This window comes from Saimiri boliviensis, chromosome 3 (genome assembly GCF_048565385.1).
Source record: "Saimiri boliviensis isolate mSaiBol1 chromosome 3, mSaiBol1.pri, whole genome shotgun sequence".
Classification (NCBI taxonomy): domain Eukaryota; kingdom Metazoa; phylum Chordata; class Mammalia; order Primates; family Cebidae; genus Saimiri; species Saimiri boliviensis.
The window spans coordinates 145322292-145394380 of NC_133451.1; the positions used below are offsets into that span (position 1 = coordinate 145322292).

Genomic DNA, 72089 nt, shown 5'->3' on the forward strand with positions numbered 1-72089 from the left:
CCATTACTGGGTATATATCCAAAGGATTATAAATTGTTCTACTATAAGGACACATGCACACGAATGTTCATTGGAGCACAGTTGACAATAACAAAGACCTGGAGCCAATCCAAATGCCCATTGATGATAGACTGGACAGGGAAAATGTGGCACATATACACCATGGAATATTATGCAGCCATCAAAAACGATGAGTTCATATCCTTTGTAGGGACATGGATGAAACTGGAAACCATCATTCTCAGCAAACTGACACAAGAAGAGAAAATCAAACACTGCATGTTCTCACTCATAGGTGGGTGTTGAACAAAGAGAGCACATGGACACAGGGAGGGGAGCACTACACATTGGGGTCTATTTGGGGGAAATAAGGGTGGAACAGTTGGGGATGGGAGGTTGGGGAGAGATAGCATGGGGAGAAATGCCAGATATACATGAAGGGGAGGAAGGCAGCAAATCACACTGTCATGTGTGTACCTATGCAACAATCTTACATGTTCTTCACATGTACCCCAAAACCTAAAATGCAACAAAAATTTAAAATGTAAAAAAAAGAAAAAAGAAAAAACCTCAGGCCAGTATCATTGATGAACAATGATGCAAATATCCTCAACAAAATACTTACAAACCAAATACAGCAGCACATCGAAAAGCTAATCCATCACAATCAACTAGGCTTTATCTCTGGGATGCAAAGTTTGGTCAACATATGCAAATCAATAAATGTTATTCATCACACAAACAGAACTAAAGACAGAAATCACGATTATCTCAATAAGTCCAAAAAAGACTTTTAATACTAAATAAAATTCAACACCACTTCATGTTAAAAACTCTCAGTATACTAGGTATTGAAGAAACATACTTAAAAATAATAAGAACCATCTATGACAAACCCACAGCAACATCATAATGAATGAACGAAAGCTGGAAGCATTCCTCTTGAAAACCAGCACATGTAAGGGTGCCCAGTGTCACCACTCCTGTTTGATATAGTATTGGAAGCTTTGGCCAGAGCAACCAGGCAAGAGAAGGAAATAAAGCGCATCCAAATAGGAAGATAGGAAGTCAAATTATCCCTGTTTGCAGGTAACCATGGACATGAAAGATCTCTACAATGAGAATTACAAAACACTGCACAAGGGACTCATAAGTAACACAAACAAATGGGAAAAAAATTACATGCTTATGGATTTAAAGGATTGTTATTATTAAAATGGCCATTCTGTCTAAGGCAATTTACAGATTCAATGCTATTCCTATAAAACTGCCAGTGACATTCTTCAGAGAACTAAAATTAAAAAAAAAAAAAAAAAACTATTTTGAAATTTATATGGAAAAAAAAAAAGAAGCCCAACTAGCCAAGGTAATCCTAAACAAAATGAACAAAGCTGCAGGCATCACACTACCTGACTTAAACTATACCACAGGGCAACAATAACCAAAACAGCATGGCACTGGTACAAAAACAGATGTATAAACCAACAGAATAGAAAATAGAGCACAGAAATAAGGCTACACACCCACAAACATCATCTTTGACAAAGCTGACAAAAACAAGCGATGGGAAAAGGAAACCCTATTCAATAAGTGGTGTTGGGATAACTGGCTAGCTATATACTGAAGATGAAAACCAGACCCTTCCTTACACCATATATAAAAGTCAATTCAAGATACATTAAAGACTTAAATGGAAAGCCCAAAACTATGAAAACCCTGGAATAAAACCTAGGCAAATACCATTCTGAACATAGGAACAAGCAAAGATTTCATGCCAAGAGCAATAGGAACAAAGGTAAAAGTTGACAAATGGAATCTAATTACACTAAAGAGCTTCTTCACAGCAAAAGACACTATCAACATAGTAAACAGACAACCTGCAGAATGGAAGAAGATTCTGCAAACTATACATCTGACAAAGGTCTAATATCCCATATCTATAAGAAACTTAAACAAATTTACAAGAAAAATACAAGTAACCCCATTAAAAAGTGGTCAAAGGACATGACCAGACACTTTGCAAAAGAAGACATACATGTGACCAACAACCACATAAAAAGAAAGCTGAACATCATTGATTATTAGAGAAATATAAACAAAAACCGCAATAAGATGCCATCTCATGTCAGTCAGAATGGCTATTACTAAAAAGTCAAAAAATAACAGATGCTGGCGAGGTTGTAGAGAAAAGGGAACACTTATACACTGTGGTGGGAATGTAAATTAGTTCAACCATTATGGAAGGCAGTGTGGTGATTCCTCAAAGAACTAAAAAAAGAACTATCAATCAACTCAGCAATCCCATTACTAGGTATATACCCAGGGGAATATAAATCATTTTACCATAAACATGCATGCACATGTATGTTCATTGCTGCACTATTCACAATAGCAAAGACATGAACAACCTAAATACTCATGAATGGTGGATTGGATAAAGAAAATTCCATATATGCCATGGAATACTATGCAGCCATAAAAAAGAACAAGATCACATCCTTTGCAGGGACATGGATGTAGCTAGGGGGCATTAACCTTAACAAACTAATGCATGAACAGAAAACCAAATACCACATGTTCTGACTTAAAAGTGGAAGCTAAATGATGAGAACTCATGAACACAAAGAAAGGAACAACATCCACTGGGGTCTTCTTGTGGGCAGAAGGTGGGAGGATGAGAAGAGCAAAAAAGATAACTATTGGGTCACGGGCTTAGTACCTGTGTGACAAACAATCTGTAAAACAAACCCCTGTGACATGAGTTTAAACATGTAACAAACCAACACAGTTACCCCTGAACCTAAAATAAGTTTTTTTTTAAAAAAAAAAAAAAGAAAAGAAAAGAAATAGATAAGCTGAATTGTACTTTGATAAACAAATTGTATCTGTGAAATCCAGTTGAATCCATAATTTAAAGAAATTAAAACATTTCTTACAAAAAAACTTCAGAACTAGATGATTTTATTGTAAAGTTTTTCAACATTTAAGAAATAATTAATTTTAATCTTACACAAACTCAGATTATAGAAAAAGCGTTCTGTTTTATGAATACAATATAACCTTGCTAACAAAACCTGAAAAGAAAGTGTAAAAAAGAGAAATAACAGGACAATAGCTCTTATACATGTAAATTCAGAAATCTTTAAAATATCCACATATTAAATCTGACTATATATAAAAACTGACAATACATTATGTCTAAATTGGCTTTATTCTAGAATAAAATGTCATTTTAAAATTCAAAAATACCCCATCTCAATCTTTTCCAGAAAACAATAATAAAAATAAAAAATAAAATCAAAAATAAATTTATGTAAATTATTACCTTTGCTGAAAAAAAGAGGAAAATCATATGATAATTGCAATAGCTGCAGGAAAAGCACTTTATAAAATTTAACAACCTTTCATGATAACCTTTCTCATAACTAGAAATATAACTGTCTTCTTTGATAAATTGTGTCCACTACTATCACTTTATTAAACATTTTACTGGAGGTTCCAGCCAGGGCAAAGCAAGCAAATGTGTGTGGCAGGGGGCATGGGGTGTGGGTGTGTGTGCACGTGCATACATAAAATGTAAGACTGGCATTATTTACAGAATAACAGGATTATGTGCATTGAATATACAAAATAATCCATAAAAACTATTAGAATTAATGTGAATTTCAGCAAGATAACAGATATAAAATCAAAATGAAAACATTGTGTTTCTATATAAAACTAAACAACTGAAAATTTAAAGTTAACAAGCCACATACAATAGCATAAGTCTAACAAATAATGAGCAAGACTTCTACATAAACAATTACCAAACATTGATGACAGAATCTTGTAAACAAGACCAAACTAGAGGAAGATACTGTGTTCATGAATTGGAGAATGTAATGTTGTTATGGTTTCAATTCCGCCCCAAAAGATTTAAAGATTCAATGCAATTTTAGGAATTCTTTTGGTGGAAATTGGCAAGCTGATTCTAAAACTAATATGTGAAAGGGCATCTCTACCCCCACCCCCTGACCCAAAGATGTAAAATTATCAAAGGCTACCTTGAGGAAAGAAAGGTGAAAGAAGTCTTATTCTACAACAAAGATATGAAATCAGAACAATATGGTACTGGCACAAAAGAGGAATATAAAAGTGGACAGAATAGAGTTCAGAAAAGATTCAAATGTTACAAGGTCACCTGATTTGTGACAAAGCTTTTGTAACAATTCAGTGGGCAAAAGAGGGTCTTTTCAATAAAGTGTGCTGAGTCAGCCAAATAACCAAAGTAACATAAAAGAAAATTCTGCTTTCTATGTTAAAGCAACCTGAATGAAGGATTCAGACTTCGTGTTGCGTGCGGGGAGAAAACCAAATATGAAAGCGTTTGTAATTTATTATTTGGTTCATATGAAGTTCAGGAACAGACTAAACTAATTAATGATATTAGAAGTCAGAATAGTGATTATGTCTATGCAGAGATAGTTATTAACTGGGAAGGATCAAGAGAGAAATTACTGAGAGTATTGAAAATGTTCTATTTCCTTTATTTTATTTTTAAATTTTTTATTTCCCTAGGTTATCGGTGAACAGGTGGTATTTGGTTACATGAGTAAGTGCTTTAGTGGTGATATGCGAGATTTTGGTGCAACCATCACCCATGCAGTATACACTGCACATAATTTATAGTCTTTTATCCCTCTCCCCCTTCCCACCCTTTTCTCTTGAGTCTCCAAAGTCCATTTTGTCATTCTTATGCCTTTGCATCCCCATAGCTTAGCTCCCACTTATGAGTGAGAACATACAATGTTTGGTTGTCCATTCCCGAGTTACTTCATTTAGAATAATAGTCTCCCATCTCATCCAGGTTTCTAGGAATGCCATTAATTCATTCCTTTTTATGGCTGAGTAGTATTCCATCATATACATATACCAAAGTTTCTTTATCCACTCATTGATTGATGGGCATTTGGATTGGTCCAAGGTTTTTGCCATTGTGAATTGTGCTACTATATACATGCATGTGCAAGTATCTTTTTTACATAATAACTTCTTTCCTGCTGGCTAGACACCCAGTGGTGAGATTGCTGGATCAAATGGTAACTCTACGTTTAGTTCTTCAAGGAATCTCCACACTGTTTTCCATAGTGGTTGTACTAGTTTACATTCCTACCAGCAGTGTAGAAGTGTTCCCTGTATACTGCATCCATGCCAGCATCCATTGTTTTTTGATTTTTTTATTATGTCCATTCTTGCAGGAGTAATGTGGTATCACATTGTGGTTTTGATTTGCATTTCTCTGATCATTAGTGATGTTGAACATTTTTTACATGTTTGTTGGCCCTTTGTATATCTTCTTTTGAGAATTATCTGTTTATGTCCTTCGTCACTTTTTGATGGAATTGCTTGTTTTTTTTTCTTGCTAATTTGAGTTTGTTGTAGAGTCTGAGCATTAGCCTTTTGTCAGATGTATAGATTGTGAAGATGTTCTCCCACTCAGGGTTGTCTCCTTACTCTGCTGACTGTTCCTTTTTTTTCTGTGCAAAAAGCTCTTTAGTTTAATTAAGTCGCAGCTATTTTTTGTTTTTATTGCATTTGCTTTTGGGTTCTTGGTCATGAAATCCTTGCCTAAGCCAATGTCTAGAAGGGTTTTTCCAATGTTATCGTCTAGAGTTTTTGAGACATGAGGATCCAGTTTCATTCTCCTACATGTGGCTTGCCAATTAGCCCAGCATCATTGGTTAAATAGGGTGTCCTTTCCTCAAATTATGATTTTGTTTGTTTTGTCAAGGATCAGTTGACTTTATGTATTAGGGTTTATTTCTGGGTTCTCTATTCTGTTCCATTGGGCTATGTGCCTATTTTCAGACCAATATCATGCTGTTTTGGTGACTATGGCCTTAGTATAGCTTGAAATCAGGTAATGCGATGCCTCCAAATTTGTTCTTTTTGCTTAGTCTTGCTTTGGCTATGCAGGCTTTTTCTGATTCCATAAGAATTTTAGAATTGTTTTTCCTAGTTCTGTGAAGAAGGATGTATTTTGATAGGAATTGCCTTGAATTTGTAGATTGCATTTGGCAGTATGGTCATTTTCACAATATTGATTCTATCCATCCATGAACATGGAATGTGTTTCCATTTGTTTGTGTCATCTATGATTTATTTTAGCAGTGTTTTGTAGTTTCCTTGTAGAGGTCTTTCACCTCCTTGGTTAGGTATATTCATAAACATTTTATTTTTTTATTTTTGGTAGCTATTGTAAACAGGGTTGAGTTCTAGATTTGATTCTGAGCTTGATTGCTGTTGGTGTACAGAAGGGATACTGATTTGTGTACATTAGTTTTGTATCCAGAAACTTTGCTGACTTCCTTATTAATTCTAGGAACTTTCTGGAGGAGTCTGGTCATTCAGGAGCAGGTTATTTAATTTCCATGTATTCACGTGGTTTTGAAGTTTCCTTTTGGAGTTGATTTTCAATTTTATTCCACTGTAGTCTGAGAGAGTGCTTGATAGAATTTCAATTTTCTTGAGTTTCTTGAGGCTCATTCTTGTGGCCTATCATATGGTCTATCTCGAAAAAAGTTCCATGTGCTGATGAATAAAATGTATATTCTGTGGTTGTTGGGTAGAATGCTGTGTAACTATCTGTTAAGTTCATTTGTTTCAGGGTGTAGCTTAGATTCATTGTTTCTTTGTTGACTTTCTGTCTTGATGACCTGCCTAGCGCTGTCAATGGAGTATTGAAGTCCCCCACTATTATTGTGTTGCTGTCTATCTCATTTATCAGCTTTATTAACAATTGTTTTATAAATTTAGGAGCTCCAGTGTTAGGTGCATATGTGTTTAGGCTTGTGATATTTTCCTGTTGGACAAGGCCTTTTACCATTATATAATGTCCTTTTTGTCTTTTTAAACTGCTGTGGCTTTAAAGTTTGTTTTGTCTGATGTAAAAATAGCTATTCCTACTTGCTTCTGGTTCCATTTGCATGGAATGTGTTTTCCTACCCCTTTGCCTTGAGTTTATGTGAGTCCTTATATGTTAGATGACTCTTATGAAGGCAGCAGACAGTTCGTTTATGAATTCTTATCCATTCATCAATTCTGTATCTTTTAAGTGGAGCAGTTAGGCCATTTGCATTCAATGCTAGTATTGAGATGTGAGATATCATTCTATTCATTGTGCTATTTGTTATACCTTGTTGAGTTTTTAAATTATTTTTGTTTTATAGGACCTGTAGTATTTATGCTTTAGAGAGGCTCTGATTTATTGTGGTTCCAGAACTTGTTTCAAGATTTACAGCTTCCTTTAGCAGTTCTTGTAGTGCTGGCTTGGTAATGGCAAATTCTCTCAGCATTTATTTGTCTGAAAAAGACTGTATCTTTCCTTCATTTATGAAGCTTAGTTTTGGTGGATACAAAATTCTTGGCTGATAATTATTTTATTTAAAGAGGCTGAAGATGGGGCCAAAATTCCTTCTAGCTTATAATTTCTGATGAAAAATCTGCTGTTATTCTGATAGGTTTTCCTTTATAGGTTACCTGGTGCTTTTGCCTCACAACTCAAGATTCTTTCCCTCATCTTAACTTTAGATAATTGATGACAGTGTGCCTAGGTGATGATCTTTTTGCAATGAATTTCCCAGGTGTTCTTTGAGTTTTTTCTATTCGGATGTCTAGGACTCTAGCAAGGTCAAGAAGTTTTCCTTGATTATTGCCCCAAATATGTTTTCCAGACTTTTAGATTTCTCTTCTTCGTTAAGAACGCTGATTATTCTTGGGTTGGTTGTTTAACATAATCCCAGATTTCTTGGAAACTTTGATTGTGTTTTCTCATTGTTTTTTTTCTTTGTCTTTGTTGATTTAGGTTAATTGGAAATCCTTTTCTTTGAGCTCTGAAGTTCTTTCTTTTGCTTGTTCGAATCTACTGCTGAGACTTTCCAGAGCATTTTGCAATTCTGTAAGTATGTACAGTGTTTCCTGAAGTTTTGATTGTTTATTTATGCTATCTATTTCATTGAAAAATTTCTCCCCTGATTTCTTTTATCATTTTTTTTCACTTTCCTAAATTGGGCTTCACCTTTCTCTGCTGCCTCTCTGATTAGCTTAATAACTAACCTTCTGAATTCTTTTTCAAGTAAATCAGGGATTTCTTCTTGGTTTGGATCCATTGCTGGTGAACTAGTGTGATTTTTGGGGGGTTGTCAAAAACACTTATTTTGTCATATTACCAGAGTTGGCCTTTTGGTTCCTTCTTATTTGGGTAGGCTCTGTCAGAGGGAAGGTCTAGGGCTCAAGGCTATTGTTCAGATTCTTTTGTCCCATAGGATGTTCCCTTAATGTAGTACTCTCCCCTGTTTCCTAGGGATGTGGCTTGAGAGCAGAGGTGTACTGATTGTTATCTCTCTTCTGGATCTAGCCACCCAGCAAGTCTTCCAGGCTCTGGGGTGGTACTGAAGGTTGTCTGCACAGAGTCCTGTGATGTGAACCATCTGTGAGTCTCTCAGCCATGGAGATCAGCACCTGTTTCAGTGGAAGTGGCAGAAGGGTGAAATGGACTCTGTGAGGGTCCTTAGGTTTGGTTGTTTAATGCACTGTTTTTTGCTGGTTGGCCTCCTGCCAGGAGGTGGCACTTTCATGAGAGCATCAGCTGTTCTAGTATGGGGAGGAACAGGTGGTAGGCAGGGCCCTAGAATTCCCAAGAGTATATACCCTTTGTTTTCAGCTACCAGGGTGGGTAAAAAGGACCATTAGGTGGGGGCAGAGCTAGGCGTGTCTAAGCTCGGACTCTGCTTGGGCAGGTCTTGCTGCAGCTGCTGTGGAGGATGGGAATGTGGTTCCCTGATCAATGGAGTTATGTTCCTAGGAGAGTTGTGGCTGCCTCTACTGTGTCATGCAGGTTGTCAGGAAAGTTGGGGAAAGCTGGCAGTCACAGGCCTCATGCAGTTCCCATGTAACCCAAAGGGCTGTTCTTACTCCCACCATACCCCCTACAACAGCTCTGAGTCTGTTTCCAGGCAGCAGATGAGCAGGGCTGAGAATCTGCTTCGGACTACCTGCCTCCCCAATCCCAAAGCAAGTAGGGCTTTCATGCTTCCCCTGCACAACCCCACCCCCTCCACAGTGTGGAGTCTGCACATGGGATTCACATCCTCCCCCAAGTCCTGGCCAGGAGACTTCTCATCTATTCAAGTTGTTACAAAGCTCAGCTGGAGGTCTCCTCTCTGTGGCCCTTTCCCAGTGCCTCTGGCAGCCCTCCTCAGGGACCCCTGTAAGGCAAGGCAGAAATGGCTTGCTAGGGAACACAGTGAGCCCACAGGGCTTTTCCCACTGCTTCCTCTATCCCTGTATTTCAGTTGGCTGTTTAAATGGACTCAGCTCCAGGTAAGGTCAGAATCTTCTCCTGTGATCTAGACCTTTATGTTCCCCAGTGAGGGTGTGTGTTCAGGAGCTGACTGTCCCCTTTCCCCACTTCCACGGTTTGCAGTTTGGGCACTCACAGTATTTGGGGTGTCTTTTGGGCCCTGCAGGAGCAATCTGCTTCCTTCAGAGAGTCTGTGGGTTCTCTCAGCCTTCCTGATTTATTCCTGCAGTTCACGATGCAACCCTCCACATGCTGCTTTCTCCGTCCAAGTGGGAGCTGCAATCTAGTCCTGTCTCCCATCCACCATGATCTCTGGAATATGTCTGAGATGTTCTGTGTCTTGATTTGAGTGATAGTTTTACACGTATACTCGTGTGTGTATGTGTGTGTGTGTGTGTGTGTGTGTGTGTGTGTAATAAATCAGTTATATACTTACATTTGTGAATGTTGCCTTTCAATAAAAATAAATCTTAAAAATTACTATATATTTGTTCCTTATTTTTATCAATATACTTCCTCCAGTATTCATGTAGAGAACCAGGGTTAAATTCATGTTTACAAAGGTAAAGGGCAGAATGAATTGATATCCTAGACATTGAAAAGAACAAATGTGAGATTAAAATTTCAAACAGTTTTGAAAAATACTACATTATGTGGTCTTTCACTCTCTCTCTTTCCTGATATCACATCATTGCTCACGCCTTTTTCTCTGCTTAAGATGTTCTTACTTCTCTCGTGACTTCTCTACTCATCCTTTAGGTCTCATTGCTTGCTCTGGAAAGCATTTCCACAACCCCAAGTATGAGTTACGTATCCCTCTTATGTACTCTTATAACATCCTTTGCTTACTACTGTCATCTACTTGACACTCCATCATTTAATTGGCTTCTTAATTTATTTGTCTCCCAATTAAGCTGTCAGTTCCTCAAGGGGAACTTGAGTTACTGAAGGCTGTGTCTTCAACACTTGGCACAATGCCTAGTAGGTGCTCACAAATCACTTGTTGAATTATTAGATGGATATAGAACAAGTTGGACCTATCAATTCTCAGCAGAAAGATTATGCATGATACCTGATTCCAGCAGAATAGCCCAATGGACTTAGAGGCAACTTGGAACCATTTTTCACTGCCTACATCACCATTGTAATGATGAGAGTGTCTCGTTCCTGGGGTTTATTCAACACACATGACATCTCATTATTATTTTAAAGAAAGGAAACTGAAAACGGGATTAAAGAAATGTCATCACTAGGAGGTGTTGAAGAAGTCTCCCAAATAAACTTTGTTTCCAAACCCAAATGCCAAAAGCTTAGGAAGAGTATAAATGAATGCGATGAGTTGTGGTTTTGCTCCCAATTATTAGTGCCCTTCCTGTAAGTGTTTTATATATCCTCACCATTGCCATATGACTTGCAGGACTTCCATTTGGAAGAATTATATTTCCTTGTCACTTTGAGGTCAGTTTGGCCGAGGATTTACATTGGCCAATAGAATGTGCGGAAAACACACACACACACACACACACACACACACACACACACACATACTGTGTCCAAGAGGAAGCATTAAAAGCCATTTCTTATTTGATTTTTCCCCCCTTTGCAACAAGAACAGTGTATTCCCAATGGGGTGGCTTCTTCAGTCTAGATCCTGGAACTTGTCGCCATCATAGACCAAATGTAATGTGAGCAGAAAATGAAACAGTGTTGCTGCAAGCCACTGAGATTTTGAGGCCTTACCAGAGTAGAACCCCATCTAAGAAATGGAAGCAAGTATCAGGTGGAGCACTTACCAGACGCAAGAAAACCTCTTTGTCCCAAGAGACAGCCAGTCCTTAGCTCCCATGGATTGTAACAATGTAGAAATGCATGCTAACTCTTGCCAGATCTTCCTGTAAGAGGAGCCGAATTTTCAATTAAATCCCTTCCTGATTTTCAATTAAAGTATACCTTCTTTTTAAATGTTGGCAGCTAAATTCACATGTTTAAAAAACTCCTAGGGCAAATCAAATCAAGTAATACCTTAATGATCTCTTTTCCATTCTGTAGTTTGTTTATTCGTAAAATAAGAATGCTAATATCTGTTCTGTCTCTCTAACAGGGTTATATTGAGTGTCTTACCTTATAGTTTAAAAAAAAAAAAAACACTTAATTCTGAAATGATGCTAAACTAACAAAGGTCAGGTAAATTCTTAAACTACTCTGGCAAAGCAGACTGAACAATTCTAAGGTGATGAGGTACCAAAGAGGCCAGCAGTACAAACCACTGCGCCTCAACTTTCCCGTCCCTCCCCCGTTCTCCACTCCTCCATGCAAAACATGAAAAGCAGACTTCTCCACTGGCACATCAAACTAGCATGCAACCATCTTCAGGAATCATCTGAGCCTGAAATGATTGAGAGATAAGTCATGGACAAAAATGAACGGTTTTCTGTCATGAAACAAATAAATGGTTCTCTGTCACGAAACATCAAGGTTTATGGCAGAGAACTGTTGCAAGTAAACAATCAAGGTTTGTGTTGTTCGACCCAAGTTGACTTTCCTAGATTATAACATTGAACTTCGTCCTCCTTAACCACGTTATAGAAACGATTCAGGCAATTAAAAAGAAATAAGAAAAAAAATAGCCCAAAGAAATATAGTATCAAGAAAGTTGGATAAATTTTCTATGTTTGATCAAATGTCTCGTACTTGTTTTATTTTATGCAAAGAATCAAAATTCTAAAACGATGTGGATCTATCTAATAATTTGCATGATATAGCACATAGGTAGAATTTTATGATAATCCTGAATGTGTGTTTCAGTAAAAAAAAAAAAAAAATACTCTTTAAAAATGTAAAGACGATTAGGGAATGCCTGAAAGAGAAAAACGTAATCTGTTTATTTTTTTCCGTTGCATTTTCAGGGCTCACATTTTTCCTTTCATTGCGCAGACAAGCCACTAGAGGGCACTGTCTAGCTCTGCTTCCTCAAACCCCGTGTGAGCGCTGCATCTGACCTCTGATTTCCCCACTGAGGACCCTCCAGGTTTTGCCTCACTTTAATAGGGTCAGATAGTGACAACCCATCCGCCTGAAGAAAGCTGCAAACCTGTTCTTATCGCAAGGCCGGTTCCCATTCCCCAGGTGACTAAAAGCTGATTGGTCCTCAGGTGAGGGGGAGCAAAACATCCATTGCTTTCCCGTGGCTACCTATGTCATCTAGTCCGCAGCCCTGACGGCTGGAGTTTACTGCCCCCCAGCCTCTGCAGGGCATTGTGCCCGTTGCTGGAAACAGAACAACGGAGACAGGACCCACCAATACAAAGGTAAGGATCGTTCAGAACGACCTGGGACGTGTGTTCATGAACAGGCCTGTGTCAGTGCTGTCGGATTTTAGGGAATTGTTGACAATGCGATTCTGCAGACAAGGAAAGTGAGCAGTCATGGAAGAGAGAGCGCTCTCAGACTGACCAGTCCAGGCTGAAGAAGGTATGAAAGCTGGATTTTAGGCTGTTCCTTTTCCTTTCCCCTTCCTGCCTTGGCAAGGGACCTCCATACTGGAGGGAACGTGAAGCTAGGATATGACACAGGTGACCCGAAGTATATTTTTAAAACGATCAGCCCATACACCCCAGGACTGCCCTTGAGAAGTTGCTTTCCTCTGCACGGCAATATTCGTTTGTCATGTATTGATTTGAGAAATATTTATTGTCAAGTGTGCCCCAAGCGCTCATTGGTAAATAAGATAGCCATAGTCAGGGTGTGCCCACTTAGAAACTGTAATTCATTGGTAACACAACGATTGTAATGAAGTGTAACAAGTCCTATGATAAGGAGAGAAGATGGCACCATATGTGTATAGAGCAGGGGCACCTGACCAACACAGTAAGTCAGGGGAGGCTTCGTGGAGGAAGCCTCCACGTACTATTCAGTTGAGAACTAAGCAGAACTGGAGGCCACCTAAAGAAGGAGTAGGTGTATTCCAGGTGATGGTAGCACAGCCCAGAGGAAAAAAGAATCAAGTAGGATTGTATTTGTATATACACAGTTTTGAGATCTTGCTGTTTTCCACTTACCCATTTTACCCTGAGTCTCCATAACTTTAACTGTTTTTGAAAATATGACTTTAATTGTTGCTCTGATAGTCCATTGTAAGAGCAGTGACATTTATTTACCCATATTCAGAAACAGCATTTTTAAGACTCCTGCTAATTGCTCTCCCTGCATCAATACAAAATCATGTGAAATAATTCTTACTGCTTCTATAAATATCAACATTTCCTTTATGTGGCTGACTCTTGAGCACAATTCCTGCCACACAACCTGATATCCAGCCATAACAAACACTGAATTTATGGAAGGTATTGATTGATTACATATTGTTTACCTTTAAGTTTTTTATAAATTTTGCTGCAGTTGTTTTTCATGAATCGGCAGGGCCTTAAGAGGCGCTCTGGATTCTTGTCCTGCTGTTCAGATTACCCGCTCCGTGTCATTCATTCTTCCGTCTCCCCCAAGTCCGCATCTCTGCTCCCTCCATCCCGTAGTGCCTCAGTCTCAGGCTGCTCCCTCTCTGGGACGCTCTGCTGATACTTATCTCCATCTTTTCTCCAGTAAATCATTTTTTTTTTCTCTGTGGCCCAGATTCCTGAAGCTGCAAACATCGGCTTCACAAATGACTTTTTTAAAAACCACACTTTGGGTAAAAATATAAATATGATATATGTGGCAAATTGTTCACATAGTAAATTGATTTTCTGGGTCAGGCAGGAAAGACTTTCACAGAAATCTTATAGGAAGTAAGATGATTTCGATGGAGTATCTAATCACCGTCTGTTGAATCATTTCAGATCTAGTTTATATTTTTTGTTCTGCCTCCCTTTAAAATTGAGCTTCCTTAGATTTCCATACCCTTCACTTTAACCTGCTTTAACAGTAAGGTTTTAGGTTCATTGGGTTTTGTTTCTGACTGTTTGCCTTTATTGTCTTGTTATTCGCTTATGCTTACTGATGCTTATTTCAGAGAGAAACGGCTCACTGGTTTCATAGCTGTCTAGGCACTAGCTACTCAGTTCAAACTCTTATTTTCAATGAAGGATTTCTTGCGTCTCATGTCTCTTACATTGCTGTGTGACTCACCGTGAGTCTGGGAGTCTTTCAGAACCTCAGAACACTCAAATGCTTTAAATTTCTCAGTTGTGTTCATTTCACATATGGGAAGTCACTTTCATTTGGACCACAGGACCTCAACATAGAAATGAGAAGGTCCATAGCTCCACAACAGGTCTGCCAGCCTGGCACATGCCCTGGCTCAGAGCTTCCCAGTCCAGTTCTTTGTCCAATTGGGTGGCTCTTGTCTATCACCTTGCCATACCCACTTTACTTATGCAAAGTTAATATCACAAACAGCAGCCCGTTCCTTGCAGTGAAAATTGTACTTCACTACTTTCATAGCCCCAGTTAAGAAGATACCCATGTATCTTTATTCGCAGGCGCTTAACAACTTTGCATCATTTAAAATGCTTCCCCTGCCTATTAGCTGATGGTGGCCTCAGGAAGGTGGACCTGGAAGATAACAGCTGGCAGGCTGAGGCCAGACACTGGCACGTGCAGTTGTCCCTGGTGGTTTTTTTGCACTGACTTGGGGAGCCAGCTCATGATCTCAGGATGTATGGAAAAATAATCTTTGTATTGCTATTGTCAGGTAAGTGATTTTATTTTAGCTTCGTTCTGTTTTATTGGATATGAGATCATCGAATAAAAACAGAAATGACCCTATTTTAGTTCTATCTTATTTAAATGAATAAATGAGTAGTATTTCCTATTCCAGTCTGTTGGATGGATTTTACTGGAACTCAGCTGCCAATGTGAGGGAAATGGCACAAGGAGCCCAGTTTTTATGGTTGAATCCAGTTTTCTAGTATGAGACGCTTCCTTCAATTCTAAGTCTAGCCAGAAGTAAAAGAATTGTACCAAATGCTATGAGAAATACCTCTGTGTGAATGAATGTATTGCTTTGTTTGAGTTATAAGGAGATTCATTTCCAAACTAAAGAGTTATTAATGAAGGTGTTGGTAGCTATATGGCTTTGAGTTTTCCAAAAGTATAATTTTCTACTTCTGCCAAATGGTGAGAAACCAAAAGTATGAACACTGAAACCGTGGGGAGTTGCTCACTTCTCTGTGGGTCCATTACTGAAGTGTGACATTGGAAGAAAAAAACAAAACAAAACAACTCTTACTGTCTCAGGTGTCATGTGAATTTCTGAAGAAATCTAAATCCATTAAAATAAAGAAATATCATAGGATTATTATTAAATTGTATTAATTCAATAATTTGAATTTAATTTAACTTCATTTAAATTTAATTATTAATTTAGTGTATTAACATGAGTTTGGCCTCTTTCTGAGAATGTTAGAGTTAAACACCCTCTCAAGTGAGTGTTTATGTGTTAGTAAAACTACTGCCCAGCACACAAATAAGGGGCAGGCAGTTACTTGAAACATTCTGAGTCTATTAGACATTATTGTACCCTAAGTTAGAGCAAGTGTCAAGGATCTACTAAATACTCTGTAGCATATAGGGAAGAGAGATCAGCATTTTCTAGGATACCCTAGGAGAGGATAAAATAGCATAATAGTTAAGAGAACAGGCCTGAGGAACAGACAAAACTGGATTTAAATCTAGTTTTACTTCTCAAAGCTGGGGAACATAAAGGCAAATTATGTGCCCACATTTTTTATGTGTTCTCATCTGTAAAATGCAGGCAATGTTGATACTTACCTCAAGGTAATAGCATGAAGACCAAACCAAGTGTTTAATGGAATACACTTCCTGATGCCTGAAACAAAGTAAATGTTAAGCTTACTATGCATTTCCTATGCTAAGAATTAAGTATCATGATTGATAATTATTAAAAATATAAGTATTAAAATAAGTAGTAGCTATTGATAATTATAGATTAGGGAACAAACCTACATATGTGACTGGTGATTTCTGAAAAGTCAGAGAGAAGAGAAAATTACAGAAAAAAAAAAAAAAAAAACAGAAGACGAATATAGCTACTCTGATTTGTTTACCAGAAAAGTATGAAAATATTTAGTTTGAAGAAAAGAAAACAAATAATAGGGATGTGGTATAATTTTTGTATATATAGTCATATATTTGTAGTGTTATTACACAGAAAATAGACGATGTAGTATTCTTTATGTTACTCCTTGGAGCAAACCAAACTTGGCATAACTCAACCAAAATTAAACACTGCATGCTCTACTGGGATGTGCCCAGTATTTGGGAAAGCTCTGTGTAACTTACAGGTGACCCAAATTTGAAAAGGGTTCCTAGAAAAGTAATAATTTTTTCTTTAGTTTCTACGACTACTCAAGCAGATAGTGGATTAAAGCCTTAACTGGCACTTGATGTAGGGGTCACTGGGACCAGATGACCCCGAAGGCTACACTGGTCTCCAGTACTCAAGCTGTTATCTTCGTAGTTTCAGAAACCCTCCTAGGAAACTCTCTTGATGTTTTATAAGCATAACAGAAAGATGTAAAAGCAAGTTTCTTCTTTTTCTTCCTTTTTTTTTTAAGGGGCGAGGCATGAGCAGGTTGGCATTTTTATTTTATTTATTTACTTATTTTGAGACAAAGTTTCACTCATGTTGCCCAAGGTGGAGTGCAATGGTGCAATCTCGGCTTGCTTCAACCTCCACCTCCCAGGTTCAAGTGATTCTCCTGCCTCAGGCTCCTGAGTAGCTGCGATTACAGGCACATACCACCATGCCCGGCTAATTTTTGCACTTTCAGTACAGACAGTTTCACCATGTTGGTCAGGTTGGTCTCGAACTCCTGACCTTATGATCTGCCTGCCTCGGCCTCCCAAAGTGCTGGGATGATGGGCATGAGCCACCGTACCCGGTAGGCATTTTTATTTTATTTTATTTTATTTTATTTATTTTTTTATTTTTTTATTGCATTTTAGGTTTGGGGGTTCATGTGAAGAACATGCAAGATTGTTGCATAGGTACACACATGGCAGTGTGATTTGCTGCCTTCCTCCCCCTCACCTATATCTGGCATTTCTCCCCATGCTATCTCTCCCCAACTCCCCACCCCCACTGTCCCTCCCCTATTTCCCCCCAACAGACACCAGTGTGTGATGCTCCCCTCCCTGTGTCCATGTGTTCTCATTGTTCAACATCCACCTATGAGTGAGAACATTCAGTGTTTGATTTTCTGTTCTTGTGTCAGTTTGCTGAGAATGATGGTTTCCAGGTTCATCCATGTCCCTACAAAGGACACGAACTCATCGTTTTTGATGGCTGCATAATATTCCATGGTGTATATGTGCCACATTTTCCCTGTCCAGTCTATCATCAATGGGCATTTGGGTTGGTTCCAGGTCTTTGCTATTGTAAACAGTGCTGCAATGAACATTCATGTGCATGTGTCCTTATTGTAGAATGATTTATAATCCTTTGGCTATATACCCAGTAATGGGATTGCTGGGTCAAATGGAATTTCTATTTCTAGGTCGTTGAGGAATCGCTACACTGTCTTCCACAATGGTTGAACTAATTTACACACCCACTAGCAGTGTAAAAGTGTTCCTATTTCTCCACATCCTCTCCAGCATCTGTTGTCTCCAGATTTTTTAATGATCGCCATTCTAACTGGCGTGAGATGGTATCTCAATGTAGTTTTGATTTGCATTTCTCTAATGACCAGTGATGATGAGCATTTTTTCATATGTTTGTTGGCCTCCTGTATGTCTTCTTTTGTAAAGTGTCTGTTCATATCCTTCACCAACTTTTGAATGGGCTTGTTTGTTTTTTTCTTGTAAATCTGTTTTAGTTCTTCTTAGATTCTGGATATCAGTCCTTTGTCAGATGGGTAGATTGTAAAAATTTTTTCCCAATCTGTTGGTTGCCGATTCACTCTAATGACTATTTCTTTTATTGTGCAAAAGCTATGGAGTTTGATTAGTTCTCCTTTGTCTATTTTGGCTTTTGTTGCCAATGCCTATGGTGTTTTGGTCATGAAGTCCTTGCCTACGCCTATGTCCTGAATGGTTTTGTCTAGATTTTCTTCTAGGGTTTTTATGGTGTTAGGTCTTATGTTTAAGTCTTTAATCCACCTGGAGTTAATTTTAGTGTAAGGTGTCAGGAAGGGGTCCAGTTTCTTCTTTCTGCACATGGCTAGCCAGTTTTCCCAACACCATTTATTAAACAGGAAATCCTTTCCCCACTGCTTGTTTTTGTCAGGTTTGTCAAAGAGCAGATGGTTGTAGATGTGTCGTGTTGCCTCCGAGGCCTCTGTTCTGTTCCATTGGTCTTTATCTCTGTTTTGGTACCAGTACCATGCTGTTTTGTTTACTGTAGCCTTGTAGTCAAACTCACACGTAACAATATTAACCCTTTTTTTTTTAGACGGAGTCTTGCTCTGCCGCCAGGCTGCTGTGCAGTGGCGTGATCTCAGCTTATTGCAATCTCCGCCTCCCATGTTTAAGTGACTCACCTGCCTCAGCCTCTTGAGTAGCTGGGACTATAGGCCTGACTAATTGTTGTATAGTTAGTAGAGATGGGGTTTCACCACATTGGCCAGGCTGGTCTCTATCCCTTGACCTCGTGATCTGCTCACTTCAGCCTCCCAAAGTGCTGGGATTACAAGCGTGAGCCACCACGCCTGGCATTTTTATTTTTTCTCTATTAAAAAAAAGATGATTGCCTTGTTTTCTCCAGGAATCTTAAGAATAAAGTCAATATATCTATTTCTAAACTTATCAGAGGTCTTCTTCCAAATGGACAATCCATTTTTTCTAATATGACTTGATTTCTTCCCTGAATTCCTGCACTCATTTCACATTCAGTCATTACGTGTCAGATTGTGAACCAGACACTGAGCCCAGAGCTGGAAGACAAATGGGCGCCCATGGAGAATCCCTGCTGGATGGGTACAGTGGATGGTGGGAGGGAACACAGGTAATACACGGAACAACTCTCTTATTAAAATAGGACAAAACAGACGGTCAAAAATAATGCAAAGAAATAAAACCAGGTAAGATGATAAACATGAATGCCAAAAACTGCTTAAGAAAGGGTAGCAGGAAATTATTTTCTGAGACATGGCATTTATGCTAAACGCGGAACAAGGAGATAGAGCCAAATTTTCTCAAAAATTCTGGGGAAAGAGGATGGAAGGCGGAGGGAAGAGCAAGGGCAAAAATTCTGAGACAGGAGATAAGTTAGTGTTTTCGAGGAAAAGCTGGAGCTTTCATCTGAAAATCAGAGTCTGAAGCTAAGAACCAATCTGTAAGTACAGTACTATATCACTTCAACTAGAAAATTATGGCATAAACCAGGAGTCCCCAAAAGTTTTTTGTTTTTACTTAAAAGATCATACAAAATTTGCATTCTAGGTCATAATGTACTAATTTAATTGGAGGAAACAAGGGGACTGGTATGATATCCTCATGCCTACTTTATTCATTTGTGTAACCCCAGAAGCTAGCACAGTTCCTGATTAGTGTTTATAGTAGGATATTGGTTGAATAAGCAAAGAAGGAAGTGAAGGCAGGGAGAAAAAGAGACAAGCAGAGAGGGAGAGGAAGCGAAACTCCATCTCAAAAAAAAAAAAAAGGAGAGAGGAGGGAGGTAGAGAGGGAGGCAGGAAGGGAGGAGAGAGAAGGGAAGGGAAGAGACGGGAGGAAAAGAAGGAGGAACGAAAGAGGAAATATTTGTTTTCATCTGGTCAGACACCGTGAGTGCTGGCGAAGACAGATCATGATTATCCTGTGCATCTGATTCATACCCTGCTGCAGGTCAATCAGTCTGAAAAGTACATATTTAGAATGACTAAATGAAGAAACAAGGCAGTTCTTTTTTTTTTTTTTTTTTTTTTTTTTTCAGGGATCCGAGAAGAGAACCTTGCAAGCTGTCTATTTGATTAATACAGGAAAGAGTTACAGGAACTGTACGCCAGGGAATACAGGACTATACGTTCTTTTAAAGCCAAATCTGTGTCTTCACTTGTGTGTCCCACACATTGTCAGCCACGTAGTCAGCAGTCAATATCAATTACTTAAAATGACAAATGACAAAAGACCAGAATTTTGTGGCAGACTAGTTTAGCCATGAAAAGTCATTTAACCCCAGAGGGCCTCAGTTTTCTTATGCCTATTCAGTAAAGCACTGAGTAGATGGTTATATTACAATACAATCATTTTTCATCTGTAAACCCCATTGAACCCCCAAAATTCAGCCTGAGGTGAGCTGGACTAGTCATCAAACCTATAAATATCTTTAGCATGGTGTGAAATAGGGTTTTTAGAAAGAAATGGACACCCCACTGTGAACTCCTTTGCAGAAAAGGTCTGAAGAGAGGGGAAAGTAGGGATGGTATCTCAAAGTTGCTTTGCAGTGATTTTAAAATAGAAAAATTAGCCTAATATTCTTGTGATGAATTTCTTTTCACCTTTGTTTCTAGAAAACTATTCAAAACATCTACAAGCCTGTTTGAAAAATGAACTTTTGAGGAATTTCCCCCAAGTTATTTTTGTAGGTTACATTTGATACCAACTGCAGATGTAGTATCTTTTTCCCAAAAAATTCACAATCCTACTTATATGGTACTGATAAAATCAGGTTAGACCTACATTTTTACATCATAGATTTCCAGCCATTATTATCATATCCACATCTTCAATAAGTACCTATTGTGTAGTTTTCTGTGATAAATGAGCTAAACTAAAACTAAAACAAACATATTGAGAATAAATATTCTGGGTTTATCTCTGGGTGTTGTGATCATAAGACATTTTTTTTTCCTGATTTTAAATACTTTCTAAACTTTCTGCTAAGAGAACCATATAATATAATCAGAACAAGTTTTAAAATGTTTTATAAAGCAAACCGAACAAACATAATCTCTGCTTTCTAAGAAGTCTTTAATTTTTGTATGTTACTCATAGACTATGACCTATACAATTTATTTGGGATATTTATTAAGAATTTCTGTCTAACCCAAATTATTATATGTAAGCGCTGGAAAAAATGATGACCTCTTTGTTTGTAGTATACAAAGTTCTGTAAATAGTTATTGAATCAACTTTGGTATTTCCACCCCTAGATTTATATACAGCAGGTTAGGTTCTGTACATAGGTAGTATCTGAATATTAACCAACACTGATGTAGCATTTACTCTGTGCCATGTACTATTCTAAATCATTTACATTCATTTAATTTTTAAAATTGTAGTAAATACACATAATCTAAAATTTACCATTTGAACCATTTGGAAGTGTACAATCGGTAGTATTTAATGCATTCAAAACGATGCACACCCATCACCATTATCTAGTTCCAGAACATTTTCGTCACTCCAAAAGGAAACCTCTTGCCCATTAGCAGCCACTTCCAATTCCCCCAGCCCCTGGCAACCACTGATTTGTTTTCTACCTCCACAGATTTACCTATATTAGATATTTCATATAAATGGAATCATATAATAGGTAACCTTTTGTGTATGGCTTCTTTCACTTAAGATAATGTGTTTACCGCATGTTCTCACTCATAAGTGGGTGTTGAACAATGAGAACACAGGGACACAGGGAGGGGAACATCACATACTGGGGTCTGTTGCCAGGGTGGGGGGGGCTAGGCGAGGCATAGCAGGGGGAAGGGATAACATTAGGAGAAATCCCTAATGTAGGTGGTGGAGTGGGGATGGATGCAGCAAACCACCATGGCATGTGTATGCCTATACAACAATCTTGCAAGATCTGCATATGTACCCCAGAACTTAAAGTAAAAAGAAAATATAAATAAATGCTGAAAAAAATACATAATGTGTTTAAAGTTCATCCATATTGTAGCATATATCAGTATTTCACTTCTTTTATAATAAATACTATTCCATCGTGTTGGTATATTACATTTTACTTATCCATCCATCATTTGATTAAAATTTGGGTTGTTTCCACCTTTCAACTACTATTAATATTCCTGTACTTGTTTTGATTGAACCCATTTTTAATACTCAGTGATGTAAAGGAGTAGAATTGCTGGGTCATAGTAATTTTATGTTTAACTTATTAAGAAATTGCTACTCTTTTCCACAGGAGCTGCATCTTTTTACCTTTTCACCAGGGTGTGTGAGGTGCCAGTTTCTCCATATTCTTGGCAGAAATTGTACTTTTCCGTTTTTTAAATTTTAGCAGTTCACTTCAGAGAGTATGAAATGGTTTTTCACTGTGGTTTGTTACATTTACCTAATAACTAATGCTGCTGAGCATCATCTCATGTGGTTGTTGGTCATTTGCATTTTGCCTATGTTTAAAGAAATGCTGGTTCTAGTCCTTTACTCATTTTAAAATTTATTTTTGTTTTTTGTTGCTAAGTTGTAAGAATTCTTTCTGTCTACTGGATATAGTCAGATATACTATTTGCAAATATCTTCATTCTGTAGATACTTGATTTTACTTTTGACAGTCTTTTGATGCACGAATGTTTTTCATTTTCAAGTCCAATTTTTTTTTCTTTTGTTGCTTATGCTCTTATATCATATCTAGCAATAATTGGCAAATTTAAGGTCATAAAAATTTCTCCCTATGTTTTCTGCAAAGAGTTTTGTAGTTCTCTTATATTTAGATCTTTGGTTTATTAGCAGTTAATTCGTCTATATGATGTATGATAAGAGTCCACCTTTATTATTTTGCAGTTGTCCCAGTAACATTTGTTAAAAGAGACTATCCTTTTCTCATTGAATGGTCTTGACACCCTTCTTGAAAGTTAATTGGCAACAGATATATGAGTTTATTTCTGCACTCTCAATTCGGTCTGAAGAACAGTGTTTGTTTTTTGCTTTATTGATCTATCACAATTGGAGAAAATGTAAAATTTCTCACTGTTATTGTTATTGTATTTTTGCCAATTTCTTATTCTGCTTTATACTTCTCGTTGCTATGTTATTGGGCTATAATGGTCCATAATTACTTAAGAATCATTGTGAAATATACTGCTTAATGACACAAGTTAATCTTTTTCGTTTTCTGTAATATCTTTGCTCTTAATTCTACTTTGCTTAATATTAATATTGTTATTCCTGTTTGTTTATTTATTTAATATACTGGAGATAGAGTCTCGTTCTGTCACCCAGGCTAGAATGCAGTGGTGTGATCTTGGCTCACTGCAACCTCTGCCTCCCGGGTTCAAGCATTTTTTTCTGCCTCAACCTCCCAAGTAACTACAGCCACCATGCCTGCTTAATTTTTTTGTGTTTTAGTAGAGATGGGGTTTCACTGTGTTGTCTAGGCTGGTCTTGAACTCCTGAGCTCAGGCAATCTGCCCCCCTTGGCCTCCCAAAGTGCTGGGATTACAGGTGTGAGCCACGGCACCCATCCTATCTCTTTTGACTCAAACTAGTGTCTTTGTCTTCTAATACGATGTAACCCATATACATTCATTAGTTCATAACTGACATTTAGTATCTTATTTCTGTCATCTTTATTTAGTATTTTATTGTATGATTCCTTGTTTCTGCTCTTTTGATATATATGTATACTATGTTTTATTTGCCTTCATTCTCTTAAGTGTTTCTAAAGGTATATAGCCTACTTGTAACTGTCCCATTAGCTAACTTTATGTTTTTGAAAGCATTCTCTCTCGGAATTCTCATTTTGGTGACATGGCACACATAGAAAGTCTAAGTGCTTTCTGGACTTAGATAAGCTGAATAAAGGTGTACATGAGCCACTGATAAATGGCTTGTGCAGACCTTGAGTGCATTTCAGGCATGTCATAGGCTATTGATTCCCTCAGCCCCTCTGGCAGCCAGGTATTCAGATAGGGTATAGCCAGGTGCCTCAGTCTCAAAACATAATCAAATATTATTGAGACATAGTTAATGTACATTACAACTCACAGCACACACTCATATACACATGTGTCTGAAATAAGATTCCACAGAGTAATATCTTCCCTTATTATGTGTGATGTACTTTGATATATTCTCTTCTATTTTATACAACTTAATTTTTTTTTTTTTTAGAGACAAGCTCTTGCTCTGTGGCCTAAGCTGGAATATAGTGGCACAATCATAGCTTACTTAGTCTCCAACTGCTAAATTCAAGTGATTCTCCAGCTTCTGCCTCTCAAGTAGCTGAGACTTCAGGTGTGCACGACCACACCTGACTAACTTTTTTGTTATTTTATTTGTAAAGATGGGGTCTTGTTATGCTGCCCAGGCCGGCCTTGAGCTTCTGGCCTCAACTGATGCTCCTGCCCTCAACTGATGCTCCTGCCTTGGCCTCCCAAAGCACTGGTATTACAGTCATGAGCCACGACACCCAGACTACAATTTAATTTTTTAAGGCCAGTGACAACCCAGTAAACTGATTTCACAGCCCATCGGTAGAGGAATGCACCGTCTTCCCTGAATGTTGGAATTGTCTCAGAGAATCTGTGGAGCCCTGATACTTGGGTTTCATATCCAAAGATTCTCCTAATACAGGAACCAAGCAAACTATAGCCTGTGAACGGCCAGCCCCCTAGTTTTGCATAGCTCACAAGTTAAGCATGATTTTTACTTTTTTAAGTGCCTAAAAAATCAGAAGAAGAAGAAGATGTGAATATTACATGAAATTCAAATTCTACTATCCACAAATCTTTATATGAAATTCAAATTCTACTGTCCAAAAATCGTTATTAGAACATAGTTATATTCATTTATGCTTTAGTTTACATATTGTCTGTGGCTGCTTCTGCACAGTGACAGAGTTGAATATTTATCATAGATGACCCACAAAGCCTAAAGTAGTTACTATCTCTCCCTTTACATAGGAAGTTTATTAATACTTGTGCTAAGGGATCTCAACAGACAATTTGGAAAGCTTAGGTTTTAGACTAAAGATTTCCAAGCTAAATTCCTGTGGAGCTTTTTGAAACTGCCGCCAGGTGGTGGTGGGCACAGGATGTGAGGCTCCAGGCCAAAAACCCAGGCTGGCTTCCACCATGCGGTTCAGCTCCGTCTATTTCACACACTGATGAGTTTATCCTTGGAAAGTGATTAAAGTAAAATTAAATGCAATTTGAGGAAGGAAGTGAGGGGGACTGTGGCTCTGAAACAAAACTGTAAGAAACACCAGCATTTAAGATGGCAAATGGTGTTATTTCTAAAGTCGTTCAGGCTAATATCCCATTCTGTAGCTGTTCAAGTTATACATAAAGGTAACACTAGAACCATAGAAAATGTAAGAATGGACCTCAAAACTCAGGAAAATGAAGTTCACATATATTACTCTATATTACCACTGGAGCAGTTGTTGTCACTGCTGACAGCACATCAGAATCCAATGCCTGGATACCACAGAGGATTCCATCATGCAGTCAAGAATGGAAACTACTGAACTAGTTTTGTTTCTGCAATTTTTTATTGTTCAACCAGTGAAAGAAAGTACCAGTAGTGTGAGAACTTTGGGATAAAGTTTTTGTTCTTAATTAATATTCTTTTCATCCAGCCTAACTTCTTTAAGGCCAAATTTAATGTGTATGAAGTTTAGCTACAGAAATACCAGTATCTTACACCAAAGCAGGCACAGGTAAAGTATGCGAAATCCCTTTTGTTCTGAGGATTCTTTAGTGGACAGGAGTGAACAGATTGGAATACGCTTGGCTGGAAAAATGAAGATTCAAGTTAACAAACTGTTTAATGTGGATTTGCCACTGCAGGCCACCCTACAATTCTGTTAGAGGTATAACATTCCTACCCTCAGGCTGTGAACAAGGTTAATTAGTGTTTTTGTATCTTTTCATTTATCCCTAATTTGCTGAAGTGAAGGCTTGCTTGAGAGTTAGTTGCATTATAATTTGGTGAGAATTTAATCTTCTCTCAATGACACTTATCTGATGCTCTCATTCTCCTTCTGCTGCATAGATCACGGTAGACCTTGGCAGACACTTCTGTAGTTACATAGATCGGAATCAAAAGCCAGGTCTGCCACTTAGCAGCTGTGTGAGCTTGGGCAAGTTAGGCAATGTTTCTGAGTTTTTCTCTCCGCCACAAAGAATAACATACAACAATAGGTTCTCCGCTAGTTGTTTTAAAAATGATTAGAGAGACGTGCAGAATAAAGTAAGTGTACAGTAAGTGTTAACTACAAATGTTAGTATCTTAGACATACAGATTTCCAGGATTCATGAATGGTGAAGCATCTTAGAACACATCTATTCCAGGCCGGGTATGGTGGCATGAACCTATAGTCCCAGCTGCTCAGGAGAATGAGCCAGGAGAATTGCTTGAGGCTAGGAGTTTGAGGCTAGTATGGGCAATATGGTGAGACCCCATCTCAAGAAAAAAGCAAAAAATTTTTTTTAAAGTTTAAAAAGAGAGACATCTGTAAGTCCTCTCATCTTAGAGGCCAGAAAACTGAGGCTCCCATAATTTCACAGACTTGCATAGATTCCCCCAATTGTTTGGTGGCAAAGCCAGGAATAGAACTCTCCTCTCCTTTCCCACTGGGAAGTGGACAGACATTCATCTTGCTTTCCATCTGTCCAGGCTGAAGAATGTGAACTGGCCGGGATGACAGTGACTGATTTTTCTCTCCATCTCAATGATGGTTTAGACAGTGTGGATGACTGGAGGCTGGACAGTGCAGAGACAAGCTAAAAAGTTTAGGCTTCCTGGAGGGAAGCTGCAGTCCTCCTAGGCCGCAACACCTATGAGGTAGAATAGATAAAATATCCTTCTCTACCAAGTTAGGAAAGGCAGAAGTGTGAAGAGGTGTATGGGGACTGCCAAAGCATGTCAGTCGGAAGATGAGCAGAAACTGGATCATTCCACTTGGCACCTAGCACATTCACTGCACCGGTTAATAAGCTATGTTTTTCTTCAGAGTCATTGGCTGAAGAGTCGGAACAAAAAGTATTGAGAATAGGCTATCCAAAACAGTAGACTCAGATGCTATCGCATAAAGCACTTTATCCTTGAGTTCAATTCTTCTAAATTGTGATTGGCTGCTTTGGCTTAATAAAGAAAAAAGAAAAATGAATGGCCACAGACAGTATGATCTAACTATATTATCACAACTTGACCAAGATTGGACTTGTCAAGCCTTTGGTTCAAGAGCAAAACAAAATCGTTCCCTTGAAATACTGCTTCATGGGAACAGTCTTCTTCAAACATCTTTTAACACAGGCAAGATTCCCATTTGTGCATTCATTCTGTCCAAGACAATGAGATCTGGCAGAAAAAGCAATGAGTTGGAAGTCAGTAGATGTGAGTTCTTGTCCCAATTTTACCACAAATTAGCTGAGCCTAACTTCTACAGATGCATTTATCAAGCAGTTTTCATGGTCATTGCAATGTCAAAAAACTGTAGCAGTTAGAAAATTTAGTTTTCAGACTTGGAAACTATTTAAGGCATTTGGATGCAGGGTGTGTCCTTGTAAGAGTTTGCTTATGCAAGATAAGGCTTCTTTCAGCTGCAAGTCAGGAGGGAACCAAACCCCAAACCAGCAGCTGCATGAGCTGACTTTATCACATCTTGACAGGAGCTCAGCCACTGGAAGTTTTGGCATACAGCAAAACTGCAGGGTACTTGTCCTATATCACATTTTACTTTTATGTTTCTAATAGGATTTCATGTTAGAAATGTCAATTATTTGGGAAAGCTGAGTGATCTGGTGAATAAAGCATAGAGCAGGGAGCTAGGAGGCTGGCTCTCTATTTCCAGGTGTATTCCTAACCTGTCCTGTGCCCCTAAGTCACCCCACCTCCTTGGTACAGTGGGAACAGTGACAGAAGTCCAGATTCTCTCACCCCAACACATGGGAATTAGAGACAAGAGAGATGAAATGTTCTAGAACTTACCAGGTATTATACAAGGATAAGCTGCGAGACAACTCAAACACAAATTTTGAATATTTCATTTTCTAGAAAGTATACCAATTCATTCCACCCTTCCCAGACCTAAATTACACAATTCAATTCAGGTCACAGATCTTTACTTTGTGCTAAGTACCACAGCAAATGCCATTTCAGTGTCTGAGAACGGTAAAACATAAATTTAAACTAGGAGTTTGAGGCCTTGCTAATATGCCCAAATCTACCTGTTTTATGTTGCACTAATTTGCCACTGGAACATTAAACTCTTCAATCTGAGGGGTTTCCCAGCTTTTGCCTGCTAGCTGCCCTTAGCCTCTTCACAAGAAGGCACGTTGTATTCTCCTTCCTCCATATGTTAGCCCCTGCTATTTCTGTATCCCTCCTCCTCTGCATCTTCACCTAAAACTCTACCCATCCACCAAGGTTCATCCAGTGATTCATTTGCAAGTAGGCACAGGGTAACGTCTTGAGAATACATTTTTCAGAGGCCCATACAGCTAAGAAAATGTGCAGTGTAAGCAAAGGCCTGTCCATTCCTGGGTAGCCACATGCTTAACACATCCATCTTTCATAACACCCCAAGGTAAATATGCTTCACTTGGAGACAGAAGTGGAATTTTTCAGGTATAGACTGGATGTGTTCCTGCTAGAAGATGTGAAGGGATTAAGAAAATGACTCTCATTTCAGTATTGCTAGAGCAAAACACAATTTCTCTTTGTGGCTATAGCATAAGGACACTGAGGGCTAAGAGATATAATCTAAGTAATACAATAAATTAGTGTGGAAAAATTAGCAAAATGAAACCTACATGGCTATTATTAAAATTCTAACTTTTAGGATATCCAGGGAGCTCAGGAATTTAGCGGCCCTTTTTTGCATGTACAAAGGGCCCCAATGCTTGCTGACTAATACGGTGAAGTATCAGAGAAATCTTGCCAAAAAGATCTCAAACAGGCAGTGAGATCTGGGAGGTGAGAATAACATTGGGGGTCAGCAGAATTAAGTCTCCATTCTGCTCCTTACCAGATATGCCCATCTGAGCTAATAATTTAATTTTTATAATACCAAATTTCTTATCCGTAAAGTCGGCAAGTTGGATTAGATGTTCTTCAAGTGGTTTTCTAGCTTAAGTGTACCTTCTGAATTCAACAGGGCAATACTTAAACTGACCTTTAATCTAGGAATGACACAAGCAGATTTTTGGAAGCTAATTTAGCTACAGAAAGCATAGAGCTCCGAGGCCAAAGAGATAAAAATAACAGGAGAGCCTTCTCTTAATCCAGTCCTGAACAGTTTTGGCAAACTAATGTTTGTCGTTCAATGGTTACAAGTTTGCATTTTTTCTACCCAGTTTACTGAACTAAATATGCTATGGTAAAAAGTCCTATTCAAAAACCATCTTTTCACATATATTTTGCAGCTTTGCAGAATTGAATATGTCCACAGATGTTTATTAGCTGGTTAGCATCTTAGGAATCTAGGAGAACAAGTAGTTATGTGAGCTGTTGCTGTCAAGTGTACTTTTGAACATTCTTGGTGATTTTAAGGGATCGTATTGTGAAAATTTGGTTTCCTTTCCTTGAATTTGAAAGAAGCTTTAGCATTTGAGGACGTTTCTTTTGTTTCTCCTTCTAGGTAGGTGATTTTTTTTTCAACCAGGTGCTGGTTTATTTAATTTGAAGCTGTTGATAAAATTATTTCAATTGCCCCCATGTGATTCTACTATGGAATAACTAAAAATATTATTTAAAATGTAATTAATACTAGAAAACAGAAAAGCTCATTTTTTATGGGAACTACTGTTCTTTCAAGATGACACTGTTTTGTAAATTATAGACTTCCAATAAAGTCTTTGTGCCTTCCTCTTACCACTAAGCAAGCATGGATATTAATTCCTATTGAAAGGTATATAAGGTCATCTTTTTTTCCAGAAATGGAAAATATTCCCATGAAGCAATATTTTAAGGGGACAATTTTGTTTTGCTCTCTTTGTTCCATTTCTTTCAAAAATGGAAGAGAAACAAACTATGAAAAAGATCATTATTGGTCAGCTACCATTGTTAGGTTGTTGAGGAAATGATGTTAAACACATTTTTAATCAAATTGTCTTTAGGGCATTTATATGTTTATTTTCTTACTATGTTGACTTAGGTGACTATAAGAAGTTGTATCAAAGCAACTGATTCTGGAGAATTAAAGCAAATATTTCTAAGAACATAAGTGGCAAATTTCAGTATGAAATCAATTTGGCCACCAATCAATTTTTTAAGGATACAAATAGGAGGTAACAGGCTCAGATGGGACTTGGATGAAGAATATACAATTTTACATTGAAGAAATTGTGTCAATGTGTTACCCTCGATGCTAGAAATTCCCAAGTTGTGACAATAGTTCAGAGCCTTGTTAAAAGCCAGAGTGGAGGATTGCAGATCCAGCTGAAAAGACAGGCATTATGGTCTAACATAGGACAAATTTTAAAGCCAGCGTTAAGGTCTGAGTCCAGCTTTGTCAACTTGAGTACAGTTTTTGATCTCTGGGGTTTCAGCCTTGACTTCAGAACAAAATTTCCACCAAGTGCTCTTTCACTGTGACGAGTAGCTATTAAAGAAGAAAGAAGCCTACCTTTTTGCTAGAGTGTTCAGATTGTTTTGATAAAGCTCAAAGGTTATCTAAATGAGCTCTCGCTCTGAAGCACATTTTCATTTTTATAAAAAAGTTACACATACTTTGCCTATAAATTTAAAATACTTTTCACCTTCTCTGACTTCATTTAAAGAAAAGAGCTAACATGCCAATTTTAAAAGATGTTAGCTCCCATTCTTGGTTCTTTGCCATATTTTTTTAGAACCTGCTACAATTTTCTGCCACCTTTAAAGCCTCAGGCTACAGCCCTTCTCCACCAAAGGAATGTTAAGAAGTGATAAGGACACTCTGTGAGCAGGAGTGGCCAGTTTGCAAAGGGATTGCTTATCTTGGCCACTCTTGAACACAAGCTGGGAGCCTCTACTGCAAAACTCTGGCACGTTTTTTTCCTCCAGGTCATCCTCCATACTACTGACCGTGATTTTCCCTAAATAAAAAACTGCTTCAAACCCCTCGTTGTCTTTCCACTGCCTAATGATGAAGTCCAAATTCTAGAACATGGCCCACAGCATCTGGTGCTTCACCACCTCTTCAGCCTCTCATTTGCTGTTCACCCAGTTCTCTATTCCTCTCCTTCTCACACCTTGTGCAGCAGCCACATAGATAACTTGCAGTTTTTCTAACTTGCAATGATGTCTCAAATTCCAAGGCATTTCTGGTACCACACAGCCTGCCTGGTAAAATCCTAGCCTTCTTTCTTTTTTTTTTTTTAAAGAGAAAAGAAGAGGAAGAAAGAGAAAGAGGAAGAGGGAGAGAGAATGGGGGTATTGCTTTGCTGCCCGGGCTAGAATGCAGTCTAAATATGGGTATGCCTATAATTGTCCTTAATAATGGAGACATGAAAAAATGAGGGAAGAGAATAGCAAACAAGGAGCCAACCAACATTTCGTTTAAACTTCCAAGTTGATATGATGTGGTACTGATAAGAGTGTATACTTTGTGTAAAGTGGAGAGTTCTATAAATGTTAATTACGTTTACTTGTTCCAGATCTGAGTTCAAGTCCTGGATATCGTTGTTAATTTTCTGTCTCATTGATCTGTCTAATATTAATGTTGAAGTCTCCCACTATTATTGTGTGGGAGTCTAAGTCTCTTTATTAGTCTTGTATGTCTGGGTATTCCTGTATTGGGTGTGTGTATATTTAGGACCTTTAACTCTTCTTGTTGTTGCATTAATTCTTTTATCGTTATATAATGTCCTTCTTTGCTTCTTTTGATCTTTGTTGCTTTAAATACTATTTTATCAGAGGCAAAAATTGTAACTTCTGCTTTTTATTTATTAATTTTTGCTCTCTGGTTGGTTGGTAAGTCTCTCTCCATCCTTTGTTTTGAGTCTTTGTGTATCCTTGAATGTGAGATGGGTCTGGATGCAGCATACAGTTTTAGGTTTTTGTCCAAATTGGCTGTCTTTGAATTGAGGAATTTAGTCAATTTAAATTTAGAATTGATAATGATATATGTGAATTTAATACTGTCATTTAATATTAGCTGGCTATTTTGCCCATTAGTTGATGTAAATTCTTCATTATATTGATGTTTTTTACTTTTTGGTATTTTTTAGAAAGGCTGATACTGTTTGTTCCTTTCTATGTATAGTGGTTCTTTCAGAAGCTCTTGTAAAGCAGGCCTGGTGGTGATGAATTCTCTGAGTGCTTGCTTGTTCACAAAAAACTTTATTTTTCCTTCACTTATGAAGCTTAGTTTGGCTGGATGTAAAATTCTTGGTTGAAAGTTCTTTTCTTTAAGGATGTTGAATATTGGTCCCCACTCTCTTCTGGCTTGTAGGGTTTCTGCTGAGAGATCTGCTGTGAGTCTGATAGGCTTCCCTTTGTGGGTAACCTGACCTTTCTCTCTGGCTGCCCTTAGTATTTTCTCCTTCATTTCAACCCTGGTGAATCTGACGATTATGTGCCTTGGAGTTGCTCTTCTTGAGGAATATCTTCGTGGTGTTCTCTGTATTACCTGGAGTTGAATATTATCCTGCCTTACTACGTTGGGAAAATTTTCCTGAATAATATCCTGAAGCGTATTTTCCAGCTTGGATTCATTCTCTTCGTCACATTCAGGTACACCTATCAAGCGTAGATTAGGTCTTTTCACATAGTCCCATATTTCTTGGAGACTTTGCTCATTCCTTTTTATCCTTTTTTCTCTAATCTTGTCTTCTTGTTTTATTTCATTGAGTTGGTCTTCGACCTCTGATATCCTTTCTTCTGCTTGATCAATTCGGCTGTTAAAACTTGTGCATACTTCACGTAGTTCTCGTATTGTGTTTTTCAGTTCCATCAATTCACTTATTTTCCTCTCTAAATTTTGTATTCTTGTTGACATTTCGTCAAACCTTTTTTCAAAGTTCTTAGTTTCTTTAGATTGTGTTAGCATAAGTTCTTTTAATTCACAGGAGTTTCTTATTATCCATGTTTTGAAGCCTGCTTCTGTAATTGGAACACACTCGTTCTCCATCAAGCCTTGCTTCGTTGCTGATGAGGAACTGGGATCCTCTGCTGAGGGAGAGGCGCTCTGATCTTGGGCATTCTCAGCCTTTTTTGGCTGTTTTCTTCCCTTCGTTGTAGATTTATCCATCTGTGGTCTTTATAATTACCGTCTTTGTAATTGGGTTTCTGAGTGGACGTCCAACTTATTGATTCTCAGCGCCAAAATCTGAGCAACCCACTGCGCCGACCAAATCGGCGGCGTTAAGATTGATGGTGCTTTTCTGACTCTGCACCAAGAACCGACGCTCCGAGGCGCCGGCAAAACCGCCTCGCCGGTCACAAGAGTCGCGCTGGCGACCCGTGGGGCTCCTCCGCTGGGAATCTCCTGGTGCGTGAGCAACAAGAATTCATGTGAAGGTGTGGCGTCCTCTCGTTCTTTGCGTTTTCAGTGGGAGCTACAATCCCGAGCTGCTAGTGATCAGCCATCTTGGATCTCTCTCGAAAACCTTTTCACCTTCTTTCAAGATAAATTGAAAAAAACACCTCAGTGAGTTCTTTCTACCTCCTCCAGGTAGGACTGACCACTGTCTCCTTTGTGCTCTCACTTTCACCACCATCCTAAAATACTTATACTTAGGTTAAATAATTGTCCTTCTTACTGAACTGGAATTTCTCTGAAGGGAAAGACCAGGAATTATTATGAATTATTTATCATTGTATTCCTAGTACATAGCCCACAGTACACATCAAAAAAAAAAACTTTTGTAAATGATTGAACAAATTAATAAACACCCAAGGCCCCCAGTAAGCATCAAGGCCTAAGGAATGCATATCTGGATTTCTAAGCAATCATAAGATTTTACAACACCATGTTAAGCACCAGGGACATTAGAGAGCTTTTAGTCTAGTTAGGGAGGCCAGTAAAGACCTCCTAAAGGAAGTGGCATTAAACTGAGACTTGAAAAGCCAGTAGTTAAGCAAAGATAGGAAAGCAAATATTTCAGATGAAGGGAGTAGCTGGCACAGAGTTTAGAACATGGAGAATGGTATGGTGCATTCACAGAGCGAAGAGATGTGCAGAATGGCTGGACCCCCAAAAGGGAAGGGCAGAGTGATGCAATAAAGATGGGAGGCAAACCAGACTGGACCATGCAGAGTCTTGCAGATGTTCACAAAGAAAAGTGCAGCACCCTCCCATAGACAGAACACACATCCCCACCCGAACCCTTGGAATTCTGACTCAAGCAGTCCCTAACGTCCTGATGAACAGTTAGGAAACTTGAAGGAATATGAGCATTTGTAGTCAAAAACTACTGGAAGGCCTCAATTAAATGTTTTACCTTTAAACTGATAAATATTTACAGACTAAGTTTTGTGTAATTTTTTTTTGGGGGGGGGGTTTCTTCTGTTAGTAAAAGTATGCTTGCTATTGGAATGTTGAAAATATTTTGTTGCTCTTCCAATAATGCTCATTTTCCAGATGCTTGCATTCATTCTGCATGTGGTATTTTGTCATTTGACTTGCTTAATTTATTATGTTCACATTCAGATGCAATGTGAAAACCCATTGTGTTAGTTTATTCTTACATTGCTATGAAGAAATAACTGATGGAATCTAATTAAACTCAAGAAATTCTTCACAGCAAAAGAAACAGTCATTAGAGTGAATCAGCAAACAACAGAATGGGAAAAACTTTTTGCAGTCTACCCATCTGACAAAGGGCTCATATCCAGAATCTACAAAGAACTAAAACAAATTTACGAGAAAGAAACAAAGAACCCATCAAAAAGTGGGCAAAGCAGATACTTTTCAAAACAAGATATTTGTGTGGCCAACAAACATATGAAAAAATGCTCATCATCACTGGTCATTAGAGAAATGCAAATTGAAACCACATTGAGATACCACCTCATGCCAGTTAGAATGGTGATCATTAAAAAATCTGGAGACAACAGATGCTGGAGAGGATGTGGAGAAATAGGAACACTTTTACACTGCTAGTGAGTGTGTACATTAGTTCAACCATTGTGGAAGACAGTGTGGTAATTCCTCAAGGATCTAGAAATAGAAATACCATTTGACCCAGCAATCCCATTACTGAGTATATATCCAAAGGATTATAAATTGTTCTATTATAAAGACACATGCACACATATGTTCATTGCAGCACTGTTTACAATAGCAAAGACTTGAAACCAACCAAAATGCCCATCAATGATAGACTGGATAAAGAAAATGTGGCACATATACACCATGGAATACTATGCAGGCATAAAAAGGATGAGTTCATATCCTTTGCAGGGACATGGATAGAGCTGGAAATCAATCTCAACAAATTGACCCAAGAACAGAAAACCAAACACTGCATGTTCTCACTCATAAGTGGGTGTTGAGCAATGAGAACACAGGGTCACACAGAGGGGAACATCACGCACCAGGGCCTGTTGGGGCACAAGAGAGCTAGGGGAGGAATAGCAGAGGGTGGGGGGATTGGGGAGGGATAACATTAGGAGAAATACCTAGTGTAGATGATGGGGGATGGAAGCAGCAAACCACCATAGCATGTGTATACCTACGTAACAATCCTGCATGATCTGTATACGTACCCCAGAACTTAAAATATAAAGAAAAAAAAGAAAGAAGTGAGTCTGGGTAATTTGTAAAGAAAGGAAATTTAATTGGCTCATGGTTCTGCAGGCTGTACAAGAAGCATAGCACTTCTGCTTCTGGGGAGGCCTCAGGAAATAATCATGGCAAAGACAAAGGGAAAGTAGGCATGTCTTACATGGTTGGAGCAAGAGAGAATGTGGGGAGGTGTTCTTATGTCTCATGTTTGCATGCATATGTTTATACTAGAGAACAGTGGTGACCTAGAATTCACTCCATTGCCTGGTTATCTGGCTCTTCATAAGCATCTTAGGCTGGAGCCAGCATTGCCTATAATTCCATCACAACTCTGAGCATCTATTTTTGAAAGAAGAAAAAAAAGTGTGGGAGGGGAAGCTTAGAATTGACTCGACCTCTATTGAACTGTAAGAACATTAAATTTAATAGTGTTTTATTTTTGTTTCAGTTTTTATTGAAGAAGTAAGATTGTCCCTAGCAGATGGAGACACGGATATGGGAAATAACATTTGTTCCATATAATTATTATGAGCTTCCACCTTTCTTAGCATAGACAGTTTCCCAAATGCAGCTTCAAGTTACCCCTTTACAAGCATGATAACAATAATAGCCAATGTATATGTAGTGCCCTATATGTGCCAAGTACTACTAACACATACATAGACATGCACATCACATACACACATATACCACAGGCACACACATATTTAAACTAATTTAGTTCTCACAATGACATTTTGAGGCAGGTTTTATTATTGCACAGATGAGAAAACAAAGGTACACTTTCTCTATCTGTAAACCTCTGCTATGCAGAAATTCTGGAGGGGCTTCTGGCCCCTTAATTTTAAAATAAGGCTGATAATACAATACTTACCACATGGCAATTCTCTAAAGATTAAATAAGATATATATATATATATATATATATATATATATATATATATATATATATATAAAGCACTTAGCTCAGGGCCTGGAGGGATGTGACGAAATTTGTAGTTTGAGATGGTCCCCTCAGTCACCTCATTCTTAATCCCTTTCTCAACTTCTATTTTATACAGAATTTGTGAGCATAGCATCATCAATTACCCCTCATACGGAAACGAAAACTCCAGGATTGCCCACAGAGGTTACCGTCCCATCAGTGACAATCGGTTTGTTTTTATTTTTAAATGGTGGCTCCGAAATCATTGTTGTGTTGCAACCCCACTTTAAGGGATCTGTCACGGCAGGGAAACTGACAAACACTGAGAAATGGGCGCTAAGTAGACACAGCCTCTGCTACGGAGGAATCCTTGCCTCTGGAGTATCTCACAGAAATAATACTGTGAGTTAAAGACATTAAAACAACGTAGCAAAGCGCAGAAATGATGTGTGTGACCATGAAATAGTGGGCCAGATAAAGGGGATCTAATACTGCAGTGGCACGGAGGGTCTGCGTGCAAACCAAGTTCAGCTCAGACCTGGGCTCAGCTCCATCCCAGCTGCTGGCTCAGGGTGAGTTGCGCTGCAAGGTTTCTATCCCCTTAATTTTAAAATGGGGACAGTAACACAGTACTTACCTAACAGCGTTTCTCTAAAGGCTAAACAAGATGTATGTAAAAGTGCTTAGCTCAGAGCCTCCCACATTCTTGGTGACTGATAAATGATAAGCAAAGCTGGGTGCAGAGATAAGAGTAGTCAGGTGGCGGTCTCTCTTGTTAGTTTTCAGGAGAGAAGAAGAAATTCTGGAGCTGCTGCTGGGAGGGATGTGGGAGAATTTGTGTTTCATGATACGTTTTATGTTCACACGGTCACCTCATTCTTGGTCCTTTTCTCAACTTCTCTTTTATGCAGATGAGCACAAACTGGACACGGGCCCAATCCCTACTAGTGCTGATGGAGTTTCAGAATCTTCTGGTAGAAACCATTTACGTCCAGAACAGAAAAACGGTATGTTCTTAGTTTTAAATGGTTGCTCTGGAGTCACTTGTGATTGAACTCTACGTGAGCTGTAACTCGTGAAAGTTCTCAGACTTTCATGGCTGAAAACCCATGTGTTTTACTTCAAAGCCCATCTACCAACCATAACTATCACCTTGACAAAGAAAGAGAAGGCAAGCCCCAATTAACCTTTATACATAAAGCCTAAAGAATGAAAAACTATACCTTAGCCCTCGATTATGTGATACAACGTGGTATACTATGTAATTTGTAATAATTAAATTCCAGAAAACTGTATGGTTTTGCTAGTAAGGGCTTCATGACATAAAATGTCAAGTGGAGACAGAGAAGAAAGGAAGATGTGGACTGGCAGGGAGAGTTAGCACAGGTGTAGCAGTGAGGCAACCATACTGTAAATTGCTACCGGCATAGAATCCAGAGAGACTACTGGCAAAAGCTCAAATGAGACGTAAGAAGAGTTGAGATTCAGACAGTGGCTATGGTATAAATTTGGAAAATTGATAGCTACATGAGCCCTCTTTGCATGAGACTGGCATCTATGTGGAGTGATGGCTCCCTATGCCTCCTTTCATCTCATAATTTTTACATTTTTAAAAATGCATTGCTTTTTGTGAAAGTCAAGAAGTGATTCTTCCAATACTTTCTCAGCCCTTTCCCCTCAGTTATGAGACAATTTGCTAATTTTGCGTTCAAGAATACTTGCTGGGTAGTTAAAACTAGATAAATTTTATGAGCTAGATGTTGAAAGTTGACCAATAACTCTCAAAATCTGATTAAGAAAAGGAAACCCACACAACAGTTTAATTCCAAAATGATTTTTTTTGCACATGCCTTATTTATTTGAAATTTTGCTTTATAGGAGAAAGGCAGCAACTTGTGCATGATTTCTCTGAACCAGGTATGTTAATATTTGACAAAGAATAACAGTCATTCCATTTAGAACTATGTATTGCTTGTTTCAAATACCTAAGAAAATATGTCAAGGTTAAAATAGAAGAGCTGGCGCACGCCTGTAATCCCAGTACTTTGGGAGGCCGAGGTGAGAGGTTGCAGTGGGCCGAGATCGCGCCACTGCACTCCAGCCTGCTGACAGAGTGAGACTCCATCTCAAAACAAAAACAAAAACAAAAACAGAGCGTATGTTGTTAACTTTATTCACACGAAATTGTAAAGGCAAAGAAAATGTTCTCTTTTTAAAATTAAAATAGGCATTTCTTATTTTAAAAAACATTTTGGGGGTCAGGGGCAGTAGCTATTGTCCCAGAACTTTAGGAGACAGAGCCTGATTAATTGCCTGAACCCAGGAGTTTGAGAACAGCCTAGGCAATATGGCAAATCTATCTACCAAAATACAAAAATTAGCTGGGATGGGGCATGCGCCTGTAGTCCCAGCTACTTGGGAGGCTGGCTGAGGTGGGGGGATCGATTGCCTGAGCCTGGGAGTTTGAGGCTGCAGTGAGCTATGATTGTGCCACTGTACTCTATCTAGCATTGGTGACCGAGTAAGACCTTGTCTCAAAAACAAATAAATAAGTAAATAAAAATAAATAAAAACATTTTGGAAATAGCAATACATAATCTGATAGTAGTTTTCCTTGTGAGTTAGATGTTTTGCCTTTCTAAGCAACCCTTAGTATTTGAGAAAGGCCTCATAAGAGCTTATAAAACAAATGAATTTCCCTCTTCCCTCCTGTAAAGAGTAAGGCATTTAAAATCATCTAATTAACTGGCACTGTATTTAAAGGGTAAATCTCAGCCTTGATTCATTTTTGGCCAATGTGACCACTTAGGGGCCATCTTGACCACCTCTGTTGAAGGGTCATTTCTTCCCCCTCACTTGGTATCACTGTGTGTGCTCATTTGCTATTCAGCATTCTAACCCTCCCTTCACACTCAGCTGTGTCCATAGCTTACAGGGTAAAAAGCACATCATAGAAATTCATCACTATAACATGCATTTAAGCTAAGTGACCAAGAAGGCTGGGAAACACCAACAAGAGGAAATGCTACTTTTACTTTTTAATCAATAATGGGACTTTTAAATATGAATTAGCCAAATAAATGAGCCATTTTACCTTTATTTCTAACCTTCCATTCTATTTACTTCATCTGGAAGCAATACAAATATGTTATAAATATTTTTAGTGACCATATCAGAGATTATGCATAAGAATACTGTGGAAGTAATGCAAGCTTAGAATATAGATGACCTGCATTATAGTTATAGTTCTACTTTTAACTAGTTGTCTGACCAAGGCTAAGTTAACCTTATTAGGCTTCTTTTCTTTATTTGTAAACCGTTTATACCAATTTGTTTCCAAAATTAGGATTCTATGATTTGTTCAATGCTCTTTTGTATGTTAAGACATATTTTCTTCATAACATCCAAAGTACGAAAGAATTTGTGCGCCAGGTACAGTGGCTCATACCTGTAATCCCAGAACTTTGGGAGGCTAAGGAGGGTGGATTGCCTGAGGTCAGGAGTTCGAGACCAGCCTGGCCAACATAGTGAAATCCCATCTCTACTAAAAACACAAAAAATTAGCTGGGCATGGTAGCGGGTACTTGTAATCCCAGCTATTAGGGAGGCTGAGGCAGGAGACAGGAGGCAGAGGTTGCAGTGAACCAAAATCGCTCATCACTCTTGTCCACTGCACTCCAGCCTGGGCAACAAGAGTGAAACTCCATCAAGAAAGAAAGAAAGAAAGAGAGAAAGAGAAAGAAAGAAAGAAACAAACAAACAAACAAAGAAACAAAGAAAGAAACAAAGAAAGAAACAGAAAGAAAGAAACAAAGAAAGAAGGAAGGAAGGAAGGAGAAAAAGAAAGAGAGAGAGAAAGAAAAAAGAAAGAAGAAAGAAAGAAAGAAAGAAAGAAAGAAAGAAAGAAAGAAAGAAAAAGAGTTTTCCAGGTTACTGTAGAGCACACAATTTTTAAAAAGATAAAGTATACATAATAGTATATTAATGTACTCTCAATTAAAAGATAAGGTGATGTTACCCTGATTTTATCTGTCTTATTTTTTGATTGTTGTATGGTCATTTATTTCAGACTCTCATAATTTTGCTACTCTCTTTATCTCCTGTAGTGATAACACTCATTATTTTTGGGGTGATGGCTGCTGTCATCGGAAAGATCCTCTTTATTTCTTACTGTATTCGCCGACTGAGAAAGGTGAGAATGCAGTTTTTAATTTTGCTCTACGTACCAATGTGACTAGTTCTAGGAGAGTTTATTACTCTGAGTTCAATTAAACTAAAAAGAGAAACAGAATTGCATTAAACTCCATCTTTTTCAACTGGACACATAGAAGTCGCTCCATTACTCTGGCAAAATTTTGTCTTTTGCATTTGCCCAATTAAAGGGAACCTCCAAATATAACTCTATCCCCCATTTTCCCAATGAAAGATCTCTCCCTAGTTTTCTGTCTAATTTGCTTTTATATATTTTAATGGATATTGAGGAAATACTAAGATTCTACTTATAGTATTGACTCTATTTGTGTATTAATTATTTGAAAGAATATATTTACATATGTTTAAAACTTTGGCGGAGGCCAAGGTAAGAGGATTGCTTGAACCCAGAAGTTTGAGACCAGACTGGGAAACAAGGTGAAACCCAATCTATACCAAAAAAATGAAAATTAGAAAGGTGTGGTGGTGCACATCTGTGGTATCAGCTACTCAAGAGGCTGAAATGGGAGGATCACTTGAGCCCGGGAAATCAAGGCTGCAGTGAGCTGTGATCATGCCACTGCACTCCAGCCTGGGCAACAGAATGAGACCCTGTCTCAATAAATACATAAGTAAATAAAAATAAATAAAACTTTTGCTTTTTTTTATTCTCACATATTCTGAAATAAATTTTTCAAATTTCCACCCATGAGTTCTTTTTTTTTTTTTTTTTCTTTTTTTTATTGCATTTTAGGTTTTGGGGTACATGTGATGAACATGCAAGATTGTTGCATAGGTACACACATGGCAGTGTGCTTTGCTGCCTTCCGTCCCCTCACCTGTATCTGTCATTTCTCCCCATGCTATCTCTTCCCACCTCCCCACCCCCCGCCCCTCCCCCATTTCCCCCCAACAGACCCCAGTGTGTAGTGCTCCCCTCCCTGTGTCCATGTGTTCTCATTGTTCAACACCCGCCTATGAGCGAGAATATACGGTGTTTGATTTTCTGCTCTTGTGTCAGTTTGCTGAGAATGATGGTTTCCAGGTTCATCCATGTCCCTATAAAGGACGTGAACTCATCGTTTTTGATGGCTGCATAATATTCCATGGTGTATATGTACCACATTTTCCCTATCCAGTCTATCATCGTTGGGCATTTGGGTTGGTTCCAGGTCTTTGCTATTGTAAACAGTGCTGCAATGAACATTCGTGTGCACGTGTCCTTGTAGTAGAATGATTTATAATCCTTTGGATATATACCCAGTAATGGTCCACCCATGAATTCTTAACATCAGTGATTTTTTTTGAATCACTAGTGCTTTTATTTGAGACAGAATTTTCCTCTGTCACCCAGGCTCAAGTGCAATGGCGCAATCTCTGCTCACTACAGCCTCCACCTCCCAGGTTTAAATGATTCTCATGCTTCAGCCTCCATAGTAGCTGAGACTACAGATGCAGGCCACAATGCCTGGCTAACTTTTGTATTTTTTTTTAATAGTAAAAATGGGGTTTCACTGTGTTGATCAGGCTGGTCTTGAACTCCTGGCCTCAAGTGATCCACCTGCCATGGCCTCCAAAGTGCTGGGATTACAGGCACGAGCCACCATGCCCAGCCCACTAATGCTATTTTTAAATCCATACAACACAGTTTATTGAAGTGCATAGCTTTTGCTATTATTTTCTATTCATGACGTTTAAGACACAATGTGTGTGTGTGTGTGTGTGTGTGTGTGTGTGTGTGTGTGTGTGTGTGTGTTTATGATGCTGTCGCTGTCTCTGTAATCTTAGATCAGAAGTACTGAGTCACAGGAGATTGATACAGTTATGTTTTTATTCATCCTATATGATTAATCTCTCTGTGATTTTTGAGACCATAACCACTATATAATTCTTGTAAAAAGGCTGAGAGGGGTAACAACACTGCAATTGTGGGACCATCAGAAGGAGAATGATAGCAAATCTACATAAAGTTCCTTTGCCTCTTTTCTTTTTTAACTGCTTCTAACAGTTAACTTCTACAACCATCCAATCCTATGATTGATTTTCATTATTCCATGTAAATATATCTTCCTTAAATAATACTTTTTGTTAATCAAAGAAAAGTAACTGAGAATGACTACTCTTGTATGAGAGATTTCGCAAGGTCTTTAAGATAACTTCTCTTGCCTGGAGTATAAAAGAGAAAAATCATCGTCTTACATGGGCCTATATGGCAAAGTGGGTTGTTTTCTCTCTTGGTCAATGTTCTAAAACCCAAAAAAGTCAAGGAAATATTTAGTTGGCAAAGTTCGGGTAATTTTCTAAATGTTTACGGATGACTTTTGTTCTGGTCAACATGATCCAGAGATCACACACTTTATTTTTATTTTCATTTTCACTATTTATTACAGGAGGGAAATAGGTGTCAGTGTTTGGGGTAATACTTTTCCTACTGAAATACCAAATACCATAGAGGAACACAAATACAAGTTTAAATCCATTCTTATAAATACCCATCAAATGGAAACTAGTAACAACAACCACAAAATCTCTGCAAAGGGGATTTCAATCAAAAGAAAAAATTAGAAAAAATATTTTTAAGCTGAGCCATTTTACTTTTTACTGTCTTAAGGTTAGAAAATTGTGACATTAATATTTTTTCTGATATTTCTTCATAGAAAAGCTCATTTGATGTACAACCTCCCTCCTCACCTGACACAGAGGTCCCTTTAAGCTCTGTTGAAACAGAAAATCCAGGTGGGTGTTAATGTTTGCACCTTTTGCCTTTTAGGAAAGAAAACTAACTAGAGAGTTACTTCTTTCTGATTTGAGGGAGGGGGAAACCAGCTATAATTCATTTCTATTCTATTTCATTAATTCTACCTCTTTGATGTTTCAGAAATGTAAGAGTTTGCAGCATAGTGAGATTCTCCTTTAGACACAAAGTGTTTTGTTTTGTTTAAAAAAAAAAAAAAAAAAAAAAACTAAATGAAATAGTATAAGTGAAAGAGAAAACCAAATGTACTTCTTATGTCCAAAACTGCAAAGTTATGTGTATAGGAGACTCTATGGTCAGTATGTGTAATAGCCTCAGATCTAAAATCAGATTTGGATTTGAATCCATGCTGCAACACTTATTAACTGTGTAACCTTCAGCAAGCTACTAACCTCACTGAATATAGAGATAGTGATAGTGTCAACCTCACAGATGTTAATTTTAATGAGAATTAAATGAGCTACAACTGGTAAAGCGTTTAGAACTGTTCCTGGTCATCATCGGTTCTCACGCCTGTTAGCTGTTATCAAGATAGCAAGCCATCTAGCACATACTTTCCTCTCCACTCCCAGGCGCTAAGTAGATACAAAACGTGTGAAAGGCCGTGGATACATTTTGTTCATCCAGAACAGTATCACCACATAGTGCTTTTTGAAAAGAACATTTATTGGCAACCTTTAAAAGTGGGAAGTTTTTACATTAAAAAAAAAAAAATCAGATGTTAGTATTCCTTTGGTGAAAAAATGTAAACTCCCAAAATGCCGAGAGCCTTCATATCAGCATGAGACCAATTCCTAAGAGCTCAGTAGTGGCTGCTGCCTCTACTGTTAGTCTAAATAGCCAATTACATTTGTTTTATTCACTATGGCCCCTGGTATGAACTAAGAAAGTATATCGTTCCTATTGAACTTTGTCTAAAGCATAAACCCAAATGACAGCTATTTTGGGAGATAGCCACCAAGAACAAGTCTCTAGAATGAGCTTTATTCCTTAAGTAAAGGAGATTTTATTCTGCCTTCTACAAAATCAATTAATTTTTCTCCCATAACTTTCTGATAGATCAGAAGTCATGTACGTTTCTGGATATTACTTTTAACCCTGGACCAGTCTAGGTTTTCTAGACTTTGGAGTCACAGAACAGAGAGAGTTTTAAAGATCCATCACAGCTACACGGGTTATATGCAGGATTTGCCACATCACACTATCATGTGAATTCTTAAAGCTTAACAATGACTGTTACACAAAGTTTTAATTCTAAGAAGTTCCCGCTGTGTGAAAATGAATGGCATAGATACGATTCTCAGCTAAAAGGATTAATAAAATCCAATCCGCAGATACTTGAAACAACAAAGGTTTTGAGTCATATACCAGGTTCACTTCATTTACTAAGGTTATCTTGTTATTGGACTGGCAGCTGGAACAAGTATCTGCAAAATATTCATTTGATTTGCATTTTGCCTTGTTCAAAAAAAAATGTCTTGATGCAGTTTTTAAAATAGAACAATTACAACTGAAAATCCATTTTTTAAACTTAAATTTCTACACACTTTTAGCCACTTATTTATTCTAGTAACATATTTAGTGTTTAGTGTTTCCTCTGCCATTTTTTTTTCATACAATCTTGGGCATCTCAAATCTTTGGGCCAATTTAATATACCACAGTGCATTAAGATGTCCTTGTAGTTTAATTCAGTTAAGTGCAACAAACATTTGCTAAATGCATACAGTGGGGTAGGCACCACACTCGCATTAGATATACCAATATGAATCCTCATCCTTGAGAAGCTGAGAGACTAATGGGAAAAAACAGTATGTTATTCCAGTGAACACATTCTACAGTAGTGGCAGCAATAGCTCCACTTGTTCCAGAGACTGGGACAGGTATCAAAGCCTTCTGGAGATGAAATCACCTGAGATTAGTCTTAAAAGATGGATGTGAAAGTACCCCTCATTCACACCACAGAATCAGAGAGGAACTTGGCCGTAAGCTTTTGTGCAGACTTCTTTGGGGGGGTGGGAAAGAAGTCATTCTTCAAAAACACAGGACAGACTCAGAAACATGCCTTAAATATTAACATGTGTAGGTCAATTCAACTTATCGTTTACTAGCTTCACTTTATATTTTGCCTCTGTACAAGTTTGGTTGTTAGTTTCTTATCTCTGTAGAAACCGGGAACAGAGCAACTATATTTATTCTTTACCTAAGGCTTTTGGAATAGATATAATAGATATGCTAAGAAATTCTGTATTTTTTTTTTTACACGAACCTTCAATAGAGCTAATCAGTAAGGAGATGCCTTTTGTTTCCTACTAATTATGTTCAAGGACAACTCTTCAGAAATGTAGAATTCTAAAATTTATGCTGCACATTAATTTCCTGTTGTGTTTAACAAAACTATGTCTCATATTTTGGTCTTGTTGTTTTTGTACTATAATCCTTCTAGAGAAAGTTGATCAATGAGAATCTGTTCACCAAACCAAATGTGGAAAGAACGCAAAGAAGACATAAGACTTCAGTCAAGTGAAAAATTAACATGTGAATTGGACACTCCAATAAATTATATACCTACCTAAATTGTACAATTTCAGAATGCAATTTTCATTATAATGAGTTCCAGTGACTCAATGATGGAAAAAAATACTCTGCTCATTACTATTTCAAGATAAAGAACAAATGTTTCCTTGAGTCTTTGCTTTTGTATGTTAGCATAATTTTTAGAATTGATTGAGAATTCTAATCCAAAACTTTAGTTGAATTCATTTACATTTGTTTAATACTAACTTAATCTAATCTATTGTATTGTAATAATGGTGCTGTGAAATGAAAGGCTTGAAATACCTAAATGAAGTTTAGGTTTTCTTCCTATTGCAAACTTTTGAGTCTGGTTTCATTGTTATAAATAAATTAAGGGGACACTAAAGTCCTATCATTTATTTCCTTCATTGCTGAACAGGCAAGATATAATATTACATGAATGATGATGATGATGATGATGATGATGATATACTATTACATGAATGATGATGATATTTTGTTCACACTAATAAAGCTTAATAAAATTTAAAAGAAATTTCTAGATATAGAGACTAAGGTATGTGACTATACAGCTGTCACTCATTTATAGTGAAACTTAAAAAAAAAAAAAAAAAACCTTCCTGTGATACTTTATTTCCAAACTAATAAAAATCTATATGACTTTTCATTGTTATGTGATAATAAAGTAAATTTTTTATATATTTTCAGGCCTGGCAACTGAAATTTATTTTTTAATAAATTAAAAGATCAAATTTTAACCTATTTGTATCTTCAGAGTGTTTTTGTACTAAATTGACTACTTAAAATACAAAATGAGACTAAGAAGAGAACAGTTCTTGATACGTGTTTTTTAAAAGTAATTTTAAAAGGATTATTAGGTTAATTTAATCCAATTAATGACCCAAATGCCAAGGTAATTTTAAATTTACATTTTTAATAAAAACAACCTGTTGAAACAAGAGAGCATGAGATTAACCTTTTCGCTAAAGTAATTTACAAGTCAAAGACAAGAAGAGATCAGAGTGAATGTGCCATCTTAACCAGAGCTACAGAATTTAGTGAATAATTAAAGTACAAATTACTTTAACCTCCTTGAACTTTTCCAAGCAATTTCTCTGTACTTCTATATATGAATGTCTTAGTCCATTTTCTGCTACTATAACAGGATACCACAGACCGGGTAATTTATAAAGAAAAGAAATTTATTTTCTTCCTAGTTTTGGAGGTTGGGAAGGCCAAGGGAATGGCACTGACATCTCCCTTGTATCTGATAAGGACCTTCTTACTGTATGATAACAAAGCAGAAAGGCAAGCAAAAGTTTAAGATGAAGAGAGAGGAAATGAAGCCAAACACATCCTTTTATCAGAAGCCCACTCCCTCTATAAGGCATTAGTCCATTTACGAAAATGGAGCCCTCGTGACCTAATCATGACTTTAAAGGCCCTTCCCAACGCTGTTACAAATGCAATTAAATTTCAACAAAGTTTCCAGAGGTGACATTCAAATCATAGCAATGAACTTATCATAGTTAAATTTGGTATTTGTCAGGGAAGAAATGACCATTTCCCTTTTATGAATTCTTTCCTATGAAGATACCATGACTCCATGGATGGCTCATGTTGGATTTCTTGAAATTGGGCCTGGGATGGGAGGGTTTGGTGATTCTGATTATGGAATTTTACTCTTCAGCCCTGAGTGTTTGCTTGTATAGTTGTAAGCAAAAGGTTTAAACGACGGAAAAAATAAATGCAGAAAACTGAGAGACATGGTGAAGAAAGAATGACCCTTTTTTGCAAAAACTTAACCCTGAAAGCAACTCTGAATGGAGAGCCAAACGATGACATTGGGAAAGGGATATTTTGGTGATATTGATATACAGTCATTGAATTATAGCCCTCTGGTTTATTCTAAATACTTATCCTATCAAATGCAGCAAATTTCTCAGAAGAAACTCCTGAAAGCCAAATGTTACCTAAATAAAATTTTAGATTTATTTAAATCTAAATTTAGATTTAAAATGCATAGGCCTCTCAACCAGTTCTAACGCACTGATGCCCTAGGCGGTATTTAGGGAGCATGTGCACTGCCAACCGCTAACGCACTTTTGGCATCTAGAACTAAACATGTCCTCTGATTCCTCACAGCACATACATATTTCGTAGCATTACTATGATCTGAATTCCACATCCTACTTAAATATGATTCATTAAGAGGAAGAACTTTCATGCACTTTTGTAACTCCCAAGAGGCTTCATAAAATTTGCTTCTTATTTCATGAAGCCTATATTAATATTTAAAATGACATGATACACAGTGACATCTTGAAGGTTTGGTCTGGGTAGCATGAAAAGAGAACCCGGTTTGGGGCCAGGGATTGAACATAACTTTGGTTTCTTTATCTGAAATCACCTGAAATACGATGATGAGAATAATATGATGATATATCATATTATTATTCAGAATAATCATAAATCTGAAATCATCTGAAATATGACGATGATGCCTTGCAGAAATGTCACAAGATTTATATATTTATGTATACTTATATATTTATACAAAAAAGTGAAAAACAAGAAGAAACTATTAATATCAGTCCAAAGGGAAAAAAATTACTATATCTCTCATTATCCTCATGTCAGTCACGTGCAACTTTTGCAATTCTCTCCCATATCATCTTAAATCTGAATAGTGTCTGGTTTATTATTATTTACATGTTGATGTAATGTGCAGAGTGATATTCTCCGCAACAGCTTCCCTCAGACTAAAGCCCCTGGATTTTTTTTTTTTTTAATTTTGCGTAGAAACTAAACAAAGATTAACACATAAGGAGGAAGAGTACAAATGCTTTTTGATGGAAATAGGAATACTACAGCAAAACATGACTCAACATGATTATGTACACCATCTGCTTTTGTAGGGCAAATAAGCAGCTTTTTAGAACTAGCCCTAATTTATCTTCAAAGAATGTAAATGTGCTGTACTGAATTTGTATATAGCTGTGGAGCTTAGTATTAAGCCATAATTAATATGAGAGGAAGAAAAATAAAAGGATAAGCACAGTTATGTTTTAGTAGTTTACCTACAAGGTACTATATGACTTGCCTGCTAAAAATACAACAGGTAGGTTTTGAAAATAGAAAATAAATCCAGTGAGGTCCGTTGGCTCACACCTGTAATCCCAGAAGACTGGGAAGCTGAGGTGGGTGGATCACCTGAGGTCAGGAGTTCAAGACCAGCCTGGCCAACATGGTAAAACCCTGTTTCTACTAAAAATACAAAAATTAGCTGGTCATGGTGGTGCAAGCCTGAAATCCTAGCTATTCAGGAGGCTAAGGCAGCAAAATCACTTGAACCTGGGAGGTGGAGTTGGCTATGAGCCGAGATCACGCCACTGCACTCCAGCCTGTGTGCCAGAGCAAGACTCCAACTCAAAAAAAGAAAATAAAGAAAATAAATCCAATTATGGAGAAAATACAGGCATAGTTTTGTACCCTGACTTATAATTATTCATTTTTAAAAATATATTTATTTCCTAATACTTTATTTACCCATGAAAAGAAAGTACTTATTAAGAAGTATGATAATATTTTTTCTTAAATCTACACTTAAAATGTCAAAAGTGTGACCATAGACTGGAGGATCTTAAAATTGACAACTGGCTGAGCAGCCTGGGGTGAGAATGGTGTAAAATACCTGTGCAGAGGTATCACAGCCAGGCCAGGGAACCATGGGAAAGGGAAGGTGAGAACATTCATCATCTGACTGATGACGAAATTTAATACACTTATGGTTCCAAATTTGAACACTGGAAAGTGATGTAGACCATGGGGAAGATGGAAAGCAGGTGAGGCTTGATGCATCAGCACACCCTATCTGAACATGAAGTCATCACATGAAGGACAGCTGGAGAAGAGAGGGAGAGGAATGGAAGAAAAGTGGGAAAGTGAGGTAGGTCCTGAAGAGCTGTGCATCCAGCTGTGTCTAAGCAAATATGACCTCTTCTCAGTTATGGGAGCCAGTAAGTCCCTTCTTTGCTTAAGCCAGTTTTTGAAATTAGGCTTTTTGTCATTTATGGTAGAAAGAGTCTTAGCTAAAGTAATAGAAAATTAAAATAGCTGATTGGGCTGACACCTTATATCCAATAAAAACTGCATTCCAGGTTGACAAATAAGACAATACAGAATTGACAAAGGAAATGTCTAAAAATTGCACAATTCTACAACTCTCACCAACAGCAAAGGTATAAAAGTGTAAGGAGCTGGTGACTGGATAAAAGGGAGTGTAGAGAAGAGAGCTGTTTGTCTGTCTTCAAGACCTCTCCCAAGGAGGAGAGGTGAGGGGGTTTTCCTCTCTTCACTTTGTCAAAAGCCCTAGAAGGTCTTAGGAGAACTTAAATGTGTACTTGGAATGTTAGAGAATTCTGACTCTCACTTGAGAAACCCAAAGGGCAAAATGATGGTCCCAATCCTGCCCTGAAAGTATATCAAGAGGAGATTGGAAAGCTGGGGATGACAAGCATTCCTAGAGTTTTAAGAGGCAAAGGAAAAATGAGTTTCTTGTGGGCTCTATACACACCAACCGGAAAAAAAAAAAACAAAAAAAAACAAAAAACAAAACAAAAAAAAAAACATTGTTCCTGTGGGTTATCTTTGGACATGTTGGAAATGACTTCCTAGAGAGGTCAATAGCTTTTAAGCGAAAGAAAGTAGAAGTGTTGCCAGACATCTAATGCTTTGTTTACCCATGAAGGAAGGAAGACGGATGTAGGCAAACAACTGAAACAGACAAGGATGGGAAAATTCTGAAGAACTCACAAGATCACCTATAAGAGAAAGGTTCAAATGTAAATCTCTGCCAAGAGAAAATGTGAGATCACTGTGAAATATTGGTCTAGTCAGAACTTTCTTACCCTTTTACCTAGTGTTTTCTTTCCCGTGTTCCAATGCCAGAGGGTTTGAAAACTTTGAATAGCAAGATGGAAGAAAAGGAATCAAGGGTCCGGTTTTGGGTGGGGGAGAAGGTGACCACATCATTCCTTCCCTGAATCCAGGGAAAAGAAAGAATAAAAACATTAATTTTAAATCAGAATGAAAATATTGATTATTGCATTGGAATAGATATTTTCATTACAAAAGGGGGAGACATTTGTATTAAATAATGGCGACCAGAAGAGTGATGGGGTGTTTGGGCAGAGGAACAATGCAAGGACTGACTAGTTCTACAGAAGACATTTAAAAGGACACAGGAGACATAACTCAAATTATTTTTAATTGAATTCCATAAGTCTTGTTTACTTAATACAACCATTATACAGATAGAAGTATTAATGTCACAAAAGCATTTGTTAATGACATAGATAAGGCATAATGGGAAACAAGACTTACACATTATTAGTAACTGTAAATTGACTTAAAGGCAATAGAGTAATGTATTCCAAAATTCACAAATTTGTCTATATATTTTCGGCCCAGTATTTCTATTTTGAAGAATGTGCTCCAGTAAAATTACAAAAAAATGTGTAAATTATTATTTTTTAATTGACTTTACATATTAATAGCATCAACAAATAGCAAAAAGAAAATAACCTAAATGTTTACTTAGTAATGTCTATGTCATAATTTACATATTAGCATATTAACCAAATAGACTATTATGTAGCCAATTTAAAAGTACATGTAGACTTTGTTTATAAGTGAAAGTGTGTATAAATGAATTTTTAATAAATAGAAAACACAGTATAGTTATTGTGAACTAACATACGTATATATATATATACATATATATATAATGCATAAATTTTAAAGCCTAGAAAAAACTTCAACACGCAGTAGTTTCTTTCTTCTTGTTTTTGTTCTAAAACTAGTGCTACTGACTTACAGTGCAGTGCTAACATTTCTGGTTCCTGCTGAATATTTCTAAGCTAGAGCTCTACTTCAAAACTGAAGACCAGAGACATCTTGGTATTGTCCCATGTCCATATCTCATGAAACATATGTTTTTGAGGTGTTCTTAAAATGTGCTGTGACTCTGCAAAAATAAGCCTTGAAAGCTGAAGGATAAATGTTTCAAAAAGAAGGAAAGCCAGAAATACCTCTGTTTCCTTACTCAACAATAAGATAACTTAGTCCATATACCTTGGAAAAAATGTGATCCCACTTTTTGAACGTGAAGTGTTTCTAAAACTTTTTTTAATAGTAAAATATATTAGAAAGACAAATATCACATATTCTCACTCATATGTGAGAGCTAAACATGTGGACTCCATGAAGACAAAAAGTAGATTGGTAGTCACCAGAGGGTAGGAAGGAGACTGGGGGAGGGGATGATGAAGGGAAAATAAAGAAAACAGTTGTGCTTATTGCCACTGAGGTGTATGCAAAATGGTAAAGACAGCAAATTATATATGCATATTTTACCTCAATAAAAATATAAATGGGGCTTAACACCTAGAGGATGGGTTGATAGATGCAGCAAATCACCATGGCACATGTATACCTGTGTAACAAACCTGTCCATTCTATGAATGTATCCCAGAACTTAAAGTATAAAAATAAATAAATAAATAAATGAAATAAATTAATATATCTGTTGAATATGCCAGTTTGGCATAATATTAGGAGCAAGTGTGTATATAATCCTTCATCAGATCAATACATTCATCATTCAAATCCTAGTTTGAAAAATCAGGCTACTTCTCCATTTTAGCACCTGAGGAAGTGACAGGAGAGTGTCCTCTCAGCCACAGAAGGCAGATAATTGTGCCTCTGTTGTTTCTCCCTCAAAGTAAGTCACTCTAGGAAAGAGTTTATTTCTAGAAAGGTAATAGCTGTCTTATATAGTAATGACCTTGGTTCCCACCAGGACTTATGATGTGGTTTGGCTATGTCCTCACTCAAATCTCATCTTGAATTTTAGTTCCTGTAGTCTCTATTTGTCATGAAAGGGACCCTGTGGGCGATAATTTAATCATGAAGGGAGTCACCTCATGCTGTTCATGCTGTTCTCGTGATAGTGAGTTCTCACAAGATCTGATGGTTTTACACGGGGCTTACCCCTTTGCTTGACACTCATTCTCTCTCCTGCCACCCTGTGAAGAGGTGATTTCCGCCATGATTGTAGGTTTCCTGAAGCCTCTCCAGCCATGCAGAATTGTAAATCGATTAAACCTATTTCCTTTATAAACCACCCTGCCTCAGTCAGTTCTTTATAGCAGCATAAGAATGGACTAATACGACTTATAAAGAAAACCTAAAAGAAAAGCAAATGAAGCCCTCACCTCTCACTGGGACCATTTGAGTAAAAGATATAGGACCTGTAAGTTGCCCACATCCTCTGACACATATAGCTCTCCACTTCTAAAGCCACACAGAATCCTCTGAAATATGATAACCATGTAATAAACTGGTTTTTGAAAAACCTTTAAGAATTTGCTTTTGTGTACTCACCTCAAGGATTTTACAAAAATTCCAATATATGGGAGATCCAGGTTCTCAGCTTTCTTCCCCTATTTTTGTTTAATCCAGGTACACCGCATGACCTCAAGTATCACGCGATTTGTTCACTCTTCTCTTACTTCCAGTGTACCATGAAAGCCTTGACTGAGGCAATGACAGAGCACCTTCACGTCTCACTCCCTCACTGTGTGTAGACTAGAGTCCACCAAAGTGGTTATTACATACATGAGTTTACTCCTACTGAAATCAAAACTAAGACAAACCTAGAGTTTTTCTCAAGGATTCTGCAGACAGATGGAGAAGTAAAAATAGTTTTCTTGATAACTCAAGGTTTCTTGAAGCAAAGTGACCAATGTTGATTTTTGTATTTATAAGAATGACTTTTCCTGCAATTCCTCTATCAGGATTGAAAACGACCTGAAACCTAACTCATCTGTCTGGTTTCTGCCCACTTGGCTAGCCCTCTTCTTGTAAGCAAATACTTTGCTGTGTCCTCAAGCTTTAACATGCTCCTGATTCCACTCCTACCCAGCCTGTTTGCTGCTACCCATTTGAGTCTGAGTATTTTCACAGTCTGAGATTATTGCTACTTTATCCCACATAATTGATTGTATATAGTATTAACTGGGCAATTTAAGACTCAAAGTACAATTTTGCTTGCACACTGGAAGTTTATTTCTTTCTCAGGTAATGGAATAGGAATATTACACTAGGCCAGTGGGGAAAGTGATTATCCTTTATATCATCATCTATGTATCTAAGCTGATAGCATGTAGCTTTTTGGGGGATGTACAGTTTTCTCACTAGGCTGAAATGCAGTTTCCCATGACCAAACAACCAATAAACTAAGAAAAGTAAAGTAACCTGCCCAGTACCATACCTAAAACACATTGGTCGAGCTGGGTTAAGATATGGGCAATAAAAATGACCATTCAAAAGAGAGATGAATGTGAAACCCACATCAATCATAGGTCCATAGCAATAAGAGAATCTACTGGGCAAACACTGTGAAGAGTCCTTTCCAGGAAGTAGAAGAAATTCCCTTTGTTCACCATGGTTCTTGGCGTTGCCCTTTGAAAGTTTCTTCCTTGGTCATTTAATCCCATGGTCAGAAGTGTGCCCTCTCTGCAAGCTGTTTAGATTTTCCAACACATTGTCTTATGCTGCTAGGTTTGTTTTATAGAGGAAATAGACAAAGGCTTTTCAAGCTAGCCTCATAGTTACTTTGGCAATACAATTCTACAATTCTTTTTTTTTTTTTTTTTTTTTTTTTGAGATGGAGTTTTGCTCTTATTACACAGGCTGGAGTGCAATGGCACGATCTCGGCTCACCGCAACCTCCACCTCCTGGGTTCAGGCAATTTTCCTGCCTCAGCCTCCTGAGTAGCTGGGACTACAGGCACGTGCCACTATGCCCAGCTAATTTTTTGTATTTTTAGTAGAGACGGGGTTTCACCATGTTGACCAGGATGGTCTCGATCTCTTGACCTCCTGATTCACCCACCTGGGCCTCCCAAAATGCTGGGATTACAGGCTTGAGCCACCGCGCCCGGGGCAGTACAATTCTTTTAAAAACCTGTGATTTCTAGTCAATTTGCTTTCACTGAGCTCCATTTGCCTAACTACACCCAAAAATTATTTCAGAGATATAGTTTTAAATGTCTTCTTTTTTTTTTTTTTTTTTTTTAGCACCTGCCTTTAACTTAATGGCAGTGTCTTTGAGGCATGTGAAATAATACATGAAGATGAAAGCTATATTCTTGTTGTGATCTTAGCCATAGGGCTGAGTTCCTTCAGTTAATGAGAAGCATTGATATGTGTTTTGCCTCTAAGCCTTTTTCAGTCTTATCTCCGACAGTTTTAGGACCACAAGTATTTGGCTTTTCTAACACTTTGATATCTTTCTTTTCGAAAATCAGCCAAGACTTTCCCGAACTCATTTTTTATTACAATATTACTAAAAGCAGTAGCAGTCAACAAACAATAAAATGTGGGATCTTTCTAAGCTCTCCTAAACTACAGATGCAGAAGACACATAGTATTTTTTCCAAGTTATTGTAGACAAAACTTTCTAAGTAACTTACTTCAGCATAGCATAAATAGGCTGCTTTCTAGCATTTATTATCTAATTCTTAGTCTCCTAACACCCAAATACTAACTTAATGCCATATATGTCAGGATTTTGTTACGACACCTGATTTCAAACTTTATGTTCCTTTTACCCTGCAAAAAGGATCTCCTAATACTCATAAGAAGTATCTTGGGAGGCCGAGGCAGGAGGGCCGATTGAGCCAAAGAGTTCAGACCAGGCTGGGCAACATGGCAAAGCCCCATCTCTACCACAAATACAAAAATTATCAAGGCGTGATGGGGCATGCCTGTAGTCCCAGCTATGTGGGAGGCTGAGGTGGGAAGATCGCCTGAGCGCAGGAGCTGGGGGTTGCAGTGAGGTGAAATTACACCACTGAACTCCAGCCTGGGCCACCCAGTGAGACCCTGTCTCAAAAAAAAAAAAGAAACAAACAAAGAAAGAAAAAAGAAATTATTATTATTATTATTATTATTTTATTTTATTTTATTTTGAGACGGAGTTTCGCTCTTGTTATCCAGGCTGGAGTGCAATGGCGCGATCTCGGCTCACCGCAACCTCCGCCTCCTGGGTTCAAGCAATTCTCCTGCCTCAGCCTCCTGAGTAGCTGGGATTACAGGCACGTGCCACCATGCCCAGCTAATTTTTTGTATTTTTAGTAGAGACGAGGTTTCACCATGTTGACCAGGATGGTCTCGATCTCTCGACCTCGTGATCCACCCGCCTCGGCCTCCCAAAGTGCTGGGATTACAGGCTTGAGCCACCGCGCCCGGCCGAAAAAAGAAATTATTATAATAAAAGAGAAAACATGATACACACCACTGGTTAGGTACCACCAGTCCTCTAGCAGTTGAGCTGAGGAAGAGAGATTATATTCAGCTATGGGTTTCAAGAGGACTTAAAGAGTTAGCGATTAGAGGGAGGCACTCAGACTCAGGAAAATGTGAAGCATACACTAGAAACATACGTTAAAGCATATGGAGGCTGGGCATGGTGACTCACACCTGTAATCCCAGCAGTTTGGGAGACCAAGGAGGGCAAATCATGAAGTCAGGAGATCAAGAACACCCTAGCCAACACGGTGAAACCTTGTCTCTACAAAAATAAAAAAATAAATAAATAAAATTAAAAAAAAATCAGCTGGGCATGGTGGCATGCACCTGTAACCCTAGCTACTCGGGAGGCTGAGGCAGGGGAATTGCTTGAACCTGGGAGGCAGAGGTTGCAGTGAGCTGAGATAGCATCACTGCACTCCAGCCTGGTGACAGAGCTATATTCCATTGCTTATATATATATATAGAGAGAGAGAGAGAGAGAGAGAGAGAGAGAGAGAGAGAGCTCAAAAGTTGGAGTCGAGGTTGGGAAAGCAGGCTCAGGTCAGGTCACAAGTCACACCTGATGGACTCTAGTGCAAACCATACTCCTCTGGATCTGGAATATCTCCCTTTTAGGTCAAGATGATCATGTGAGTTTATATTCTCTCCTTTTTAAAACTCCATGTAAAATATAAAAACAAAAATGAAAATACAGAAGGGAGAATGACAATAGTGAGTAATTTCAATAAAGATTTGGGAAACTAAAAGCAAATGAAAGAATATTGACTGATGAAGTATAAAGGGGCAAAAAAATGTGATTTGAACAATAAGGTTTCCCCACAAGGTTGAATGAGCTACCTGGAAAACACTAAGACTGCCTGTGTGAGCGTTAGCTCCTAGGGCATAAGATGAACAGTGAGGAGAGGTTGGAAGAGAAAACTGTTGCAGAATATTATAGTGGTTAAAAACATGGTTTCTTATGGCTAGAGTACATGTGTGTGAATCCAAGTTCTGCCACTTACTAGTTGTGAGTGTTAAGTCAATCTCTCTGGGGCTTTTTAATTTTTTTTTTTTTTTTTTTTTTTTTTTTTGAGACGGAGTTTCCCTCTTGTTACCCAGGCTGGAGTGCAATGGCACGATCTCGGCTCACCGCAACCTCCGCCTCCTGGGTTCAGGCAATTCTCCTGCCTCAGCCTCCTGAGTAGCTGGGATTACAGGCACGTGCCACCATGCCCAGCTAATTTTTTGTATTTTAGTAGAGACGGGGTTTCACCATGTTGACCAGGCTGGTCTCGATCTCTTGACCTCGTAATCCACCCGCCTCGGCCTCCCAAAGTGCTGGGATTACAAGGATGAGCCACCGCGCCCGGCTCTTTTTATTTGTAAAATGGAGTGATAATAACACTAGTACCTTCTCAAAGAGCAGTAGTGACAATTGAGTTAATACTTACAAATCATTGAGAATGGTGCTTGGTGCACTGTTAGTAATTAATGTTCTCTGTTAATATTTAACATAATTCCTTACAATTTTGATCTTAAAAATATTTACAAGTTTCCTTTCCCCATGCCCCCTACCCCAGCAGCCTCTGGTAACCATCGTTACCCAATAGAATTATCCAGGTTCTTGGCCTGTTGAACAAAGAATTGAACAAATTGCACAAAGTAACAGAAGAAAGCAATGAAAGACAAAGCAACCAAAGAATGGAGTAATGAAAGCACAGATTTATTGAAGGTCATTCACAGAGTGGGAGCGGGCTTAAGCAAAGGGCTCAAAGCCTCTCGAATTAGGAGGTTTTTTGTTTTTCGGTTTTTTGAGACAGAGTCACCCAGGCTGGAGTGCAATGGCACAATCTCGGCTCACTGTAACCTCTACCTCCCAGCTTCAAGCAATTCTCCTACCTCAGCCCCCTGAGTAGCTGGGATTACAGGCTCCCATCACCATGCTCATCTAACGGTTTTTGTTTGTTTGTTTGTTTGTTTGTTTGTTTGTTTGTTTTTGTATTTTTAGTAGAGACAAGGTTTTGCCATGTTGGCCAGGCTGGTCTCAAACTCCTGACCTCAGGTGATCCACCCACCTCAGCCTTTCAAAGTGCTGAGATTACAGGTATAAGCCACCTTGCCCAGCCCCAAGTAGGGTTTTTATAAAGCCAAAAGGACTTAGCAACACCCCTAGGCACCCTTTAGAAGCCTCCAATTGGTTACACCCAATGAAAGATTGGCCTGCAACCAATCAGAGGCTGAAGTGGAGGCTTAGCTCATGGTCAAGCAGAAGCAAAAGTGGAAACTTCTGTCTTATCACAGGAGTGAAGATGTGGCCTGCATGGCCCAATCTTGCCTAGAACTGTCTTGCACCTGCTGTTCTCTCGCTTCTGCAAACTGGCTGCACCTGCTTTTCTTTTGCTTATGTCGCAACCCTTGGCTATTCCTCTGTCTCACCATTACTGTATCCTCTACTTCCAAATACAAATAAAATAAAATAAAAACCATTTGCATGTATTACAGTCATGATTTGTTATCCCAACCTATGTTTAAAATGTAAAGCTCATTACAGGAGGATAGATGAGAAGAATCGAGAGTCTGAACAAAGCCAGCAGCAGAGAATATGCAGAAGCATAATGAAGACTTCAGCCTGGACTCTCACTACGTAGTTGTGCAGGATAACATGAAGTCTCGTGTGAAATATATTGGAAAGGAACAAGATTCAGTCAAGTACCCGAGGGGCCTGACTGCTGAAATTGCACTGTGATTAAAAAAACAACGACAAGTTTATTATACTGTGAGATCCTTGAGGAGAAGAACCAAGTTCTATTCAAATTTTTGTTAAAAACCAGATGTTTGATAGACTTACTTTAGTATCCATTGATCTTAATTATAGTTCACCTGCTTGGAGTTCAGGTCCCCTCTCAACAGTAAAGAGAATCACAGGCACAAGGGTAGGAGCACATAGAGAAGAGCCTGGCTTTCAAATGAACTCCAGAGAGCACTTGTCACCTCCAGGACACAACAGATCCTACTGAGATGGCTGGGTCAGAAATCTGTGAGGGACTCCAGGATGCCTATGCCTCAGAAAGGACAGGTAAAACCACAGGACCTGGGGTCCCAATGGCAGCACTCTTCCTCCTGTCACACGCACCAGAAACACTCTGACTGCCTTAAGCCAGGAGTCAGGAGGAGGAGGTTCTGAGGTCTCTTTTCTCCCATCCTAAAAACAGGGTGTAAAGCAGGTTCTGGCCATAAGCTGTATGCCTCCCCTAAGTGAACAGTAAGAAGATTGTCACAAATCTGATCAGCATCTGCATTTGAATAAATGTATATTATTACCTCTCAAGGTGAGGTCTTTTTTCTCCTATCCTAAAAACAGGGTGTATAGCAGGTCCTGGCCATATGCTGTATGCCTCCCCTAAGTGAACAGTAAGAAGACTGTCACAAATCTGCCTTGTTCAGTATCCACATTTGAATAAATGTATATCATTACCTCTCAAGGTAACTGCTTTGAATGTATAAATTCTAAAGTATTTCAGAAACCTCAAGGCATTACTTTACAGTCACACCATGATAAAATCTGGTAGATTTGATGACAAGGAATGGTGTTTGTTGCATATTTAATAGATTACAGATAGTTCTATATTAAAACTTCTTTCTGTGGGTAGTGGGGGCTGTGGGGTGGGGGAGATGCCAGGCATATACACAGCATATGTATAGAGTTTAATTTCACTCAGTGGGATTATAGCTAATTTGTGTCTTTTTGTTTATATTTTTTCTAGCTTCTTAATTTTCTGTAATAAACCTATATTACAAAGAAAAAATAACAATAAAAGACATTAATATTTTCAAAATTAAAGATATATATATATATACACTGTTCATGGTGTAACACAATACATATATATGTGGCAACAAGACAGTTGCTAATACATATACCCCTAACAGATAGGGTTACATTCGTCTACATGGAGTTTTATAATTGATGTAAGCAGTCATCCTAATCTATGAGTTCTTCAACTATGTCGCATGTCTAACATGTTCCAGTGAACATTCAGTTGGGGCTTACGGAGAACCGTCATTGTTTAAATAAGAGGCAAGAATTTCCAGTCCTGCAAGAAGTATCCAAAAAGTTCTTGAGCACAGATAGGTTTAGGAATAAAATTTGAGATTTTTTGAGTGGTTCTCATTTTTACAAGCTTGGTCCTGAACTTATCTGTCTCTTGGAGTTATTCTTAGAATTGATTTCATGCTTAGGTCAATCATTTCACAGTGAAGAATATACAATTTCTCAAACTACCTTCTTTCTAAATTTTATGACAAGAGTTTAGTCTGAGTTCACATTATCAGCTGATGAACATCACTCAGTGGAGCGGGAGCATATTAACTAGGATTTTTGTCTCAGTCTGGGTCTCTTCCAAATGGTCTTGTCAAATGCTATCAGAGCATCATATATTAGAAAATATGTAATGTCAGCTTCCACTTAAGTTATTCATAGATTGTCCTTGACTCTTCTCATAACTATTCTCTCTTGTAGGTGGTGGTATTGGTAACATAATTTGCTCTGACAAAAGCAAATAAAGGAAATTTTAGACCTTTATTAGTCAACTGGACAAAACTGAAGTTGATAAATGATTTCAAATATTGCCAACCAGGTGAAAATTATTTCCATTCTCAGCTCAACACCATGACCTTTAAATCAACAGTAATCAGTTTAATGTAAGTCCTACTTAACCTAAGTGTATTAAATTTTTTCTAGACCCACCAAACCATTAAAATGCTGACTATTTTAATTTTCTAAAGAACTCCCATTCCTGAGTATTTTGAAATTTTAAAAAGGAATCAGTAAAAGGTGACCAGCCTCATTTATTCTTACTAAAAAGATTGGATGAGATGGCATGGGGTATAGCAACAGCCCCACAGCTTGTCTCCCTGTTTCTACTCTTGTTTTTTATGTTTCCTCCATCACAGAATTATTTTTTAAACTATAAATTAGATTATGTATTTCTCCTATTTAAAATCTCCAGCAAGGTTTTTACTGACCAGAATAAATCACCACTTCTTAGCACAATCCTGAAGATGTAACCTAACCTGTCCACATGCTCAGCTCACCTGGCCTGCCCGCTTCCACCATCTCCCACTCTCTCCTGTCATTAGGTGGGAGCCACAAACCTTTTCCCAAAACTCCAACATACTAAGCCTGCTCCTTTCTCAGGAACTTGGTTCTAGTTTTTTCTCCTTTTTTGCTTCATATCTTTGCTTGAATGCTTCCATATTATTTCTGTCTCACACCTTCAAAGAAGATTTCTGGTGACTGTATTTTTCATCTGTTTTGTCTACTTGTATCTTCAGAGCCCAGAATAATGACCAGAACACAGAAAAACTCAGTAAAATTTCATTAAATGAAATAGATCTTTCCCGCCTACCCAAGGCAAAGCAGCTTGTAGTCTCCTTCCCATTAATTTCTCTCTCATTTTTTTCCTGTATTTTTTTCACAGCACTCAGCTCCTAGAACTACCCTCTTTATTTGTATATCTGGTTATTGGCAAGTATCAATCCAGTAGGCTAAAGAAACACTAATTATTTAAAATTCACTTATACTGTATGGAATACACTTTTCCTGTTCCTTATTCCTATTCCCTAGAAACATCTTGGGGAGATATAAAACTTTCTAGTCTTTTTTGTAATTAAAATTTCAAAATGCCCATCTTATATCTAAATGAAAGCTCTATAACTACCTTCTTCTTTTTTTCTAGGTTTTTGCTCCTCTGGGATTGGGAGCAGAAAAAGAACATCTTTTTACTTTACTGTTCATGGTGTAATCCTGTGCCTGACAGCTGTAGCTGCTGACCTAGCTTACGTACACTGGCCACTAATGTACTTGAGGAGTCACAATCTAAATGCTGAGTCTCTCAAAGGCATAGAGAGAATTTCAGAGGGCCTTACCATGATGTGGGGATTAAACTCCAGCTCTGACTTTTCTATTCTTGCCCAATTCTCATCACCAAATCCTTATTCCATGCCTCTTATTGTATTAGTCTGTTCTGTATTAATCTGTTTTCATGCTGCTATATAGAATTGCCCAAGCCTGTGTAATTTATAAAGGAAAGAGGTTTAATTGATCTACAATTTTGCATGGCTAAAAAGGTCTCAGGAAACTTACAAGTCCCCTTTCCTAGAGGAATGTCCTTCTGGGTAAGATCAGCAAGATAACTCTTCAGTCACATTCCGTTTGATCCTTTGAATACACCAGGGTCCTTACCCACCAAATGGATGGAGTCCAGCTGCTCAATCTCTGTCTTTCCCAGAGCGCTGCTGTCCATCCACAATTCCCTTCCCCCTACTCATGCAGGGATAGGGTTATATTGGCAAAAGGCTGCCTGGACAGCCTGCTAACAGTAAACAAAGTCTTAGTCTCTCTCACCTTCTCGAAGGCATTTCTAGTCTTTAAAAGCTTTTCTCCTAGCTTTTCCCTTTCCTGTTCCTGCTTTGATTCTAAGAATGAAGAGCCTCCTTCTCCTTTTCTTCATTAGGTGAAATAGGATTCACCCATTACCATATATTCACCACCAGGTCACTGACAAGAGACTCCAGTGAATCTCTTTCCCTCTGCATTTCTCTCCTTAAGCCTAGGCTAGTAGAGGGTTACATCGTATAAAACCTAAAAAAGCCTTGCAAAGAAGTCTGGCCCCACCAGTGAGCACAAAGTCAGTAGTTCTCTTTAGAGTGAGGTGGTACTCAGTGCCTCTTGGTTTCAGCTGTGGTCCTAGTGGCTAATTATGGAAGAATAGGAATAGTCTCACAAAATCCTGTAACATCAGCTTATTTCTTTATTATATGCAACCCATAACCATAAAGACACCAGGATGTAGACTCCTTGAAGGCAGCAATTATGGGCCCCTCTCTGTGGGGGAACAGTGAATAGAAGAGAGAAATAACTCAATATGTGGAATGACTGATATGGTTTCGCTGTGTCCCCACCCAAATCTCATCTTGAATTGTAGTTCCAGTAATCCCCATGTGTCATGGGAGGAACCCAGTGGGAGGCAATTGAATCATTGGGGTGGTTTCCCCTTTGATATTCTCATGATAGTGAGTAAATTATCACATGATCTCATAGTTATATAAAAGAGCTTCCCCTTTCACTCAGCTCTCATTCTTCTCCTTCCTGCCACTGTGTGAGATATACATGTTTGCTTCCCCTTTGGCCATGATCGTAAGTATCTTGAGACCTTTCCAGCCATGCAGAACTGTAGATCAATTAAACTTCTTTACTTTATAAATACACACTATTGATCATTTCTTTATAGCAGCATGAGAACAGACTAATACAGTAAGTTGTTACCAAAAGTGGGTGCTGCTATAAAGATACCCCAAAATGCAGAAGTGATTGGAACAGTTTGGAGGGCTCAGAAGAAGACAGGAAAATGTGAGAAAGTTTAGAACTTCCTAGAGACTTGTTGAGTGACTTTGACCAAAATGCTGATAGTAATATGGACAATGAAATCCAGGCTGAGGTGGTCTCAGTGGAGATGAGGAACTTGTTGGTAACCTGAGCAAAGGTGACTCTTGCTATGCTTTAGCAAAGAGACTGGCAGCATTGTGCCCCTACTCTAGAGATCTGTGGAACTTTGAACTTGAGAGAGATAATTTACGGTATCTAGTAGAAAAGATTTCTAAGTAGCAAAGCATTCAAGAGAAAGTAGAGGGTAAAAATTTGGAAAGTTTGCAGACTCGTGATGAAACAGGACATAAAAAAACATTTTTCTGGGGAGAAATTCAAGCCAGCTGCAGAAATTTGCGTATGTAATGAGGTGTTGAAATAATATGGAAGCATTCAAGCAAAGATATGAAGCAAAAAAGGAGAAAAAACTAGAACCAAGTTCCTGAGAAAGGAGCAGGCTTAGTATGTTGGAGGTATTATATGAGCAACTACAAGAAAATTGAATCTACAGTTGAGCTGAAAATAGAGTTACATTTATAAAACCAAGTTAAACATTTGGATGAGTCAAATAGAGTGAAATGAAATAAATGACTTCTGTGAAAATATAAAGAAAAAAATGACTAAAAGCAAAATGGCATTGAAGGAAAACTTCGAAAGAGATGTGTAGCAAGGCCTCAGCTTTTGCCAGCATCGTCCTACCGTGTGAAGATTGATGAAAACAATGCTTCGTAGATGAAGTTCTATGGCAGATAGAGGGGACTGACTGCATGGGGCATATATTGGCCCCAGCCAAGGAAACATTATCTGGAGAGATCCATTCTCCTCAGATACTATGAAATTTTTAGTGGTTTATTCTACAAACTTGCAAGTGTGAAAAAAAAGGGGGCAATAGTGTGTTTATATATCAAGTACTTGAGACTGCCTGCTAGAGGCAATCACAGTTCTTGTAAAAAGAACCATTTGCAGTTTAACTGCAAGGAGAGAAATAGCAGTTATTTTACTTTAGTTGTTTGTGGTAAACTCTAAGGAAAGTGTCATGGGCCTGTAAGAAGCCAAAACAATTGAATAAAAAGTAAAAATCACTGTCCATTCTTGCCATGGTTTCTCATTTATTTCTCATAAAATAGCTCTTATCAAATCTCAAACTCGCCATTAGCATCTCTTACCTAATAAAAATGATAAAATAATAAATCACTTGTGAACACCAAAAATAGCAGAGCAATTAAAAACAGATAAGTAAAAATGGTAATTTAAATATTTCTTGATTTAAAAATTTTACATGTCCAGAGAAGATGGAGGCTTGAAAAAATATTTACGAATTCCATCTATTTGAAATCTGCTTAAATGAAGAAAAAGAATGAAGCATAGAATAAACAATAATCTACTCCGAAATTAAGAAACAACCCCAACCTCATATAAGAAACTCTGCAGAGTGTCTGCTTTGGTCTAAAAAGAAAGAAGGTACTGAGCAGTTGGCACAGTATTCCCACCTGAGGGCACCAAGCAGAGCTATAAAAAGTAAGCAGAGGAAACTAGAAGGATTCTACTAATGACTTTTATTTATCCAGTCCAAGTGGATAATAGTGCCAAGGTTGAACAGCCCCATCTAGAAGAATAAATAAATCTGTGTTAATAGCCAGAAAAATCACAAATTAAGAACAATGAGTGATAACTTCTTCTGCTAGGAATTATAATCATAATATAGAGCTATATTAGGCACTAATTAAAAGAACATTCTGGGTAAAGAAATGTATGTTTAGATAAGTAAAATACAACAGAATTTATCTGTAAATTAAAATACATGTAATAATTTAGTGTCATGAAGAAAACAGCCTTCAAATCAACAAAAAAAGATAGATTGTTCACTGTATTCAGAAAACTTGTCAGATAGGGAAAAAAAAAAGAGATCTCTACTACTCATTCTTTACAACATAAAACATTTCACGTGATTAAGGTTAAGATACAAAATAAAAACAGGAAAGTACTAAAAGAAAATACAGATTGAGTCCTTTAGTATTCGTAATTAAAGACTCCTTCAACAGACACAGAAATTTCAAATAAATGTAGTAAATCTACTTTTCTATGAGGGGAAAATAGGAATGGAGAATGTTGTTGATACATAGTGGCTTGGGTTTAATGTAACAATCAATCAATGTAATGTAACTTTACTAAAAGTTACATACTGTTTGAAAGTAAAATCTTTAAATAGATAAGTTGATAGTAAGGTATGGAAAAAGATGAGGAAAATACCAACTGAAATAATGCTAGTGTCTTCCTTTGATGCTGGCAATATTCTCTATTTTGATCTGGGTAGTGGATATGTACATAACTATACACATTAGAAAAAAGTCTTAAGATCAGTGCTTTGTATATTCTTTATTGTATGGGTGTTATACATCAATAAATAGGAAAGGAGTCTGTAAAAATATAGAAATTTCATGTTGCTATATTAATACCAAATAAATAGATAATAGATAAAGCATTCTCAAAGATAAAGAGGCCACTATGTAATGATAAAAAATCATCTTGGAAGTAATGTCAGAGGCATATGAACCAGAGTGCCTCCATCTTGAATAGGGGTCTGGTAAAATAAGACCGCGATCTGCTGGGTTGCATTCCCAGGCAGTTATCCGTTCTAAGTCACAAGATGAGATAGGAGGTCAGCATCAGGTACAGGTCATAAAGACCTTGCTGACTGAACAAGGTGCAGTAAAGAAGCCAGCCAAAACCCACCAAAACCAAGATGGTGAGGAGAGTGACCTCTGGTTGCCCTAATTGCTACACTCTGACCAGCACCATGACAGTTTACAAATGCCATGGCAATGTCTGGAAGTTACCCTATATGGTCTAAAAAGAGGAGGCATGCATGTTGAAACAAGAGAGTTCCCTGACCCACCCCTCACAGGATGTCCAACACGGGTGTGGCTTGTCTGTTTGCTCACTGTGTGCTCAAACCCCTTATGGGAGGGAGAGCATGCAGATGGGCAGGCAGGTGCAGGAGCCGGGGAAAGTGCTTTTGGATTCCAGCCCCATGGTAGCATCTAACGATGGGTTCCTGCAACTCCCAAACCCTCAATGGGCATGTTACAGTGCCTCTTAGCTCTGCTGTCCACAGATGACTTAAATGTTAACCAGCTCAGTGACCTGTTGGTGTTTGGTCCTAGTCCAGTATCCAGGAAATAGTAGGTCACACATGGACTTGAAGGTTGGTTAATGCTGGGGTTTTGTTGAGTGGATGTGGCTCTCAGCAGGATGGATGAGAGCTGGAAAGGGGATGGGTGGGAAGATGATCTTCCCCTAGAGTTTGGCTGTCCCATGGCCTCTCTTCTCTCCAACCTTCCCCAGCTGAACTCCTCTTGACACTTAAATGTGCCTTCTCTTCTCCCCTTCTATGCTGCACCTCTCTTCTGCCCCTCTGATCTTCTGCTTATGGAGCCTAAGGCTTAGGGTTTACATGGGTATAGGATGGGGAGGGGGCGTGGTGGGCCAAAAGGCCAGGGAACCTCTTTTATCCAGTATTTCCTTGCCTACTGTTCATATCAAAATAATCAAGAAAAAAATCATAAAAATGGGCAACCAGCAGCCCTTGTGGCTTCTCTGCCTATGGAGTAGCCATTCTTTATTCCTCTACTTTCTTCTTGAGGAATATCTCTGTGGTGTTCTCTGTATTTCCTGGATTTGAATATTGGTCTGCCTTGCTAGGTTGGGGAAGTTTTCCTGGATAATATCCTGAAGAGTATTTTCCAGCTTGGATTCATTCTCTTCATCACATTCAGGTACACCTATCAGACGTAGATTAGGTCTTTTCACATAGTCCCACATTTCTTGAAGATTTTGTTCATTCCTTTTTGCACTTTTTTCTCTGTTCTTGCCTTCTCTTTTTATTTCATTGAGTTGGTCTTCGACCTCTGATATCCTTTCTTCTGCTTGGTCAATTCGGCTGTTGAAGCTTGTGCATGCTTCACGAAGTTCTCGTGTTGCGTTTTTCAGCTCCATCAATTCACTTATTCTCCTCTCTATGCTGTCCATTCTCGTCAGCAGTTCGTCCAATCTTTTTTCAAGGTTCCTATTTTCTTTGCGATGGGTTAGAACATGTTCTTTTAGCTCGTTGTAGTTTCTTACTACCCATCTTCTGAAGTCTGATTCTGTCATTTCATCACCCTCCTTCTCCATCCGGTCTGGTTCCCTTGCTGGTGAGGAGTTGTGATCACTTTTAGGAGGAGAGGTGTTCTGGTTTCGGGAGTTTTCATCCTTTTTACGCTGGTTTCTACCCATTTTTGTGGGTTTATCCACCTGTTGTCTGTCTCTGTCCCAGGGAGTTGGAGCTTTATGATATTCCTCTACTTTCTTAATAAACTTGCTTTCTCTTTACTTTATGGACTCACCCTGAATTATTTCTTGTGCAAGATCCAAGAATCCTCTTTTGGGGTCTGGATCGGGACCCCTTTGCCGTAAGAATAACAGTTCAGAACTTGGATGAGTTTAACAAAGAGCCTCAAATATATAAAGTAACACAAAGCGAAAATTTCAAAACATTCAGTAATTGACTTAGAAAAACCAAAAGCTAATTTACTTACTATAAACTCAAGAAGTTAGAAAAAGAACAAGAGAATAACCAAAAAAAAAGTAGACAAAAAGGCATAATATAGAACAGAAGTCATTAAAATTGAAAATGAAGTGAAGCGAGCTGCCTTTATGGGAAGCAGCTGGAGGGCAGATGGAAGGACAGGAGCCAGATTTACCCTCCTGCAGGAAATGACACCAAACAAACAACACACATATGAAAAAATGAATTTCAAACACTGGACATCAGTAGAGTGATTGCCAAGAGAGAGGAAACAACCAAAATGTAGGTGAGCTCCATTGTCCGGCTCACAGCCTGGAGGGTTCCCAGGCCCCAATGTGGGATCCCTCTGAGATGAGGAGGCAGAGCTGAGTCTAAGGAAAGCCTGAGTGGTTTGAGTTTGCAAGGCAGAGAACCCAAGAGGAAAAACTTGCACAAAGAGTTCTAGAAATTTGCAGAGGACTCCCCTGAAGTCTTTGGCTGAGGTCTGATCAGCATATGGTTGTGAAAAAGCTACCCACATACTTCAAAAGTTCTTTAATATCATAATGACCAATGAAAACCTCTTGATCTTATTCCGGGTTTTAATTTTCTCTTCTATAATATAAGGGGTACAGGAGAGAGTGCTTTTAGGTGTCACTTAGCAATAAAATGCTCTGACCTTTCTACAACCTAGTCCTTTCATTGGATCCTTTTTTGCCCTTTGGGGGAACATACATGAGTATTTTTTGTTCCTAACTTAGGTAAAAGCAAAAGGAATTCAGGCTGTTGCAAGATGGCTTTCACTGTAATGCTGCAGCTCTTCCATCTTTCATGAGTAATTCTGGGTACCATCAAACCTTCCAATCATGACAGAAAAAGTGAGGCTTGGTAGCACACTCACAGAGTTTTCTTCCTTCTGGAATCAAAATAATTTAAAGTCAAGGGCAAAGAATACAAATAAAAGGGAAAGTAAATGTAGATACCATTTTCAATGACTTAACTTTTCTTTCAGCCCGCTTTTCACTTGCAACAGTAAGCCCTGAGGTCTCAGACTTCCTTGTAACTAATTTCTAGAAATATAAGAAGGTTCAGGAAAAAGGTAGAAATTTAGATGATAAAATACTAATTCATTTGTCTTTAATTATTTCATTACAGTCATTAGTGACAAATGTGAGAATCTCAGGTATACATAAGAATATGAATAAACCACAAATCATTCTTACTTAATTTTCCTGACTGATTTTCAGCCTGTTCTAGAAGCGACTATCAAAAAAACACGTTATACATGTAGATAGAATATTTTACAGACTAACACTTTAAAACCACTATGAACATGAAGAACAAACAAAATTTTAGAGGCACTTACAAAGCAAGTTGACTTGGAAAATGTTCTATATTTTTATATTTTTACTATCACTCCCAAGTCAAAGAATGTTAAATGAAACATGAAAAACAGTAGAATTTCCACTTCCCTGACCACGCTGACATTACTGTTTATATCCAGGTGTTTTCGGAGCAGTGTTGCAAAAACGAAACAAACAAACAAAAAAAAACAGAATTGCCTTCAAAGAATACATAGAGTCAAATCTGCTTTAGAGAGGTCATCTTTAAGTAGACAGTGCTGTGACATTTTTGCAACATGAACGGGGCAGACAGGAGAGAAATGGATTGCGAGAACTGAAGAGGCTACTTAGCTCAGGACCTGTGAGGAAGGAGTAAGAAGTTATTCTCTCCTGGGTGTTGGGTGGTAGGAGCTGGCACTTTTGGAGATTTCCCCATTGTCACTACTCAAGCTTGCCGCCAGCTCTGATCAGAGATACCAGCCCACTCCTTGAGGCAGGCTTTACTTAAATATCTTTATGCTTCATAGTTAGCAATGAAAACCTCTCCCGCAACTGAGTTGCCATTGAAACGTGTTTTCTAGGTAGCAGGCCAATATTTATAGACCCTTATGGATTTAACCCCATCTGACAATGTAAGAGGTCTCTCAGCAAAACTTGGTTTCATTTCCAGAGCCAATTATCTAACCTACTTTGCCCAGCTCTGTTCCACACATTCCACCCCAATTCAAAGAAAGCTTTATTTTCACTTTGCTTTATTAATCTGCCGTTCCCTATATATTCATACACCTGGTTTTTCATTGCATGGCTTAGTGTTTCCGTTCTGCACCTTCCTTCCCTGGTTTAACTACACTGGACCACTGTTTGCACTGTATTTTTAATTGCCTGTTTCATTTGTCAGTCTCTCCACCTTAACAGTTTCGAACTCAGGGACTGACTCGTCCCTCTCACTGTGGTGTCCAGTACGCCTCGCATAGTAACTGACATACAGTGGGCATTTATAAACGCTCACTGTGTCACTGAATGAATAAGTAAATTAACTAATTAGCTAATTAATACTCTAGTAAGATCTTATGAAAGATATTTACATCAGTTTCTAAAAGTGAATCTTGCAATTACATGGTAAAAATGACATTATTGTTGTTATTACTATTATTACTACTACCATGATAAGCATGACCGGAAAAGCAAGAGATGAGCATAGACCTTACTCATATCGACAATCCACATGAAAAATCCAAAGAAGAAGATCAAAATTATCTTCCTCAGAAATATTTCCCCCAGATACTTGCTACCCCCAGATTTCATGAGGTTCCTCCCTCATATCCTTCACATTTAGTCCCAAAATGTTTTCAGAGAAGCTTCCTTGATTATCCTTTTAAAAAAAGCAATCTCACCTGCCGCCTCCCCTACACACACACACACACACACACACACACACACACACACCCCTGTAATGAACACATGCTATTGGCTGGAGGCTCACTACTGTCAGCCCTCTCTACGAATTTGCCCTCAACAGAGGAAAGTCATGTCACCAAAGTCACAGTCCCCTTTCCAGGAAACAACTTGCATCCCAATTCTGGTCACTGCCTGAATATAAAGGCCTGGCCTCCATTCCCCAAGTCAAGGCAATCGGAAGGCCCATCCCTGCTTTCCAATTCTCCATGGAGTTGGCAGAAGCCCACCTGTGCCTGCTTTGGACCTCAACTTCTCTGTCTACCCAGCCCTGCTTCCTTCTTCAAAACACTTTAAATAAGCTTCCGGAACTTCAATCTCCATCTCAGTCTTTGCTGCCTGCACATCTGACCTACAGACCCTTCCTTTATTCTGCTTTATTTTTTCTCCATGGCACTGACTACTTGTATCACATATTCATTACTGACCTATTATATATTCATTTTCTACTGTATTATTTGCCCTCTCCCTCCTCCCATCAGATTGTAAGCTCCAGGAGGGCATGATTTTTTTTTTACTTACTGCTGTAACCAGAGGACACTGAAAGCACTATATAGATTTTCATGATAACTATCAAATAAATGAAAGTTGGAGCTTGCAAACTTACAGCCTGTTTAGTCTACTGCTTCTGAACCCCAGGT

General features: G+C 38.2%; 1 protein-coding gene across 1 annotated transcript; it reads left to right on the forward strand.

Annotated features, from left to right (window-relative positions):
- The first annotated feature begins 14779 nt into the window (after positions 1-14779).
- On the forward strand, positions 14780-47020 carry LOC101039474 (glycophorin-A). Its single transcript, XM_074396864.1, has 7 exons — positions 14780-15029; positions 36974-37066; positions 37749-37844; positions 38716-38754; positions 40944-41029; positions 43686-43764; positions 46228-47020. Exons 1-7 carry the CDS (start codon positions 14993-14995, stop codon positions 46242-46244), a joined length of 447 nt encoding a protein of 148 aa, XP_074252965.1. The 5' UTR covers positions 14780-14992; the 3' UTR covers positions 46245-47020.
- Positions 47021-72089: the final 25069 nt, after the last annotated feature.

What these genes read in the sequence shown, in the direction of transcription:
- LOC101039474 (XM_074396864.1), top strand. Translation starts at nt 14,993, where the DNA reads ATGTATGGAAAAATAATCTTTGTATTGCTATTGTCAG. An exon ending in CGTCCCATCAGTGACAATCG is followed by an intron (nt 37,067 to 37,748) that starts GTTTGTTTTTAT and finishes TCTTTTATGCAG; the next exon opens with ATGAGCACAAACTGGACACG. An exon ending in GTATTCGCCGACTGAGAAAG is followed by an intron (nt 41,030 to 43,685) that starts GTGAGAATGCAG and finishes ATTTCTTCATAG; the next exon opens with AAAAGCTCATTTGATGTACA.